Genomic DNA, 72,089 nt, shown 5'->3' with positions numbered 1-72,089 from the left:
AGAAACTTCAGCATTCTCATACCAGAATAGCCACCACAAATATCATGTAATTGTTGACATGAGAGCTTCCTTCTCCAGTAACTGCATTTCCCAGAGGTTCCTGTGATTTCTTGGCTGAAAATACTTTCTCATTCAGTGAAAACAGACTCATTCTCTAGCAATATGCCTTAGAACTGCAGTAAAGAATAACTTTTAAATCATTTACTTGCAGTCCTAGCAAACTTTCAGCATAAAAGATCGTAAGTTAACATCTGAAAAGTGTTTTTTCTCTCTAAAATATTCTGGCCTTCACTTCACATGCAAAATGACACCCAGTGCCGACAGCTAAGGAATTTTCATCTAGGCATTACAGAAACCATTAATTGTTTATCAATAGTACTAAATATTTCAATTTATAATTACTTGAAGAAACACCAGATTAGAATAAGACTTGTGAGAAAGTGATTGATGCAACAAATTCAAGTTCAATAAAAACATGGTGATTCCCTTTAGACTGATACACACTGTCCTTGTGATTAAAAATGAAAAATATTGGCAGCATCCTGTATCATCTGAGGCACTTGAGCCTTTTCTAAAGAAAAACCTGAAATGAATCTTGGGTGGATCAGAAGTGCTTGGATTTAGAACTTAGCATTACCATGTTCAATCCTTCCTATACCTGCTGTAGAAAAACAAACATTCAGCTTACTCAGTGTGCCAGTTATCACCACTATGATTATATACAATAGTGAACACATGCAAACAGAACACAAAAATTACCTGTTCTAGAATTCTAGCCCTGATCCTTACAAAAACTCCCTACCCAAGCCTTTTTTTCATTCAATGAAAGGAGAATCACCCTAACCAAATGTTATTAGCCTGGTAAATCCCATCATTTGTTCAGGTTTTTAAATAACAGGTAATATTCCAGCCTAGTATAAACTCAGAGAGAAGAGTTTATTAAATTATTATTTTTTTAAAGACTGAAGAAATAAAAGAAAAAGGTGGAGGCGTGGGGGGGGAGGTGTTGTTCACTATTAAACACATACATAATGAAAAATACATGCCTCTTTTATCTGTGGACGTATCACAGAATTTGGTCTGAGATGGAGTCCATTTATAAAATTAAAGCTGATTTTAGCCAGCTCTTCAGAGCACTCAAGTCCAAAGCACACCAACAGTCATAAGACATTTATTACTCAAATGCAGCTGAAAGGACATTACCCCAACAAACCATGCTTTGGAAGATGTACAGACACACCTTCCTTAGCCAGTCCTGGGTAACCAGGCATTGGTAGAGCCATGACATCAGGTTTCTCAAGCCTGCTGCCCAAGCAATGTTTTTCCATCTCAGCTATTATGCCACTGACAGAAATTAGAGTGACAGCAGCATCCTTGAACTCAAGAGTGCGTTTCTGAAAGCCACAATATCTGGAGCACCTTCCCTTCAGCCCTGGTGTGGCAGCACCTGAAGAGAGAACAGCCAGACACCGCACATCTGTCCTTGACACACCTGACCAGAGGTGGGAGCAGCGCCTGTGCAAGGATCTTACAAGCACTAAGCCAAGTTTGCAGTGCAGCAGTACTGGCTCAGGGGGAAATCCCAGAGCTTTAACCAGAATACTCTATTCCAAATACATAGCTGGATGCTCCACTGTGAATATGAACTTAGAGCTATTTAACACTTCATAAACATGCGATTTTATATCCTATTTGATTTCCTGTATTTTTATCAAGCTACCTTCTAAGCCCAAAAGCAAAGATAATGGAGAATCAGCATTATTTTCTCCAAGGAAGGGCAAAAGACAACAAAATATATTCTTACACATTTGGTGTGCATATTTTTGGGAGTTATACAACTTAAGTTCTGCAAGGCAATTTTCTCAACTTTCACTGACAAACAAATCTGATCTGAAAAATCTTACATCAGCAGGGTTGGTTTGCAGATGTTATTTGTGCCATTTATTTATCAAAAATAACTAGAAAATGTTTTTAAAACATCATTCCAGACGGTACAAATAGGAATGTGACATGGGCTGTCTGTTTTACTTATACTGTTTTACTGCTTCGTATTCTGAGCAAACAGAGAGGCTATTTTCCCCAGGGGTTCAGGAGGGCATACTATTTCATTTCTTCAGAAAATTGTTTCTCTGGATTTCAATCTTTTTAGCTAGATATGACAAAATATAATATCAAGAACACTTATGCTTTTTATCAGCTCTATTTTCAAAGCATAAATAATAGATCAGTATATATTTAAGTCAGGTGACCAAGTCTTATTTCTGAAATCAAATAAGCATTTTGCAATTTTTAAATGATGCTGTACATTTTCACTACAGCATCATTATGCCTTTAAAATGCTTTCAAAAGACTAATTTATAAGCATGAAGTGAATTTGAAGATATTTCACTAGTGTTAATAATACCTCACTCAGGTAGCATTCAATTTTCTGAATTCCTGGGTTAATGAAGCAAATAAATCAAAATTAAATTGGCCTAGGGAAAAAAAAAATCAAACAAAATTGCATCTATTACGTTATACATTCTGAGACTCCTTCAGCATGGTTCACAATGGCAAACAATATTCCAGCTCTCAGAATCATTACACTTACTCAGAATCAGAGATTAATCTCACAATCTGAGATTTAAAATCAAATAGATCAGACTTCATGACTAGACAAACATAATGCCTTATTATGATGTATCAGGAGTATTCACAAGATGTTGTGCACAGTCTTAGCCAAGCACTTTCCATTAAGTGTCCATAATTTCAGCTGCCTACCATTTCTTCAATAATTCAACCAATTCCTTCCAGGGGGATTTTACCATTGCAACCTGCTAGGTCTTTTCTTTTAAGATAAGCCTTAAAAAGAAAATACATTCTGCAACCAGGCTATCATTCACCATTTTTAAAAAGCTCCAAAATCACATACACACATCACTAGGCAAATAGCTGAAACAAACAAAAATCCTAGCATTTCTAAAAAATAAATACTCCTAGTCATACTGCTATAGTATGAAACATGGAAAAAATATTACCTTCACCCCTTTCTCTAAAATATGAAAGGAAATATTTTATAGATACTACCAAAAAGATCCTACTGTTGGGCAATACCAGTGTTGTCAGCTCTTTTTTAAAAAGTGGTTAATAATATACAATATAGCAAACTAAAGAAGCCAGAGTTGTTACCAGAAATAATAAACTCAGAATGAGCAAATAACAATCAACAAATAACAACATGCAAAGAGTAGTTGCCATTGTTATCCCCTTATTACTTGTAGTCAAGTAACAAATTCACTTCTCTACCCAGAGTCACCTACCTGCACAAGGGCAGCCTTTCAGCCTAAGGAACTTTCTACAAACATGGAGCCCCAGCTGCAAAACAAACTTCCCCACTGAGCTGTCATCACCTGCTAAGTCAGCAGCATAGACCCAAGATTCCATATATACACAGTATTTACATTTTTAATGGAAAACACTGCAGAAAAGTGGACTGGGTGGTTTTTTCCCAAAGTAAGTTACTACTGGCTGTTAACATTTAAAATTTAATGGCAGTAAAAAAACAACTCTACTTTTTTGCATATTTTAAAGGAATTAAGGGCCCAAGCGCCCTTGGCACAGGGCAAAGGCAACAAGAAACAAAGCAAAACCACGGTTGCACATTGCCCCCAGGTAGCACCTTCCTTGTGGCTTTGCAAAACAATTTGTATGGTCAAGAGCTTGCTTAGGAGCAAGTTATATGGTGATCTAATAAATTTGTTTTGATTTTACTCCCTGGGGACAAACAACACCACAATGGCTACTTGCTAGAAAATAGTGAGCAAAAAAAGACACCCTTCCTTCCATTGCACTAGAAAAGCTTTCAGTTTTACCAATCTATAACAAGTGCACACATGCAGCAAGTGAGCAGCCTCCACAGGCAGGAATTAAAAGACAAAGCCAGCCTAGCAAAAGCCCCCTCTGCTCATAGTAGGTTTGGAAAGGAGTGGCTCCTTTCAGTCCCTATTCCACATCAGCCTGCCTCCTGTGCCCCAGAATGACCAAATGGTTTTGGGGACTAGGGGTGTACATTTTTGACAGTTTAAAGAATGCCATTCCAAAAGGTGTTGATATCACCTCAATATAGAACAAAATAAGCACTTCCCCAGCTCCTGAATTAAAGTTCAGTGCCTAACTTCAGCATGCCAACACCCCTCAGTGCTTGGCTGCTGAGGAGACAGGTATTTTACAAGAACATGAAGTCCTACTTCAAATTATCCCTTTGAGTTTAGGTTGTGACAGACAAACTGACAGTCACCATCCAATGGTTATTCAATTGCTTGCCCAGAATGACACAGTAATTTTATTCTGATTCTTAGCTCACAGAACAGAAGCCACAACTGCTATCAGTCCTCTCAAGGCCTTATGCTCTTTGGCAAGGAGTACTGATTTGTGTTTTTATAGCACTACCAGGTAGTGCTTGTGCACTATCATTATCCAAATAATTTATAACAACAAGTGAGAAAGAACATCTGGAAATAAACCAAACGCATCCTGATCTGCTCAGAAAAAAAGATGAAACATTGCTGGGGCACCTAAAAACAGCCTCTTAAATCAGTATGTGATGCACGTCTGAGATGCTCTGATGTTCTGAAAGGCACCTAAAAGCATGTAAACTTGCATTATTACCATGCACATAACCAACTCGTGAGCATTATCATGGGAGCAACATGAACACAGTGACATGTCAACTGCCTGCAGGATCAGGCTTTGGCCATAAATTAGAATATAAAATTTAGATTACATTAGAACACAACAAAAATGTTTAAAGAAACTTTTTCAGAAAATAAAAGTATTTTAAAAGCCAATGGCACCAGGCTTCTTTCTACCACTAAAACAATGATAATTTAAAAGCCAAGATTCATTTGAAAACATTTACCTGTAAATCAGAAAGTCCCCAGAGATTAATTTCTGCACTTATGCTATTTGCAAAAAATATTTAACTTAAAGGCATTCCTTTTTTCCTGAAATAATTGCATGCAAGATGAGAACTAAAACACAATCTGAAGTGTAGTAAAGGTAATTGCTGCACTTACTGCTCGTGTCATGTTGATGTATTACTATGTATCAAAGGTCACAGTTCTGTACTCATACATTATCAAATTTGAAAGAGCAATATTCGAATCTGACCAACCTTTAAACTGCCTGGAATCTGTGTGAAAATGGATGCAGGTTAACTTGGATTTAAAAAAAAAAAAATGAACCCATGTTTTGGAAGGGGTCAATCAAGCCAGACTGACAGGGTTACGTGTCACTTCTGTGCCTCTAATACCCTCTTAGATTATCAATGAGGTGCAGTACACTGATCACAAGCTAAAGCAGCTGTGCTAATGAAAATGAAACAGTCTGAAAAAACTAGGTAATACAGGCCTGTGACACAGGGCAGTACTTTGTGGACAATAATGGAGGAATAAGGACATAAATCACCATTTAGATACAATAAAAGCTGCAATACCCACCCTGAAACGTCTATGGAATCGTGGGCCAAAGTCAGCACCTTCACAACTCCACAATTCTCTCTGAAGCTGCCACATATTTTCAATCCTGAGTCAAGGCAGGTTTTCCTGCCTCTACCTCAGCACACACAAAATTTTGCAGCCCTGTGCCAGGCTGACCTTTGAGGGTGGAGAGCTGGCTGCTCATGCCATGAGCCAGGAGTTCTCACAATTGGCTGTAGCACAGACAAATGGGTCCTATCAGAAACTACTCAACCTTGAACAACTTTCTTCTCCTACATATGCCAGTCCAACCGGGGGGCAGAGGCTGCATTAAAGAGGCAGGGGCTCCCTCCTCCTTGTTTGGTAACATATGGGGTCCTCAAAAATATCCAGGTAACTACAAAACTCAAGTTGATTAAGTACAGCCAGCACAGAAGGAACTATTAAACAGAATTATCACCTCAAATCATCAATTAAGCTCAGGCAAATAAATAGCTTTTTCATGATCAGTTTTTTCCTCAAGAAGTTAGATACACAGCAAAGACAGTATATGTTCAAATAACAAACTATGTAATTTCATTTGATATGCTTTAAAATTTGCTTCATTTGGTAAAACAGTAAGTTTCAAAAGGGGAGCACAAGTTCAAATATTTTCTCAATTACAAGCAGAAAAGCTAAGACAGACATTTCAGGAAGTCTCTTAGAGCCTAAGAATTCACACTAATTAATGTTTTTGCCATTGATTTTAATGGAATTTCAGCTGCAGGTGATGTATAGTCAAGGCTACATCTAGGATTAGAATGATTAAAGATAATATTTCTGATTAAAGATAATATTTATAGTACATAAACAAGCATACCCTTTACTAATGCAACAAGGCTATTACAACAATAGCATCTATAAATATACAGGTACTCCTGTTTAAATAAAAGCTCACTATACAAAAAATGCAAGTACAAACATTCCTAAAGAAATAACTTTCACATTTTCTTTAAAACACAATTCAAAACAGTTTTCTTAAAAAGGAATTTTCTTGGTGGTTTTGTAAAATGTTTTTGAGTGCTGAACAAGTCAAAAATTAAGTTTCATCAACTGAGCAGAACTCCTTGAAGTGATGCAAGGAATTAGAGAGCAGACCACTTGAGAAGAGCTGGAAGGTCTTTGTTGCTTGAGTTTTCTACAAATCCAGCTTCTCCATTTTCATTGCGGCAGCAAAATGGAGAGAGAAAGAGAGAAAGAATGATTATTTCAATATAAGTTTACAAATTTAGAGATGACTTTGAATTTACAAATTGAACACCCAAAATTGTCAGCTCTCCAGTATCTGCACCCCTTATTTTCTCCTATATCTGATTATCTTGGGATTTTCCTGCGTGTATTCTTCTCTGGCGGTTGCAATCTCCCTTTTGCAAATTATTTTTGTCACACAACAGAAGGAGAATACATGATTTCACAGTGGCAAAGGCTTATGAAGGCTTTCAGGTGCTCCTGAAAAACATTAGTAATTGTTCACTGAAAATCCTGGCAGTACAGTCCTAGGTACCTACAGTGGCAGTCCTGAAATGGATTTATTCCCACAGTGACTACTGTGAGAAATAACCAGTATTACAAGACTTGGTCACAACATTCCCTTCTACCCAAAAATTTAAGTCATGATCAAATTGATTTTATGCAACCTTGAAAGTCATATTATGATACAGTGCTTTAGATTTTTCACTGTTGCAAAGTTAAATAATCTACTGACAATCTTCCAAGTGTTTGCTTTAATCTCAAAACCCCATGGTTTGGGAACAAATTATTGTATAATCAATACATTTAATTTTAAAGCTCTTCTCACTATCCTGCCTATCATATACCTCTCTAGGTCTTATTCTTCATAGAATCACAGAATCGTTATTCTTGCAGAGAAAAGATTGAATGTGACCTGACGAGACCCCAGAGAGGCCCACGAATCAAAAGCAATGGTGAAGTCTAATTCCTTGAGACTCGCAATCTTAAGGGACAACTCCATTTCTTATTTTTTTAAATGCTGGGGGGTAGCAGTTGCCATTGTTAAATACCATTGGAACTTATCCTATTTAGATAATGTTTTGTAAACAAATCTCTAGTAAAAACCCAAGGCTAGAATTCCCATCTACTCAGGATGCCATTCTTCTATACAAAGGCCAAGAATCCAAAGCAGGAAGTGCACTGAATTTCAGACTACCAGACAAGCTCAACTAGGACACATTTCTGATGGAAGTTTACAGTCTGTCCTCTGACAGAAACATTGGTGCATGACTATACACCAGGATCTGGAGCCAGTCAACCCCACCAGCTGTAATTCCTTGCCTTCAACACCTTCCACAAACCTGAGACATATGAATTCCACCTAAAGACCACACCATGGAAGAGAGGAGCACTGCCAAAGACCAGTAATCATTTCACATACATTTTCCTGTCAGTGAATCAAAAGTTTCTGACAGCCACCAAAAATCTCTGTCACCCATATACTGCCATTATACACATTCTGAAGCAATTATAAGAAATCAAATGCCATCAATCAAACACAATCCACTAGTCATGGAGCCATCTTTTGCCCTCTCATTTTAAATCTAATCCCTCCTGCAAGGCTATTTGCCCAAATTATTAGGAACTTTCAAACTTCCAGTGTTTATTCCTGGAAAACTTACTCTCCTCCTAATGTCTATGCACTTGATGTATCTGCAGCCTTTTTTAAAATTAGCCAGTATTAAGGATATGATTTCTGTACAGTCTCCTTCAGAGGCTCACTACACCAGAATTCTGGACAGGGTTGCATTTTACCAATTCTAGAAGGGAACTGAAACATGAGATGCTGACATCTGAGGCATTAACTTTCAACCACATGACTGGACAGGAAAGAACCTCTTAAGAGAGATTAAGGGAAAAAAAAAACAAACTAAACCAAAAACAGTCTGTAAGACATGGAAGGAAATGAAGGCCTAAAGATTTTGCTTGAGAACGCTCAGGGAACTGGTCAAATTATTATTTGCCAAAGAAACAAAATGAATCTTCAAGGTTTTTGTTCTAGTGCAACATTCACAGACAGGACATTCCTTACCCCACCAACAGTTTTCCTCATTGTAGAATACCTAACAAAATCTCATTCCAGTAGCAGAGTAAATAAGGAGAAGTAACTTATTTACTAAGGAGAAGTAAGCTTATTTAAAACTTTCTTTACATCCAGTACTCCTGTACTGAACGTGTTTAGACTTAAAAAGCCTTTAATTTTTGTAAAGTTTTTAATAGCAGACTTAGCTACTGAATAATGAAAGTTTCCCCAAGTCTTTTCACTCCTCCAGCACCACAAAACCACAAGTGCACAAATATTCAGTTCAGAACCATATACCAACAAAGAAGTGTTTCTCCCTAGCCTTTGAAGGTTTAAAAAATTCCTAAGTCTCTCATAATAGCTAGACAGCTTTTTTCTACCAAGTTATTGTCATATGCTTATTCTGGAATTAACTCTAAAAAGCAAACAAAATTCTCTAATAAGATTCCTTGTCAATTCCATCCTTATTATTTCTGACATAAGAACACGATAGTAACCTGAGTTGTGTATTGCCATGTGGTAACAGCTAAATCCTACCACATTTTCTGAAAAAAATCTCTTTAAGCTCATCTTTCTTATCTCTTGATTAAGACTTGGTTCTAAAAGAAAAAAAAAACACTATCCCTTCTCTCCCCCAACTGTTTCACTCCATTATTAAGTCCTTCCATTGGCTTCTACTCATGCAACACATGGGGTTCAATCTTCTTAACCTCAAGGCAACCATACCCACCCTTAGTTACTTGCTTTTGATATTATCTATTCCATTCCTAAACCATCAACTTTTGCATTACTTTCATTTTCCATTCCTTAGGAGCGTCTCTTTCCTGCATGGAGGCTAAACAGATTTCTTGAGAAATCACCATACCAAGAATCCACCTAATATTTTAATTCAAATTGTCCAAGGAAAATCAATTGTGTTCTCCTTTAGAAAAAGTATTAGAATTCAAAATACTATTGCCTTTTTTAACTCACTTCTAAAGTAAAATGTAAATCTGACTGCCTCATTTCAATTTATTTTGAAGTAGAACACTCATTTGTCTTTTGTGACAGTTTTTACACAGCCAAGATAACTCCTCCCCAGTTTATAAACTATAAGTGAATAAAGGACATTTCTACAGTTATTCACAATATTCCAGTCAATAAAAACACTACAGCAACAAGCTTGCTAAGTATTACTTCACTAGCCCACTCACAATTTTGCTTTTCATCCTGGCCACAGAAGGAAAAGGAAAAAATTGAGGTATGAGTACATGCCAAGAAGTCAGAAGACAACAAAATATGGAACCACAGTATTTCTTTAATTTATTTCCCTATACTTTCTTACATTTCCTCATGCTTAAGAGTCAAACTGCAGCTGGATTAAACACAACAATTGCTGTACTTTTTTTGACTACACACTCCTACTTGCAAGGTTTTTTTGGTGTTACAGAGACATGACTAAGTGTGGTTACTGCTGTTCATTTACAGCTATTTTTTGATTCAATTCCTCTTGGACAGGTGCCTTTTACTATTGCCACAGTTACAGTACACAGAAGCCAAGAAGCAACTGCTGCAGAAACAGAATCCTCTTCCCATATTGGTATCAGGACTGGGCACCCACACTTGGCAGGAGTAACAAGTGAATGTTTACTGTAAAATGAGAACAGCTCAGTCCATAATGGTCATATGTATCATGAGCCTGAATTCACCCACTGATTAACCCTGTGCCCTCATTTACTAGAGGGCTTTAAATCCCTGAAAAATTAGAAAGTTAAAAATAGATTTTTTTTCTCTACCAAAATTCTAGGACATCCTTTACATAATCTTCAAGCCTTCTGAAGCAGTTAATGGAAATGACTGCTCATACACTTTTTTTAAAGTATGAAAGTATTTTAGGACAATTCTATCATGCACTTAAAACAGAGCTAAATCTTCCTGTGTTCAAAGGTTGTAGGTATTTTTAGGTCACAAAGCAGGTTTTCCACACTCTAAAAAGTACTTGTTTTCACAACAGGTTGACTGTCTCTATTTGATATATTTAATATATTCAGTCATATATTAAACAAAAAGTACCAATCACTTCTGTGGAAAGTTTCTCATGTCACATTTAAGAATCTTGAGAGAAATAATTCCCCACCCCAACCTCTCCAAATACTAGGGCTCCTTTTTCACAAAAAAGTTCATATTCCCAAAATTCTAAAAACATCAGTTTCTTTGGCAAAAGCAGGACATGTGAAAATATACGTGTTCCAGGCTAAAACATTTTTAATATGTAGGTCCAATATGAAGCTTTCTCAGTCAATTTTATAGATATTTACATGCATTATAGCTCAGCCACTGCTTGTCATGGAAAGGACCTGAAATTACTCTACAAAAGACCAGACACTTCAGATGCCCATTTTTAAAAGGAAGTAATATCTGTGCCTAGAGTAACCTTAAGTTCTGAACTGACAAGTAATTCATGCCTTCATCTCCCATATGATGGAACAGGATATCAAATTTTACTTCTTTTTAGCACTCATAATGTAAGTATACCAAACAATTTACTGTGCTGAATTACGCACATGGTCTGTGATTTGTTTTCTCTCCAAAGAAATAAGCCTTTAAGCAGATAAATCAGCGAGGCACAAAATGCAGTGTAGAGATTAACAACTTACAAAAAAATAAGTAAGCTTTGCCACCTTTCAGGCAAAATTGTTTCCATTTAAAATAAATTGTGTTATCTAAAATATATTCTCTCAAGGTATTAAAAAATTAATTCCCCCTATCACTTTGTGCCCTGTACTTTTCTCATACTGTAAGACATCTGCTGAAAAGGGACTGTTTTCTTTGTATTCCCAACTAAGACAGTCACACATAAAATGTCTATTTGCTAATTGTTCGTGTAAATAGAGACAAACACCTATGAGTACTCCTTTAATTACATGCCTACATTCTGTCTATTAAAACTGCTAAATAAAATATTAACTGTAATTAATATAGTGAAACAGAAAAAAATTCTTCCTTAATCTAAGCACAGACCACACTTGCTTCTGACTGATGAGAGGCTGAGCTTCTAAACTATCCCCAAAGAATCAGAACATAAAGCATGCAGTTGAGAAAGAAAATTAATTGCTGTTGTTCATGTAATAATTATGTCTTGTATAAAGACATGGATACTAAGGTCACATTGAGAAACATGCTTTTCTTGTAGAGGACTCTCAAACTACTAAGATTGAGGGGTTTTATTATCTTTACAGGGTAAAAACCATGTCTCTTTGGAACCAAGACATTGGATTAAAAATGGTTTTGAAATTTGCCTCTCCCTGTAGCGAGGTACACAACGCTGTACAAAATAAAACTTTTATCGAAAATATTGTTAAATCGACCAAGTCACATATGTTCAGCATTTATTTCTAAAAAAATCTGATTGACTTAGGTACCTCACAGACACCAGAAAACTTCCAATCCAGGATCCCAGCTGTTACATTTAACAGGAAATGTGTAACAAATGTTCTTATCTTAAAAAGCAATGCAATTTAAAAAATTACATTTTCAGTAATCCAGCAGCAAATATTCATTGCAACTGTAACATTAAATAGCATCAACTATCTCTAGGTACAGTTAGAAAAGCCTTTTGGCAAATGCACATGCACTTCCCCTTTTCATCAGGGTCTATTTCTATCCTGTCAAAGCCACCTCAGCTACAAATAGACATGCTCCTTTTAAGGTGGCACATTCCTTCTGAACTTGCACAAAGTAACTGTAGATTAGCTGCATACAGCAGAACATTAATTCTACTCAGTTTTAGGAATCACAAAGCAAGTATTGCTGCTAGATGTCTTTATTTTCCTTTAACAAAATACACAAAGGCACAAAATTCACTTATATCTTGTCATTATAGTACAGGTATAAATAGTGCTTTGTATTCAAGTACAATCAAGTGCAGAGACTTCTTATATTTCATGTAAACACAAAACAGTTTTGCATGTAGGTGCCTCTGGTTCATCTGCAACGCAAACACCAAAGGAGATGCCATTTATCCAAGTGCCATTTAACTGAATTCTGTCAAGAAGTTAGACAATGAATAATATTAACACCACTGCATTGACACTTCCATATGCTTAAGTCAAATGTTGGATGACACTGTAGCTTGTAAACATCTGTGTATTAAACGTGTACTCAATCCATTTGAACAGGGCAGCATTAAAAAGCATCTTAAGTTCACTAGACCAAACCTAGTAGGTCAATTGCCATCAGTAATTGCTCTTAATGTGTGACAGTTAAAGAGATGTCAAATTGTAAGTCACCCTTAGCAAGTTTGTACTTTGAAGTTTTTAAATATGCAAACTGAACAAGGGCTACAACTGTTAGACTTCAACCAACTACACATTCTATGTGTTAACTTAAAGAGACATGCTGAATTTACAATACCCACTCTACACGTAGCTTTGACACACTGTGGCAGTTGAGGCAGTTTAAGCCCAAGCAAGATTTTTAAGTTGTACCATTAAAAAAAGCTCACCTGAATAGTAACAACAGGCATGAACAAAGCTAAAAACTAGCTAGAGAAGGCACTTGAGTATTTTATTCTGCTTTTATTAAAGATTCTTCACTTTGTTCAGCTGAAGTATACTCTGAAATAGCCTCTTCAGTTGTTGAAATGTTTTCTGCTTCTTCTTTTTCGACTTCTTCAGCTAGCTTATCATTTAGATGCTCAGAACTTGGTGCTTTATCATCTGTGTCATTTGTCTCAACGAGCTGGGCCCCATCATCTTCAGATTCTGTGAAAAGAAAAATGACAAAATAGCCATTTGCAGAAATTAAGAGGCAGCTAATATTATTAAAAAGAAATTAAACATTCTGCAATTGCATACAGGTTTTGACTAGTAACTGCATGACATACTCAAGCCATAAAAGCTTTGGTTTTTCTAAGATGGCCACATGTAAAACAATTAAAATTTAAGGGAAAGAATACTATGGAAAAGAGCTTAGCTGTCACTAAGGTATTACTTGCATATGTTCATCCTCAATAGAAGCCTTCTAAACTTGTTTACTAAAGTGAGATGTTAAAAAAACTAAATTCAGTTTCTTTGTCTTTGCTAATGTATTTCACCAGCTGTTGAACTTTTTTTTTTATAATAGTTCAATCTGTACACAAACTAAAACATTCTTCTTGATTGAAATTACTTTAAACTTAAGGAGTCTGATAATCAGGGGGAAAAAAACCAAATATATCAAACCAGCAAATGAAAATTATTGCATATTCTGTCTTCCCTGGGCTAGCATAGGATGGTTGCACAGGAGTGAGTATACTTACTCTTCATCTAGGGTGGGAATTTCTTTGATAACCAGCATATTTTTTAAATCAAAAACATTTATTCTAAGTACTGCCTCTAAAGAAGTATATTCTAGCTTCCCAGCAAGACTTCAGTAGCATAAGAAAAGTAAGAGTCATATTTTGAAATAAGCATAAGCACTGAAAAACTGAATGTAGTGTTGCACTAAATGACACAAAGGCACTGTAGAATGGTATTGCTGATGGCAGTTGATTTATTGACCAGTATTACTCAGTACTGTGCAGTACTAATACATACTGTGAAGGGGAACAGTGTGCAAAATTGAAAGTTACAGCTCAAAAATGTTAGCATTATCAAATGTTTCTAATTCCATAGAGTGGTTTGGGTTAGAAGCAGCCTTAAAGATCAATCTGATTCCAACCTTCCCCTAGACCAAGTTGCTCAAAGCCCCATCCTTCCAGGGATGGGGCAGCCACAGCTTCTCTGGGCAGCCTGTTACAGGGTCTCATCCCTCTTCCAAGTGAAAAATTCCTTCCCAATACCTCATCTAAAGCTACTCTTTCAGTTCCTATCCCTTCTGCCTTGTCCTATCACTACATGCCCTTGGATCATGCCCCTCTCCAGCTTTCTTGAGGCCCCTCTAGATCCTGGAAGGCGCTCTAAGGTCTCCCCAAAGCCTTCTCTTCTCCAGGCTGCACAGCTCCAACCCTCTCAGCCTGTCATCACAGGACAGGTGCTCCAGCCCTCTGACCCTGTTTGTGGCCCTCCTCCAGACTTGCTCCAAAAGGAGAATGTCCTTCTTACGCCAGGGGCCTGTTGTGGTTTAACCCAGCCTGCAACTGGGTTGCAGACCGGACACTTGCTTACTCCCCACCCACCCTCCTGCCACCCTGGTGGGATGGGAAGGAGAATAACAGTAAAAGTTAAACCCCTAGGTTAAAATCAGAATAGCCTAATAATGAAGAGAAAGGGAAAAAAATTAAACATATGTGATGCCAAATACAATGGCAGGACACGGTTGGCTTTCTGGGCTGCAATCACACATTGCCAGGTCATGCTGAGATTCTTGCCAACCAACACCCTCGCATCCTTCTCCTCAGGGCTGCTCTCCATTCTCTGCTCAGCCTGTACTTGAGCTTGGGATTGCCTTGATCCAGATACAGGACCTTAGACATGGCCTTGTTGAACTTCACGAGGTTCACAATCCCATCTCCCCAGCCTCTCAAGGTCCTTTTGGATGGAATCCCTGCCTGCACCACACAGCTCAGCATCATCAGCAAATCTGCTGAAGTGTGCTAAGCCCACTGTCCATGTTCCTGACAAAGACATCAAGTAGCACTGGTCCCAATACCAACTTCTCAGGAAAACAAGTGTCAGTCATATGCCACATGTTCATGTTGATCAGAACATGTAGGGTAGAAGTCTGAAAGTAATCAGACTGTCTCAGGTTGATACAGAATTCAAGCAGAGCTGAAAGTTTTAGAACTATTGCTCTGGCTTCTTGGCCCATGACTGAGAAGAAGAGCTGTTGCACACCCCTCTCCAGCAGACCTTGTACAAAAGCCATCTGTCACCAAGAACTGAAGACCTCTCTTTCCACACAAACCTTGACCTAGCTAGTTCCAGGCTTCATTTCAGACTGCTCAGAGCAGCCCAGCTTCTCCATCGTTTTCTCAGACTGGATCTTTCATTTTAGCAAGTCTGTAGCTGACTCACCTCCTGATTCTTTCCCTGCTGTCTCAACCACAGGCTGCTAAACACCTGCCCTGGCTTCTTCTTACAAAATTTTTCAACCCTCCTATTTCTGCCCAAGCAAATTAATGTTCCCAGTTATTTTCCAAGCCATCCCACTCTCTTCTCCTGCTCCTTAATTTCCATCTTGATCCCATCTCTGTCTGTACTCAATCTTTATCTCCCAACTGTCAGTTTTCTTTCTGTCTCATCTCTGCATTTTTTCTTCTGCCTCGAATTCTATGAATAAGTTTGTGCATTTTCCTGCTCCAATCCCTCCACACTTGAGTTACATTCCTTTATTGCTGGTCTTCAGGCTTGAGTCAAAAAAAGTAAAGAGATTGTTTGCTCAGTCTGATCAGAAGGATGCTAAGCATTTATAACATCTTTGATGTCAAATTCAGGGACAATCACAGCTATCAGCAAAGCTTCTAATGGAAAGGAGAAAACCTGAAGAAATGCATATTCTAACTATAATCAAAAGAACACGACAGTGCTCTCATTTTTATATTCTACTAAAAGGTATGGAGACACTGCTTATTTAAACAAAAATTGTCAGGTATTGTATGAGTTTTCCTTTCAGTACGTTCTTGGGCAAACTAATTGAAACTCTTGAAACTCTACAGAATTTATAGTAATACAAATTTGCATGAAAAATTTTGGTCTTATAATGCAATCTGAGAAAGTTACAAGAAACTAAAGAGTAGGTCCCTTAAATGAGCAGCCAGGGCATTCAGAATAAGTGATGCTAACTCCAACCACAAACATGATCAGTCTCATTAAAAATATATAGTGATTCCATTTTAAATACACCAATTACTGGAAAGCTTGCCTAAAGTCAACCTGATTTAAATAGTGCATGAATAAAATCTTTGTAAGAGCAGCAGCCAACAAGTGAAAGTTCTGACAATAAACTTTAAAAGATGACAAAAGAAAATTTAAGTGTTCTTGATGAGGAATACTTAATCATTTAACCACAGAATGTAGCTTCACCCACATGATCTTAACAGCAAACACAGCCCTACACTTGCTGCATATTTAAGAGCTGCAACAATGCAACCTTAAAAACCTGCTTCTGGCTACAGCAGCTTTTCCTCCCAACACTCCTGCTTAGTGCTTAGTACTCAGAAAGCACATGCACATCACACTGTAAGAAGTCAGCCACCCTTGCTCTTGTTGCAGAGAGTATTTCAATGAGTAACCAGTGAAATCATAATACTGAATCACTATTAAATTAACTAGAAAATGCCTATTAAGTGGGAATTCATAAAAATAGTGTAAGAGCTCTAAAATAAAGCTGCTTGTGCTTTCAAGCAGCTTTGGGACAAGTATTCTTCACTACTACAGCTCCCCTTTAAGATAGATTTCTACATAGTGCTACATATCTGAGCACTTTTAAAGAACACATGTCTCACAGTAATCTGTTAGTGGCTGTGGTGTCACAGAAAGCTATTGTGAAGCCTTTGAAACAAGTCAGAGAATACATCCTACCAAAAAGGCAACTTATGTTGTTCAGCAAAACTGAACTATGGTTGACTGGAAACATAATACATTTTTAAATCAAAAGAATTTGTTTACAAGTTATTAAAGTCAAGGCGAGCTGATTTAAGTCTGCTTGAGAAATCGAGTTCTAGACATATTAGTCCTTTGTCTTCCATCAGTTTTATTGCTAGAAAAGGTTTCTGCAACACTTGCCCAAAGCCAAGCTCCATTTATGGTAGAACTCACGATGAGCACACACTTGAAATGTCATTATTTCTGGCACAGATCATTATTGTGACCCCTTCAGTTGAACAAGCAAAGTTTCTGCACCTGCCTTTATAACAGAAACCCTTTCAAACATACTAGCAGTTGCTGTATTCCAAGAATCCTTACAAGTGACAGTATTAAGTAATCATAAAAATATTTGAGCAAGATGACCAAGGAATTCCATACAAATCTAGAGACATCACATAAAGTAGTCCATGAAGTGTTTCACCACTGTGGGGAAGTCTGAAGTTCAAATCTTCATCTAATGAAGACCTCTAAATATCAGCACCAGACATTCAACACAAAAGACTCATGCAGTTAATTTTTTTTCAAAATACTGTGAAATGCTAAACCTGAACCAAAAACAGCATAACAGTACTAAATAAAGGCAAGACAAAATTAATCCAGAGGCTAAAAGCGTTTCCTGTTGGCTCTTTCAATATGATCCAAACATTGATACATTTAAGATAAGTACATGAGAGAACCAAGTAGCCTTTGATGGGAGGAGGAGGGGATCAAAATCAAGCCATTTATGGGAAAGGTAAGAAAAGAGCTGAAGTTTATTGCTTCACTCTGGTACTTAAATTTCCTAAATTAATCTGCTGAATAAGGTCGCATGATGCTTGTGCCAGTAATCTGCACCAGACTGACAGCTGATGACTCCATTTTCCAGAGGTTTAAAACAAAATTCCCAAGTTCAGTGCCAATGGCACTCTCCATAAGCTTCTTCTTCAGATCTCTTATCCACAGGAGTTGCATGTAACATGCCTGTCACTACAGGAGCACACAACTGGAAAAAAGATTCAGCTTCATGCTCTACCCTTTAGCTAAAGTAGCTGACTGGTAAAAAATATTTATAGCATTTCTTGATCACATTATTTTGTCATTTCCTTGAGCTACACAGCTATGGTATAAATGAATTACAGATAAGAGTTGTAGTCCCCTGTGTTGCCAGCATTGTGGTGAAGTTGGTTTCCTGATGTTAATGTTTGTCTACATCTGTAAGTGAAGATATATTCTCTATTCTTGCTATGACAGCAGCTATTTTACTGTGGTGAACAAAAACCTTCCCCAGAGCTGTACCTTAATGACAGTTTCATACCTTAAAACATACAGTCAAGGAATGTGTTCATTTATTAATAAACCCCAACTGCATGTAAGCAGTTATGTTCCACATTACAGTTCCAGTGGAAAAAGTGATTTAGTGAAAATATTTTCTCATTGAGAAGAGATTCCTTTGTGACAAGTCACAGGCAGGCACTGGCCTTCTCTAAATCAACACAACATTTCTCAGAGCTATGTAAAGTACTAAGATATACTCTATTTCTGGCTGCTTAGTAATTATCAAAACAGAATGGTTTGTGTCATCTTGGAGAATAAATATTCAGAAAATATCTGCTATTTAACATTGAAAACCAAAAGTCTGTATACCACTCACTTACTTCTTACACTTCTTGAGCAAAATCTTACCATCTACTTCCTATCAGAAAAAGACAATTGGACAATGAAGCTCACAGCAGTTTCTTTTCCTGCTGTTTTTAAATAAAGCAACACATTAATAGAAGACCACATCAGAAAAAAAAAAAAAAACAAGTAATTTTCATTGTTAAAGGTAAATTGGTAAAAATCATATTTACTGCAATAAATCCATCCTATTTTTCTGATGAAATGTTTGATAAAATTCTGCTTCCCTAAAAAGCAACTTATCTCACAGTTTTCATTCCTACATCTGAACTGGTTAATTGCTATTTCACAGTAATTCTTCAGATTTTACATTCTTTACAACAACTGTAGACAGACTCAGCAGCTCAGACCTTTATAGGCATAGGTTCATAATAATTTCTTTCAATGATAATACCAGATTAATTAGCAAGCACATCTCCTTATCTCTCTCTAAAAACCTGCAGTAATGGATAATATTTAAAAACCCGTGAGGCACATGCCTCCAAGAGCTGAATAGCCCTCTTGAAGGACCTCTCTACTTGAGTCAGACAGAAGAAAACAAGCACGTTTAAAGATCCCAGTAACAAAGTATGCCTTTTTCTGTAAGAATCTTCTAAGTTCAAAAGTAGAAGCTACCCTCCCCTTGCTAAAAAAATAGCACCAGAATTTAAGGGCAAATGAGATATTTTCATTGTCTCCGTTTCATCCATTTGATTTCAGGCTTACTTTCATGCCAGTAACAGCACTTTTACTGAGGTAAGAGTGCCCTATGGTACAGGAAAAGAAAGCAAGTTTTCACTACAATGCACCCTCATGAGGCCATACCCAGAGACTGCCACCACTAAATATGACTTCCCTACTGGTTTTGTGTAGCCTTCTCATGCCAGAAAGTAACACCCAATGTTATTTTGCACTCCCTGTTAAAAATTATCAAGCAGAAGCACTCTATTACACTCTGACAGTTTCCCACAGATGGGTGTTTCCAGTCTGAACCTCAGGGCTGCACACTATCTGTTAGTTTTCCTCCAGGACCCCTGCTTAAACTAACAAAGTCCCATCAAGCACTCAACAGTACATCTAACTGGAGATCCTCTGGTCTGAAATTATGATTTCTGGAGTCTTTTAAAACACTGCATCTTCCTGTTGGCTGTACACCAGATGCCTACTGTATCTGTAGACTATAAAACGTCTCAAAAGGAACTATGTTAAATTAAAATTGACAATTTGTCTTTGAACTACCTGAAATTAAACAAGGCAGTTTTACTAGATTTTCCTGCCCTGAGGAAAAGAGCAAAAGGAACAAAGGCAGAAATTCCAACACACCTCAATCAAATGATCTGCCAAACACAGTGAAAGTTAACTACTTTGGGACATGCTCCCTCCTTAACTATTTCTGTAATTTACAGCCTTTTCTATCCGTTTGTCAATAACACTAGAGTGAAAAAAATTGTTATGCCATCATTTGCACAAAATAATGACAAATATGAAGACACTTTAGGGTACAGGAAAGAAGACACTACTATCAACAACCTAAGCTAGGACCAGAGACAAGAACTGAAAAAAAAATACAAACTGCACTTGTTATGAAATCAGAATAAACTGTACTATTTCAATTAGAATGGACCAACAACAATCATCTAGATCAACTGCCTACCTAACTGAGGGTTGATCAAAAGCTAAAGCATGTTAAGGGCATTGACCAAATGCCTTTAACACTGACAGACTTTGGTCACTGATCACCTCACCAGGAACCCTGTTTGGAGCAGTGTTTGAGTACTTCAGCTGTTGTCATTCTTACCAGAAAACTTAGCTCAATAGAGAGCTAGATGACAGTGAATTTCATTAGACATTTGGAAAAGAGCAGACTTCATGAGATCAGTACTTACCTTTTGCCTGTTCAGTCTCCTGGGGCCTTCTTTCTCTGGGTTCTAGAGGCTCCGTTTCAGATCGCAATTCTGTAGTTGGCCTTTTTTCAAAACTGAAGTCTGGAAGTCGTGGAGCTCGAGGTCTAGTTTTTCTTGCAGGATTCAGGAAGAAGCAGTAGGCACATCTAAATGCTACACCACAAAGCACACCCAGTAAGCAGCCTCACTAATTAGCTTCACATTTCACCTTTATTCCTACACTATATTCTGATGGTTTAAAATACTAAAACCAGTTAACTGACTATGAGTACCAGACAGCACCTCCACCAAATTTACATAAGTTGTTCTACATAAGTCCTTTTTTAAATTCAGCAGACAGTTGGTTTTCAGAAACCTGCTTGCTTTCAGCTCTGCTGAACTGAGTACTGCCCAACACTGCGAAAGATTCAACCACAATGAACAAAATAATGCAATTTGGTAGTGCCAGATGTTGCCACATGGTGTTGTTCTATTCTTTCCTACAAAAAAATTAAGTTGGCAGATTATTTTTCCCCTACCCTTAAGACACCACTTTCCTCACACTCTGATGTTAGGAAGTGTTAGGAGATGTTAGGAATTCCATAGGGTATGTTTCACTCTGCTTTCTGAGGAGCATTCTGCTCCAGTGGTGCTTAATTAAGAAAAAGCAGTTTTGTTTTGCAGAAGTACTGGATATCATTTAATACTTTAAATAACTCTTTTTGTCCTCCCCCACTCTCATCAAGACAAGGGGGGAAGTGGCAGTTTCTGGTACAGTTGAATTGTGAACTCATAAGAACTAAGGTAACATATAGACTACTTATCTTTGGTTTCATAGGAAACATTTAGGTTATTGTTACAATGCAGTATATTTACGCATAAAAGTAAACAAAACAAAATGAAATAGAAGATTTATCTAGGAATCCTAGTTTCTTAAGTATCAGGCTTACACTTGTGGTAGAAAGCAGGCAATATACAACATCTGTGTTCAATAAAGAGCTGTGTCTGTCTTAAGTTATTGTCAGCCATAAATTCACATATAGGCCCCTAGGGCTTGTTCCCACTCTTTTCCAATACGTCCCCAAGATCTTCTTGCCAAAGGAAAATTTAGTTTAAAGTTCTGGTAAAAGAGGCACACTTTAATGTCAGATAGTTTCTCAACATAAAACCCTTCTGAGAACCATTCATAGCCAGTAGCAACGTTCAGGGATGTATTGGAGGAAGCTTATTTCTACTGAATAGTTTTCTACACATAAAATCCATGACCTGAAGGTTGCAATAAAGTACTTCTCCAAGCCTTGAAGTAAATTTTAAAAAACAGAGTAATAAGTTAACAAAAAATGTTCCCACATGAAGTGGTACTTCACAATGTCAGGTAAGTACTCAGTTGCAGCCAAAATGAAGTATGATGCATGTTTGTTATGAAACATTAGCCAAGTAATACAGTCTAAAAAAAGATTAGCTCTTACCTATGTATTCAAACTCCTCCTTCAAAGCCATACCATTGTGAGAAAAACACTGCTGACATATAAGGGCATACCTAGAAAACATGAACAATATATAGTAACATACCTTGAAGCAATAGCATGCTTAAGGGAGATTTTACCTCACATATTGGCTAATATCTTAGACCTTTTCTTCCAAAAAGTCATTTCCACAATGAAATTATTAACCTTGAAAGCAAACTAAATCTGTAGATTAAATAATACTTTGTGAAGTTGCTTTAATCACAGTGAAATAGTCTCAGCTACACTTTTAACTACAGTTCAACATATTTTTAGTATCATCAGTGTCAGAAAATAACATCCAAATTAAGCCTTTATTTCATTAGAATACAGTTAATATGAAAAGTAACCATAGTAAACATGTTAAGTTCAGATATGTTTGGAGAATTCTGAAGGCAACCTGAAAGACGTTTATAACAGATATAAAGCTAAAGTGCTGAGGCAAATGTTTTCTCTTTTTTTAGTTCAAAACATAAGCCATTCACCCACTTGAGCACAGCTCTTTCTTTGTATCACACAGCTAATATTACTCAGAACAGAGGTTAGGTTTGCCCAAATATTACCAGCTTCCCTGCAAAGATATTTCAAGTGAAGCATTAAGAAAGAGCCATTTCTCAATTATGAAAATTTTGGACAAGTTCACTCACAACTCTTTTAACCCTGACATGGCTCAAACAAAAAGGTTAAGAAGCTTCCTTTCCCCTAAGTGCTTAGGTATTTCTTAAAGAACATTTACCTGTTCTGAGGACCATCACCAACCAAATATTCAATAACTCTATCCACAACTCCCCTTTCTCGAGGAAGAACAGGTCTTGCCAAAGGGGGGCCTGGAGGATGAAGACCTAGAACATAAATTATATCAAAATTATTTTCCACTGTATAAATACGTATTATATTTTATTGTGTGTGCTAGTGTTACAAAATAATTACATCAATTTAATATACACGGATATATTTCTTACTCCACTCAGAAAGCGGTAAGATTCTTCTACCCACAATAGCTCAAAATTCTTCTGCTGCTCCTTTAGCTTATAATTTTATTAAATCACTCCATTTTTATACCTTGGACATGTAATTAAATTTATAATTTTTAACAAACTTCACGTATCAATAGTATTCAATTGTTAACAAAAAGAGGCTTTTTAAGAAAGAAAAAATTAACTAAGGTATCTTCATGTACACTCAACTCTGCAAATTTGCCCTTGTAGTTTACACCAATAAATCTGCCAAAATCAATGGAAACAGTAGAAGAACTAGAGATCATGCAACCTGGTGTGCTAGAAGGTGTCCTGTCCATGGCATGGTGGTTTCAAAGAGATTATCTTTAAGATCCCTTAAAATCCAAACCATTCTATGGTTTTATGAAGATGTCACCACAGAAATATCCCCTGGTTTCTGTGTAATTACTATACCACATGAGCATACTCTCAGTGTGCATTGAGCCTATACATTAAACCTGTCCAGCTGTTTGTCATGTTGGTAATCCCACATTTAATGACAAGCTGGATGCTTTCAGATTTATGCTTAATCAAAGAAGCCAGAAGGCCACCATAAAGATACTATTTCTCCCATGTATTTAACAAACTACTATCAAAATAAAACTCCTTAAAGAGCAGGTAAGAGCCATGGTTGATTCTTTTTCACCCCTACAAACAGCAGTTAAACCAGAACATTAGCACAAGTTTCTCTTTCCACAAAGTTTTAGAACATCTAGTCCATTGTACAAGACCACTGCAAACTACCAATTTCCATTTCTATAGCTTTGAGTTTTTATGTCTCCTTTCTCTTGCAGCCTTAAAACAGAATAAGTCAGGCCTAATGTGAGAAACTCCAGCCTGAGCCATTCCAATGCAATCATTCAAGTAACCAAGTATGGAGAGGAAACATTTCACATTTAAGCACAGGAAGTATTATGTTACAGTACTTCCAACAAACAGTCCTAAGTGTAAGATAATGCAGCACTTGGGGGAAGAGAAGGGAACACTAAAAACCTATTCCCATAAGACCTTTATGAATTACATTCAAAGTCCACAAAACCAACTAAACAATGTTTGAGTAGGACAATGAACCAGTCTTTCAGAACTCTCCAACTGGGACAATATGGTTCAGCTTCAAGCCACTCCAAGACAAAATTGTGACCCCTTACAAATAAGATTTGGTTTAAACCATTGACAAAATTACTTTTAAAAAGTAAATTTTAAAAAGTAAAAGTCCTATGCAAGCTCAAGATAGCTAAGAAGGTTAGACAAAAAAAAGAAATCAGTGAGTATTAGCAGGTTTCATCCTGAAATGAGAATATGGCAACCTGAAGACCCGTATGAACTAAGTTTATGAAATTCATGGAAATTAAATACTGAAGGTGCAAAAAGAAACCAGGGTTTTCTCTGAGAAGAGTTCTGGCTTATAACTCTTCTCATTCTATCCAGTAAAAACAAATAGAGAAACATCATGGCTTAAAAGACAGCCTTTTGTGACTACAGAAGTCAGCCAAGACTTCTCTTTTCGATTTGTTGTGTGTTTCCAGTGTTCTTCAGGTATGACCAATAAACAAAGAGGAAGCTAAAGGGTAACACAAACTAAAATCACTGTCTCAATATACAAACGTAAAACAGAAAAACACACTGCCTAAAAATGCAAAATAGGATTTTTTAAAAATCCAAAGGACAACTAGGAGAGTATAGTCTTTTAGTACGTTGAATTAATTCAGAAGGACATTTAATTGAAAGATAATGTGTTAAAAACAGTTGACTTCAAGCTTTTCAGGATTGTTTAGATTTCATTTTTTTATAGCAACTTAGCCAGGGACAGGATCAGGACATGCACAGTCCTAGCTTCCAGCACGTAGATAAGCATTAACATAGAACATGTACCTCCTAAGCAGAGAACTCACAGAATATGCCGAGTAGGAAGGGACCCATCTCGATCGTTGAGGCCAATTCCTGGCCCGGCACAGGACACCCCAAAAATCACATCATGTACCTGAGAGCACAGTCCTAACACTTCTTGAACTCTGTCAGGCTTGGTGCTGTGATAACTTACCTGGGAGCCCATGCCAGGGCTCTGGGTGAAAAACTTTTCCCTGATACCAACCTAAACATCCCCAGCTCAGCTTTGTGCCACTTGTTTGGGCCCTGTCACTGGCCACCAGAATGAAGAGATCCTAATCTTTAGGAGAACAAGAAAACTCATTCACATAATACTGCAATTTACAGCCCATCACTTAAGTACAAAAAAAATCCATACTCAACACAAATGTTTTTAAAATACGCTGTACTTTCACAAAGAAGAGAAAATAAATTCAGGAGATAAGAATCAGTGAATGCATTTACAAGTTATCCCTGTATTCTGTCCACAAGTGGGAACCTAGACCAAGAAAACTGTCCCAGCAGCAAGATGGAATAAATTCAGTGCAATATAAATTGCATTCTGCTAAAGCTGTCCAAAGTGGAGGTCAGGCAAAATTCATTTCCTAGAGCTTTACAAAAACCTGAAAGATCCAATACTTCCATCAAAAAAAGGGCTGATACTGCAATAAAATTAAAGCCCTAGAATAATTTTATGAATACCCAGTTTACACTCAAATATTAACTTAGGCCTTTATTCAGAAGGCCAACTTTTCATATAACTTGTAAATCACCAATATATGAAGTTTCTAAAAGTCAATAACCAAAGCAAAAATTAAATAAAGTAGAATGAAACATCACAACACATTCCATCAACAACTTCAATTACCTGCCTACTAATAACTCAAACCAACCATCTTGGTTCTCATGCTGTTATGGACACCAGTAATTAATACAAACATCAAAAGCAATCATTGTAGAAAGACTGGTCACTTTTGCAAAGCTTGGCAAACTCTCAACTACCTGCTGGTTATTAATTTTCAAACATATGGGAGCTCTGTGGTAATACAGGTTAAATTGATTCTCCCCTACAAAATATAGTATAACGAAAATTAATTATTAATCTTCTGTAAAATAGAGATAATTAAGGCCATTCATATTTTGTTGCAGGCCAAGCATAAACTCAGATGCCATATTATTCTTATAGATACTGAATTTATGAACTTTTCACTACAGCTACATGACTGAGATCTTATATGCCTCGAAGGTATGGAGAAATTCAAGAAAAGAGAGACCTTCCACATTAACTAACTATTGCAGGGGCTCCCACTGTTATCTATGGCAAAGTAAAATGTTAAGTCAAAATTCCAGATATTTAGTGGGGGAAAAAGTGCCTGTAAGGCATTATCACAAACACTACATTAAAAATTTTAAATCACAAATATTGGCAACTGTCCTTTCAAAGAAGTCAGTTACTTGATTTTCCTTCTTCCTCTAAAATATTTATGCAGTAAAGGCTGAATTTCATCCAGCTTATTCAATGTGCCTGAATCATCCCCTAAGAATAAAGCTATTAAACAACTAATACTTTATTCTACAGTCAGCTTCCTTAAAAAGGAGCATGCAATTTTAAACTCATTATGGAATTTTTGGTAATCAGATATCAGTAAATGTGATTTGCAACCAAATGACCAATTTCCTGGTGCAAGAAGCTTATTTCTGGTACTTCAAGATAATCAAGACTTACTAATAACTTGACTTTACAGTTCACTTCAGGGATAAAAACAAATTTATCAGCTTCATAACACAGGTAAAGAATTACTAACATCAAATAAGGCTGAATGGAATCTACAGAGAAGGGAGATCACAACTTTCCATGACAACTTTATTCCACAACACTAAACAACAGGAAAAGGCATTTTAACATTCAGCTTCCCAGGAGCTTAGAGAGCAGGTGTCAATATATTATCTACAGCTCTGCTTTTTGATTGTATCATGGAAGTTAGTAAGGAAGGACAACAGTAAGACTTAAGTAGTTTCAAGTAAAAATCAGGAACGTAGGGCAGAGAAATAAATTCTTGATCCCTGTACATAGAGCAAAGGACAACTCCACGTTAAACTGGTGCTCATGAGATTCTTGGCAAGTTGTGCCCTTTCTATTTTCAAGACAGCATTTTATCTCCTTTCTTGCCTTGTGATCCAACTTGTCAAACATCCCACACAGAATGAAAGGCCTGGCACAAACCCACACACAGCTTTACCACCCTCAAGGAAAATGAGAACGGTGCTGCCCACCCAGAACTCTCAAATTCTGCAATCCTTCCAATGCAATTTAGTTCATATTCTATTTATTAAAAGCCCATCCCAACTGAACACCAAATAGGAAATCAAGGGAAAAACATTTTCAGACTATGAAACCAAATTTTAAGGACTACTCATTCCTACCAGATTTCAACCTGTTGCTAAACCTTGGACTCTTGTACTAAAATAAGAATGCCTTTTAGTATTCAGCTACAACACAGACAACTTTTCTGTTGTATTTGGTATTCCACACTTTAATCTAGGAGTATAGGCTGCATGACTATACCTTCTAGAGTAAAAATTTAAATAAATGTCAAGATCCATGTTTAAAAAAATATGTGCAGGGTTTAGTGAGAAGCATGAATGTATTCTGAAAGTGTTCTCCTCTGCACCTGATTTATATAAGCATAGAGCTCTTCTAAACTAAGAACATAAAAAGGTATGCTATATTGTTGACTACAGAATACTGCAAAGTTTTATTGCCATTTAAACAAAGAAGCCATAACAGTTAAATGAGCTCAGGCAATAGGTTTCAGCATCACAAGGTGCCAGCTGTAAAGAGTTATGGCTAATTGAATATGGAACTCCTGCTTAATCAGATAACTGCTCTGCTATTTCCAAATGAAATGCCATTTCCATACTGTCTGAAAATGGCCTCTTTTATTGGTAACCAGAGAAAACAATATAAACTGTAAATAACATTAAGTGCTGTGTTTACCCATTCCAGGCACTGAAGTAGCAGGGGATCCAGGGCGCCGTGGTAAAACGTTGGATTGCAAGGATGGCACAGCAGCTCTTTCTGGGAGCCCGCTCACAGCTGGGCCCTCTCTCTGCAGGGTAGGAGATGCTGGAACAGGGGACTTGGGAGAGCCTTGTTTAGGAGTTGCAGGTGGGGGTGTAGAAGCATTTCTCTGAGCTGCAGTCCTCTGACGAATTTCTGACAAGAATACGTACATACTGAATTTAATATCTAGCATAAGCAAGATATTAGTAAAAGTGCATTAATATTGTTATACCAATTAGCAAATTACAGAATCAAACAAAATCAGGAGGGTCTAAAACTAAACATCATCAGCTGAGCATTAAGCTCATAGAAGTAAATACCACACAGAAGTAAATACCAGATAGAATACTGTATTTCAATTACCATAACTGTTAAATACTTCAGGCAAAATTCCTCTAGAAGGAAATTAGAAAACAGAATCACAAAGTATCTGCTAAGGCAGAACATTGGACATACAAACAGCTAGACTCAAACCACAATGTATAGAATTGAACACTTTTTACTCAATGGCTTAAAAATGCTTTCAAGTACTTAGCTTTCTATGGGACCAAAACTATTTATTCAGTATCTAATATGCTCAGGTTACATGCCCAGAGTTATGAAAAAAAAAAAAAAAAAAAAAACAGATTGGATAAAGGAAACCATTCTAAAACCAGAAGGAAATGCTTCATTTTGGTGATATAGTTTCACTGACCTGTTTCAGTAACCCCATTATCAAACCACCTGCATGGATTCTCACAAAGCAAGAATGGGCTCTGCCAGAACACGACCCTGCTTTTACCTCTTCTCACACCACTACTGTTAAATCACAATCATGAAAAACTTAATATTTTTCCTCAGTTGTTCTTACATGAAGCCAAATATCACCAGAGTAACATACCATGGTTTGAATTCTGTACTAGTCATGCAAGCCTGAGGTTCACACGCTATTGCAACAAATGAAACAAAAATGTAACCATTACTTAAAGTCTGCTGTTATTTACATGGTTAACAAGTAGCAGGTTAGTCTCTACAGGGAAACCCCAATAACACCCACACCTAAAGCTGTAATACCCCACAGTTAGTGTAAAGCACTGTGCCACTTCGAAACAGCTTACATGTCTTCTTCCACAACAAATGGAATTTAACACTACATTTGGACTTTAAAATCACTTCCACAAGTCTCAAGATTAGAGAGATTTTATCTGCTGACTTTGTGACATGTTGGAAGAGTTTAAATGCTTAGCAGCAAGTTTCCAGGTCCACTGGCTACCAGCCACTGAAGATGGGTGTGCTGAGTCTGAAGGAATGATCCCTGTTCCCAAAAGTAAAATTCCAGCATGCTAAGCTCCTGCTGTGGGTAGAGGAGGTGAGCATGCTATGTCAGCTGGCAGCAGATAAGAAAGAGCTGCTATCTCTGAAGCACTAGGCCAAATGTAACGGTTCTGTGGGAATACAGCCAATCCAGGGCCATGAAAGTTGCTACATGCATAGGTTATGGTCTTGACTACTTATCTGTACATATAAATAGGGTTAATACACAACCACAAAAATTCTTTGGAATTGCTACTTTAAAAACTACAAGTTTAAAAACTACAGTCTTACTAAAAATCCATCTAGATAAGTTTTCTACAAAGCAGAACAAATCACTACTTTTCCCCTGCTACATCATGTGCATGGCTGCATTACTTCACACAACTTCATCGGCAAAATTACACCAGTCAATGAGTCTGAAGGTTCTGCATTTTAACTTGATTTTAACAAGTGTGCTTGCCCCCTCACTATTTCAGCTGCTCAGAATCTGGCAACTGAGATTAAATGGTGAGGTAGTTGCAGAAATTCTATCAGCACTTCCTTAGTGACTGGCTTCTGGTTTGAAAACTGCTCCTGTATTGAGAGTTTTATATGAAGTAAGAATTCATTTATGATGAACCTCCCCATTCACATTCTTCAAGATCTTTTTGTGAGAGCCATAAGCAGTAACCTTTCGAGTCTTACTACACTAGGATAACTGCATTCTCTCTATGTCATCTGACCAACACGCATGGCCCATCTCCAAATACAAAATACTGATTAAAACCTATTATTTATAGTCAAGTGTGCGTTATAGTTTCCAGTCATGTGTTAGTTTCAAAAATTAAGCTAAAAGGCATGCAATTTCTCAAGTCTTCTCAGGTCCACATATGAACAAAAAATGAGTGATAAATATAAAGCCTAATTCCACTTGTTCCAAGATCATTTTAAACATCTGTAAGGACATCTTAGTCCATTCTTTTTTCATTATAAAACCCTCTTTATTATTGTTTCACATAGAAAAATGTTCAAGACCATTACTGTAAACTCTACATATGGATGTTACTTTCACATTTTGAAGGCTGTCTTTCTAGATCATGTGGTTTAAGCATATTGATTGTTTAAGAGTACTGAGTCTGTTTCAATAGGTCATGGCTATGTTCACATTTATTCTGAGCCCATAATACATTATTTCTAAGCAATTTCCATGCCGCCTGCAAGAGCTTTGCCCCTTTTGCCTGTTCCTTCTGAAGGGTCATTTTTGGCAAGACTTCTTTAAACTACTTTGAATTAAAAAGATACTGCTACTTTAATGACTCTTTCCCCATATTTTTGTTCCTATAAAGATGCTGAACCAGTACTTTACAGTAAGTATTAGAGAGATATGCTTCAGTAGTTTTAGTTTCATTACAGAGTTAAGAATGCAAGACTCATTGCTAGTTTCCACAAAATATTGGGTTATTTACAATGCCTTTTTCCCCCTCTTCACTTAGAAGTTCACTTGGCTTTCATTCTATTCTGTGATTCATACTTAAGAGAATTTGCCAACCCTCTGCTGCTCCCCAAGTAAGAGAAGTCACCAGAATCTGCATTATGAGAAAGTGAGAAATGCTCTTCTTGGCACAACCAACAGCCCGTCCATCCCAGTATTGCCCTTCATAGAGTGGCTGCAGATGTTATTCAGTGACAACACACAAACCTGAATTTCTGATGCTGACATTTCTGATACCATCCCCAGGATCCATAAATGGACAAGGAGACTACAGCCCTGTCTCATCATTTTAGTATCACATACAGACCCTTTACCCATGAACTCCCCTAATTCCTGCTCTGCACCTCCATTTCCACAATAACAGCCTTAATACTCTTCTGAAGTAACTGAATATTATCTATATACTTCTCAAATTGCCTTAGCATGCAATGTATTAAAAATGACCCTTGTGCAAAGTTCTTGATTTCCATAATTCCAAGTTGCACAACTTAGCTAAGAAACATGTCCACTGACCTCAACACTAACACAATTTACAGCTACTGCTGATGTAGTTTTAATGAAGTTTTGACATTTTCCAAGGATTTTCTTCAGTAATGATATTTGTCTATCCAAAAGTCAACAGCATGAAGACAGATGAATATCTTAAAAATAAAACTTTATTCTCCAAACACACTACAGTTCAAATTCTGCAGTTACCAGCATTGGACACTTCAGACATAAGCAGACACATTACTTAAGAGGTATCTACTCAACTCATGATTCAGTATGAGCTCTTAAAGACTATTACACTACTGCAGTGGTGAGGCAGTGACATGTTTCATGTTTACACGCCTAACTATTTTATTTTTTCCTCCCTTCAAAACACCTTGATTTTTGTAGAGAATAATATATTATTTTCATAGAGCTACACTACACTGCAGGTCAATATACAGTTTACATAACTTGTTGGCTTTAGTATTGAAGACCAACCAAGCATTTTCTTCCTTCCTCCTCATGCCTATATCCATCCCACAGCCTGCAACCATCTTTTATTGCATTATTTTTAATTCAGGTCACAGAGTGATCTCATTTACAATACACCCCTGCAAACAGTCATATTAAAATGAAAAGAGCAGGTACCAACAACAGGATACTGCTGATGAATATTTCACTGAAAATATATATTTACCCTATTTTTCTCTATGGCCAAAGTACTAAAGTATATATATACATTGACTGTACTCCTCAAAAAACATTACTGAACAGATACAATTGCATTTAAATTTTCAAATTCCTTTCCTTCTGGATTTTGTGATGTTTTTATACCAAACACAAGATCAACCTAAATAATCTGTTAAAATACCATTACCTATTTCAGCAGTGCATGTCAAAATCACAAAAACTGCAAGAAGTGCTAAACACACAGGAAAATTGGGCTGCTACCAGTTGTTTTTCTAAGAATCAACTATTATGCAATACTGATTAAACCTTTGGACCAATTAGTATGATGTGCAAGCTTACTCATTTCAACCAGTAAGTAAAAGCCATACAAACAAACTAACCTTTCATCAGCTGCCTCATACACAACATTGTCCAACTTGATTATGTATCAGTTACCATTTATCATCTTTTCAAAAAGACTCCATTACAGAGCAAGAAAATGAGCTCTGTTGCTTGGCTAGCTTGTACCCAAAGCAAGCAAAGAGAAGATCAGGGAAGCTTTAATGTTAACTTATTAACAGGTATTTTATTATTCCAAACCACTCTAACTCTACCACATACTACATACACCAAATTATACTACAACCACATAAAGGTGTCATCTAGTTACAGTAAGTTATATACTGCACAGAACAGAAGCTAATATTCATTTTTGGCAGATATTTAGTGTGAACAGCCATAAGCTAGTAGGTTTTTTGATAGCTAAAAATTGAAATAATTACTGCATATAGGAAGAATTATTTGGTAAGTAAATTTTATTTGGAAATTAAGTCCCCATAGTTTCACAAGCCAAAGGCAAGCACAGCTTGTCCCTCTTGAACTATAACGCACCTCCAAACCACAATAGTCTGACTAACTACTTAAATGGGGACAAAAAGTTGCACCAATTCCAAATTTAATGTGTTAGAGAACAGATCAAACAAATTAAAATAAATTTGTGCTGCATATGAGCAAATTTGCATTGACTCATAGAATCACTTAGGTTGGAAAAGACCTTTAAGATCATAAAATCCTACCATAAGCCATGACAATTTACAAAATTTATTTTCCAAAACCCTTTGAAAGTTAAACTACACTTTTATTCAGGATCAAGCAAGAATGTCCATGCACCCCAAAAAGTTGAATCTGTTTGAAAGAGAATTGTACATTTTCTCAGTTGTGTCCCCACTTAGAGGTTACTGGTTCACACCATGACAGTCTCAGAGAGCACTCTCTGCAAATGTAACTGTACTGAAAGATTCCTTCCACCAAGGTCATGAGACCAATTTACAGCTAGCTCTAAATAAAAAGTTCTAAGCACAGATAGTGTGGGCAAACTCCTCAGCCACAACTGTTTTTCACATATCTGTTCATACCACACCTATTAACACAGACCACAGCCTACAGTGACTGGCTCTCAGAAACAACTCTAATTCTCCCAGAATCTCTCCCTCCCAGCCCTTCTATTAACAGTCAAGACACCACCAACACAACACAGCACAGGCTGGATCCAGCTGATCTGCTGTTGTCTGACTGGATCAAAAGCAGGGGCACTACACTTTGGAAACCCAACATGCACAAGACTAATTCACAGACACTGACCAACTCACTTCTCACCACTGCTCCTTACACAGCCTAGGTAGAGGGGAAGAGATCAGTCATGTACTTCCTATGGAGTTTCAAAACTGGTGCTGCTCTCTCTTCATAAAGCCAGAGTGACTAAAGACTTGTCACTGTTTAATTTATTTCTATATAGAAACACATTTCCAGGCAGTTTCATCCCCTGGTCAATGTTACTTGCATTCTGCTAAGAGATCTGTCACCCTTCTACTGGACTACTGGAGTGACTTCTAACATAGCTCAAGAAAGGATGAATTCTACAAAGAGTTTAAAAAGAGCTAAAACCAGACTACCTACACATTACAGGTATAGCAGAGAATTCTTGGCAACCACCCACGAGCTGTATCAAGGCAGAGAAAAAAACAGGGTGTCAGAATGGCCCTTCAGCCTGAACAAAACCATGAATGCTGCAGAAATGGAGTATGGGAAAGACAGGTAAGGAGCAAACTTGAAAAAAAGCTGTTGTGTCTAAGACAACAGAAGAGATTAAAGCTTCACTATTGAGGTACTGCGCTGCAACTCTTCACGGTCAATGTCAACAAGTAAGGATAGTTTTAAAGTATTTTCATGGCAATTTGAAGCTAAGCAAGAAGAACAAAACAGAGGATTTGATGATGCAGCTTATAAACACCTTTGTTAGTAAATCCAGGTGCTCTGCACTGAGCAAAACAAGTACTTTGAGTGAAAAATGGGAAAAATAGAATTTTGGTTACCCACAAGAGTTAAACACAAAGTTGACAATTCTAATACTAAACCAATCTGTATTTCATGAAAAACTATGCATATCACATTCTGCAGTTTATTTTGAGCATCAGCCCTTTCAGGTTATAACAGCAAATTAGTGACAAAGATTGGCCTTAAAGTGAGAGTACAATCCTCAGTATTAGAGTACCAGGCAGCCTTTATACTGTGTTCATACGAGCATTTTCAGTTTAACTACAGCATATTTCACACTCAACCTTAACAAAAATTAACAGCTGTCTGTCTGCATAAGTATTTGCAAAAATACCACATTTTTAATGTAAGTATTCTACTGTGTGTGAGATCTGTTGAATTTTGAAAGTTGTGTGAGCAATCTAGAAACAAGGCTTCCTTGAAACACATTCAAGCTTTTCTATTTTATTTTATTCAATGGCACCTTTAAATGGAACAATGTAAACCAGCAAAGAACTGTCCACTCTTTGCAACTACAAAGTAGTTGAACTATGCACCAGCTTCTTATTCCTCTCTGGGCACCAAATAGATGTAGCTTAAGCACTGCATTAGGAAAGGTCTAACTAGCCATAAATAGAAACACAATTGAAAAACTAAGTCAATGAACCTTACACAGGAGTTGAACACACCTTAGGATTCTAGAAAAGTCGCAAGTTTGCCACAAGAAGTTCATTTTCTCTCAGTTTTAACATCAAGCAGCATTAAATATCCTGCTGTCTAGAACATCAGGCTTTAGTAATAGATCCCTTGCCTGAAAAATACAGAATGGTAATGGGCATAGCCTAATGAACAGTCTATTAACCCTAAATAGAGGTCAATTGATCTACAAATTTTATCATAGACAGACTTCTAGACTAGAAATTGCTGTGAAAGATGAGTATCTATGCTAAAGAGCACCCGTTTTACAGGGCTATTACCTTGTCCAGGTCTTGGGGTTGCAGATGTTCCAGCAGATGGTAGTTCAGTGTCCTGCCAATTAATGATAAATAACATTATCTGAATGCTCAGCTCCATAGTACCTTTCATATTACATCAGTATCAATAACAAGACTCACCTTTGCACTTGATTCTGGATCAAACCTTTCAAGGATTAATTTAGCATTCTTGTAGGTTTCCTTTTCCATTACTTCCTCAAGCTGGAAACAGAAAGGTTCCACACATCAATAGATAATTTTTCAAAGTATTTCCCCCCACCATAGCCTCCTATTTAGAAGCATCTAATCAACGTTACCAAAAGGCAAAGCCCATTCATGAACCAGTAGCATTTCCAGATACCTGAGGATTTGTTGTATTCAATGGAAAATAAATTTTGCTTTCAAAAATAGTTTCCAAACTCTAATGGACTACTTGTACTTAACAGCTTTATTGCAAGGAAACACCAAATATTGCTAATTGTTTACATATAATGAGGAGAATAATTACAAGCACCAACTTCAATAATGGAATGTGCAAAAATCTATCAGCCATCATTATTGGAAGTTATTAGACATGACAAGCAAATGACAGGCAATTCCTTAGATTTATTTCCTCATAGCACTTAATGCTATTAATTTAAGGAAGGTCGTTAGCCAAGTGCTTTACAGAATAAAGTCCCTGTGCCAATTAACTGCTGTCAGCATCGATTTTAGATTATTTATTAGCAGAAGCAATTAGCTTGCTGCAAATGCTGTGAAAACTCACTAACTAGAGAACAGCCATGGAATTTGCTCAAATTACTTTAAAGGCTGGATCTACATCTTTACAGCAATTCAAACTGCTTTTCAGAAAAAAGGAGCACGTTAAGAATTTAAATAAAAAATTTACTGAGAACTATGCATACTTTAGGGAGTGCAATTAAAGCACTTCATTATTACAGCGTTTTATTTACAATGCACTCAAGTGGCTTTATAGCTAATACATGGGCTTAATTAAAAAAAGTAATCACTAGTAAAGTATCATTTTAGTGGTTAACAGCCAACATCAGAAGCAGCTTAACTATGAAACTGAAATAGCTGAAGTTATGACAAATACCTAACATGGATAGAAATTATAATACATTTTACAGTATCTTAAGCAGACCTTTCTTCCTAGATATGCTGACTAATGGCCATGTTCAGCTAAAACTGGAGACTTTGTTTGTTCTGAAGTTTGCTGTTGGCATAAACTGCAACACTGAAAAGGTCAGTGGTCAAAAAATTAAATTCTCTCAAACTCATTTATCACTGCTAAAATAACAAATGGTGCAGGTTAACATGAATTTTATGCCATTATTTAGCTAGTGAGAAACTAAAGGTTCAGCCATTGTGCATCCACAGACTGTGCAGGAGTTTTGCATTTAGACAGACCTCAGGATTACAAATAGACCTCAGAAGCAAAATAAAAATTCACTCCATTTAATGGCTACTGTGTATTCATTTAACACTCACTCCTCCACACATTTCTTGAAGTTTGAGGCAAGGAATACTATCCAGGCTGTTAATTAAGGACTGTTGAAACAAAAGGGAGTGAAGAAGGAAGTAAAAATCAATTTCCTAGACTTGTATTTCAGCACCACTTTGGAGTTAACCCACTAACTTCGTAAAACAAATACCACACAGTGCAATAAGAGCAGAATTAATGATCTAATAGGAAAAATAAAGTATTTATTGCTTACAGAAGTAAAAACTGTAAGACAGACTTTTATACAAAGGGGTAAGGCTAGTGAGGTGAAGCAGCAAAGTGGGGAAGCTTTAACAGTCAGTGCTAGTATTTGTCTGCCAAATCAAAATTTCAAAAACCCAATTCACTTCACATCAATGAACATAAAATGTAAACTATTGTCTGTATAGTCAAAGAGAAAAATGAGTAATAACTTTCTGCAGGACAAAGTGACCTTTAGGGGAGAGAAAAACCAGAATGCTCCACCATCACTTGACACTTTCTTTATCTAAAGCACTTCTTGCCACAGAAGTATTAGATAGTATAGTAGCTATTTGTGGATACATAAGTTTTGCAAAAACAGTAACATTATTTTGAAACATAATTCAATTCTCACCACAAGATTCAGATGTTGAAGTTAGCCTCCACATCACATAGTTTTTGGATAATTCAACAAGTTACTCTTCATATTTTGAAATTCATATATAGCTTTAAAATTCTAGTAAAGCTAAATTTGAACAAGAATTCAGTATCACAACTGACTCTTTACAAATTTATTGAAAATATATAGAAATTGTCAGGATTTCTACAGGCATATCCACATTTCTCATGCTTTCGCTAATAGAGTATACTTTTCTAAAATAAATTGAAATTTGGCTGACAATACCAAATAAAGAATCAAAAAGGACCAAGTTTACTTACTGTGAGCAAATCATTGTAAGTACCAGAGGAAAGTAAGAGCTTGTGTAAAATTTAAATATTACTTCTGTGCTTGCATAGCAGAGAAAACTGGCTTTTTTGCCAACACAGGAAGCTCATTTATGAACACAAACCAAGACACTGACTTCTGGAACATTCACCATCCGGAAGCATAACCTTGGAAAGGTTAACTTGATGCTGAGCACTAACACAGCAAATTGCTCAACATGTTACTCTTTTTCCATAATGAAGTCTTCTCTGAGATCCAAAACTTCTCCTACAAAATAATTTTCTACTTTCTGCCAAGGGCTATCTCATAGTCTATCCTTATCAATGAAATTATAATGCTGAGCAACTCAAGTCACGAGTGAACTCTCTAAGACAGGTAATACCAGATTAAGCATGATTTTTTTCATTGAATTAATCATATATTAATAAAGAAGCATGGCACCCTATTCTCTTCCTATGAACAATTGTATGGATGAACTACTTCCCAACAGGCAACCAAACAGAATTCCTGTGGGAATGACATCAGCTGCCTAAACTGAATAGTATGAGTAATGTATTTTAAGCTTCTTGTAATGGCAATTTAGCAACCAAAGACTTAAGTACTGGCATGGTGCAAACCACTCATTATTCACCATACATGAGTTCATAAATTGGGAATTATGAATTATAGTTGGAATTACCTCCAACTACAAGGAGATCTTTGTTAATATTCACATAAAGCCATGAAACTCATTTCAGTTTACCATTTAAAATATACCAGTACATGTAGCAAAAGTTTCATTAAAATCGGAAATGCATCATTTAAGTCACAGTAATTAAGTATTCTCTGAGCAGATCCATGCCAACATTAAAACCAACAAGGCAACTGACCCTTTGTCAGTAAATATGATTTTAAACTGTATTTTGAGTTTCCAGTTGCATATTTTCAGTACTCTAACCAGTTAGACAAAACTGGGCTTATACAAGAACCAACTCCTAGCAGAGCTTTTATCACATACTAAAGTTATGAAAATATCAATGGTTGTCTACACCTAGAAGGCTGAAGACAAAGTTGATTAAAGAGTAATTAATTTGAGTAACAGAACTCATATTCTGCATTTTTTCCCCATTACTAATGTACCTCCAAGGCAGTCTTGAAATCAGAATAGCTGGGTATTTTTTCCTATATTAACACATGCAGTTTCTAAACTCTTACCTGAAATGGCCTGGAAGTCTGTCAAAGTCTAATATTACACTTAGCCTAGTATTCAGAGTAGCTGAGTAAGCTTCAGCAAAGTTTAATTCTAAAATTAGCTCGGTAATTACTATACTAGCTTCACAACTTTGTCCTCAGGCTAAGAATTATCCCATCTTTAAGATGGGATCCAGGTAAACTCTCCACTAATTCCCAGTTGTATCAGCTTAATACATGTCCTGTGCCCTTGCTTTAATATGCTTAACCCTCTGAACTTGCTCATCTACCCATGCTCAGGCTTAAGGGCTGACATCCTCATTAACTGAGAAACTCTGAGGCCAAAATCACAGCTAAACAGTCACAAACACAACCACAGCATCCCTCCTTATGATCAAGGAGGGAACAAAGTTGTATCTTGAAGTAGAGCCTTAATTACAGCTGATGAACTTCATCCCTACCCCCAGTTAATAACTGAACAAGCTTTAAAGTATTCACTAGGAGAAAACCAGCATAGTCAGTTCTGTGAGAAGTATTCACTAGGAGAAAACCAGCATAGTCAGTTCTGTGAGAAGTATTATACAAACTTTGAGTCAAAGTACAGGATAGACAAAACTAATGGTAATTTCCAGATGAAGCATCTGTATTTGTCAAGTATTTTACCCACATGAGTATACATATGACTATGTCACCAAAGCCAGAAGATAAGTTAGACAGAAATTAATTTCCACTGAGCAGTCACTGCAAATGCACCAGGGCATTGTAGCAGATGAGGAGCTCACACCATTTACAGGTAAGCCCTGTAACCACCTTATCTCCCTTCAGCACACAAGCAATGTCTGCAGGGAGAAGGTGGGCCACATAACTGCAAAACACAAGCCTACTGTAACATTTTTCAAAGGGACAATTGTCTTCAATGTAACATTTATCCAGCAATTAGGTAGCTGAGCTGCAAAGTGAAAAAGCACAGGTGCTGCAGCAGGCTCAGTGCCTAGACAACAATTTGCATTAGAAATAAACAGGAAACACATAATTTACTTATCCTAAATACTTTGAGAACCACAATGTAAATTTCTTAGTAACTAATCCTATTTGCAAACTCACCAGCAAATCAGAATTCAACAAGAAAAAACATCCTCTCTCTCCCAATTATTTCACTTGATTTTTGCTTTACTAAAAATTAGCCAAGCACTCTTAAGGAAGTTAATCAAACAAAACAAAATCAAATCTGAGTATTACCAAAATGAAATTTTATAGAATACAATTGATTCAGTGTTTTTATTTACAACACTAATTATATTCTCTCTTGTTACCTGCATTCCCTTCCAGCTCATTTCAACACATTCTGTTTCATGTATAATTATCTGATTTTAATGCTTAATTGAATATCTTAAATTATGATGAACCTCCCGGGTCCACCTTCTGAGTAAAAAATACTAACACTGCACTGATTCAAGAGGTTGCAGAAGTCCTCTGGTTCTGGTTCCTTGCTAGGAGCAAGGCACCCACAAGATCATGTGATAATCACAGACTCTAAAAAATAGCTGACTTACACATTATTGGAGTTCCCAGAACTCAGTTTCACTAATCCCATTTATAAGTTTGTCTTTAATGATTAAAGTTTGACTAGCATATATACTCATGGCAATTTATACTTCCAGGCTTAAATTCTCCATAGTTACACTATAATTTCATTCTTGTCTATGAAGTATTTATGCAGTTTTTTCATTTTTGTATTGTGCAGTGTTTCATCTTGGTTCTTCTACAGTATGTTGTTTTGATGTTTTCCATATGCAAAATACACATTTAGGTTTTTCCTGACTAATCTTTTATTCTATGGCTTTTGTCCTAATTGCTTCTCACACACAAAAATTCAGTGTTACTAGTTGTTCTATTAAAAAAAAATCTTCATGATTACAAAAAACTAAACTTAAACTGAAATGAAGACTTTACATTTAAGATTCCAAAAACTCTTTCGTTCTCCACTGTGCTTTTCTGCTTCAAGAACTTTTGCTTTAAGGCTACCAAATGACTATGTTAATTGGAAATATTAACTGATTTCAGTTAAGCAGTTTTCATAAAATAAACTTAACACTGTTGTCATGCCCATGTCTTTCCTCCCTAGAAAATGTAAGTCTCTCAAACACCTTTGTAGCACCACTACGAGCAAAGGACACATCCATTTAAATACCAGCAAAATCCTCTTTACCAAAGGACAATTACATACTTGGGTTACAGGTTATCTTTCTTTCATCTACATTTTAAAAGTGATAAATCATGCCACAATACCAGACTCTTACCCAACTCATTTTTGGTACCTTTGTTCTGGGTTTTTTATTAATTCAGCTACAATGGCAAAATCCAGAAGGTATGAGGTGAACACTTTGGGAAATTCATTAATAACAAAGCCTCACAATAAAATTTTGGCATTTCTGGAGGGAGGAGGAGCTGCTTTGGCAAGGTAGAATTGGTGGGCAGAGAGTGTTTGGGTTGTGGCTGCTTTGAAATTTTGCCTTACAAGGCAGGTGAAGCCAACCATGTAAGAAAACAGCTTCCTCTCCCAACAAGCTTCCTTATGGAGTAATAAACAGAGAGGAAACAGCTTCCAGTGCCACAAACGCCACAAAGAGGGCAAGTCATCCAAGACTTGGAATTTTGTCCATCCTAAATTTTTCTTACTGAGATTAACTGTTGATCAAGGTTGGTGCAAATATCTGGCATACACCAGTGGTAGTGAACCATAGCAACCATATTTTCTTGAAGTTTTACTTACTATTTTTTTCTTTTGGGATTTTAAATCTTCCAGCGCATCATCTAAAAGAAGGACATTATACATTAGTTTTCAAATATAAATTCATTTCAGCACACTCCAAACATTGATTTCACCTTGAGATATCAGGAAAAATTATGCATTGACCACTACCAACTCTAAACATCAGTAAACTTGGTATAAAATAACTAGAGTTTTTATGTGAAAATAAATCACTTAAAATGCTGAAACTGCTTATAAATTATAGCCCACTGTTATCACTTTACAGTTAGAACTATTAAAAAATTTTATGTACCATTTCCTCATTAAGCAAACCAATTCTAGCCAGTGCCCTGCTTTGACCTACATTAAAACTGGTACAACAATGGACCAAATACATTTAATCTCATGACTCAAAATACAGAGAAAAGCTTGAGGTCTAAGTATTAGCATATCTGAGTACCAGATTTACTGGCTTCAGTATTTCACATAAACCTCTTAACACATACTAGTTTCAAATGCCAGGTCAATTCCAAGCTTCAAAGCTCAATCTATTTCCTCCTTTCCATATTCTCAGACCACAGCAAAGCCCCCAGTTTTGTAAGAACAGCTACCAGAAGGTCATTTTTCTATTAAATGTTAAGAGACTGTTGCAACAGTCTAGCACAACAGCTAACCTCTGTAAGAGGAAGAGAAAGAAGAAAGGCCAAATGCATATGGGATTTTCCTGAAAGTCAATGTTTGGAGCTTGACACTCACAGAAAACTCACTGTAATAAACCATCACCTAATGCAGAAGATGCTCTCTCAACATATTAGCTTTCTACTACCTCTGTTCACAGCAAGAGATTTTAACAATACACTGTACAACTTTTTACCCTTTCTCAGCTCTAGTGAACATTGGCAGCTTACTTCCTGTAAAAATATACCTATTCTTACCCATTTTTAAAGACAGAAAAAGCTTCACAGAACTACAAGACACAAACTCAACCAAACTAAACACTTTTTTTTTGGATTTTTACTATTTATAAATGGTATTCCATACCATTCAAAGTTACTTCAGGAAAACTGCTACTTAAAATAAAGGGAAAAAAATAATTACTTGACGTTTTCCAGAATGTAGAAATCCATTTCCATCAAATACACCTCTTCATTAAATGTGCAAAATACTAAAACTGGCATGCACATATTTGAAATTATATTATTTATACAATAAAAGGGTAACTACAACCATCCCCATTTGTAAATAGGACAAGGAAAAAGACAACATTTAATCCTGGGATGGACCACAGAAGATGGATAATTCCAGAAAGTGTGCATCTGCAAATTACTAAGGTACCTCTTCTCACCAAATGTTACATTTATATTAAAACACAACCTCACATGTTGCCCCACAGATTAATAGCTTAAAATGTATTGCAATGCAGTGTGGTACCATGAAACCAAATAAGCAGCAGAATACAGCCAGCTATCAATGGTTGCTCAAGAAACTGCAAGTGCTTTTGGTACAGAAATGCCTAGAACATCTTCAAGCACAGCCTTCTAAAAGCAATGCCATCAGTTTCAAGTGTGGGCGTTTCCTTCTGATCACTTCACCTCCTGTATCCAAGAAGAACCTCAAGAAACACCTGCCCCTTAAGCATGGCCAAATGGCAATTACTGCAAAGTACTCTCAAGAAACCAACATATCTCATCTGCATTAAACCTACAGAAAAAAAATAATTCATACTAGAGAAGTGAACACCTGCAATATACCTCATTTATTTTCTCCAGCTTTGGGACAGATCAGCCTAAATCTTTAACAGTTGTTTGCCTGACCAATCCTAAAAACTGAAACTCCATCATCTCTCTGCATCACCTTCCCTGGAGTCTAGCCACAAATTTTCTTCATTCACAGCATCCTTCCCAAATCTGGTGTATACTGATTATCCAGCACAGAGCTTTACTGCATTAAATAACCACCTCCAGTGTCTCAGTATGTTACACTAACTTATCCCAGAATAAAAATTTGGTTTTGAGCCACTTGTTTGATAGTTTGCTCTCTCAGCTATGCTTTCTCCTGCTTTACTGCTTCAATCCTACATTCGATTTTTCTTTTTCAAATATAGGACTTTTATCTCTGAGGTAAAACACTTCATTTTCATCCAGTCTCTGGAAGCACACAGGAATAATCCCTTTTGGCATGTTCTATCATCTACTAAACCCTTTAAACACAGGTTCAACAAAAGCACCAGACTTGCCAGTATGCTCAAAACAGCAATAAAGACATTTTAGCAAAGTAGAAAAATATACTTTTTTTCTTATTCAGCCATGAAATGCAAATCATTCATTTCACCTTAGAAATGAATCACAGCACCACAGAATATATGGACAATTTTATTTCTACATAAAAATGTATGTTCTGTGCTTGCATATCAAATGCAAACATTCAGTTTAAGAAAAATTCTAAAAGTGATGTTTAACTTGTAAGCTGTCACAAATTAAATACATCATGCTGCTCTGCAAGTCATAAAACACAGTGCAACACTGAGGTTTGCCTGTATTATTGCTCACATCACCATGAGATATTGTTACAGGCTAGACTGCTTTCAAGGAAAGTCTCAAATGAATTCTAACTACTGCAGACAAGTGCCACAGATGCTGTTTTTAAATAGCATGCAGATTCATTCTAATGCAAAATTTAACAACTTTTTATATATATTTGAAATCCTCCATTACTTCTCGGTTTTGTTACATGACTTCCAATTTTCCTTAGCTCTCAAAAAAGCAGAAAAACCCACTTATACCTTTCCCACTCAGGAAAACATAAGTATGCTTTGGAGAACTTGGGAGAGAAAAGATATCCTGACAAATAAATTAGACATATCTGCTATAAATCTCTTCCCTTTTGTATAAGGATAACAGATGACTGCTGGAATACTTGTGAGATGCAAGTATCAAGGGAACTACTACTACTGTTTATACTTCCTTTCCCCTTGATCCTACTTTTACATCATATTTTATTCCATTCCACATTTGACACATGCAAAGACAGGAGAAAGTTAGCACCATTTTATAAGTGAAGTGAAAGATTAAGCAGTTTCCTTCCTGCTCTTTCATGAACTATGTGGTAGAAAAAATTTAGCTAATACTACTAATTTCAGTATCAACTAAAAGGCTACCCTTGTCCTCCTGGAAGCCAAATTATCCAAAGCATTTCTATTATCACAGCAAGCATTATCCTCAACTAGCTACATATTTAAAAAATAAATAAAACACAAGAAAAAAGTACTTACTATTTCTTTCTGTCCGTTTGGAAAAGAAAAAAATTAGCAGAGTTCTTATACACCAGATTCTTTAGAAAAAAAAAAGAAGAATTACATTAATTAAAATATATTACAGTAACCATTTCTGAAGTCATTTAGCAAACAACATTTAGCAGATGAGATTTATTTCACAAATACAGACAAAAACCTTCAAACACTATTCATATAAAAAAGTAAAAAATAAATTAGCACCTTGTCAACAAGCTATCAATATTGCTCTAAATAAAGCATCTTTTCAATTGAAATTAACTGTTACTTAAGGCAGAAATACTAAAGCAGCAGCAATATCATCACTTGCTAAAAAATGTTCAGCTGAAATTTACTTAGTCATCACTTCTTATTTGACAGATTAATAAGGCATTTTATCCAAAAAAAGAAACTTACCAGTTCAGACCCAAAATTAAGGCCCAAGAGATTTATGGGAAGAATTCTAATACCAATGAAAACCATGTGATAGAGCTATTGTACAAATGCTCTCCCAAGCAGAATTAACTGACCCAAGTCCTGGTGATTTTAGAGAAGCCTCAGTCTGCTCAGTGTCTGTAGGGTTTCAGCTGACTTAGCTGGAGCAGTTTACACCAAGATGAAGTTAAACTGATCTATGACCCTTTTACATTTGAAAGGTCTCTTTGCAATCATCAGGACTTCATTTGTTTAAAAGCTTAGAAGTGCTTCTAATATTAAGCTGACACTTCTCCTGGTAAGTTATTCAGTCTAAGCCAAGTGGCAAACCTCATCCACCAAGCCATTCCAAGCATCCAAAACCCTCCTAACGTTAATTAAATAATAGAGCCTAAACTAGCAATGCTTCATTTAAGAAAAAAAAACAATCTTAAAGGCTAGAAAAGTTATCTGATTAAAAGCATGCATAAGAAAGCAGGCAAAAGGCTCTAAGAGCTTTCATAATGACTTAATTCATAAGAACATCTTCTGTATTTATACAATGGCTGCCCAGTCAGAAATGCCTTCAAGTATTAACAACACAGCCCAAGTCAGGCAAGTTGGATGAGGTATCTGGAATCTGAGAGCAGCCTATCCAAGGTAAGAGAAACAAAGAAGTTTAAGTATCCCATGTTCAAAGGTGTGCTATAATAACTGATCTAACAATACAGGTGGATTTATCCACTAACACAACACAAAATGTGTATTTCTAAAGTACCAGAAGAAATAAATGTTTAGAGGGTTTAAATTGCCTTAAATACCTTGTTACAAAGGCAAAAGTATTATTTCTTTTTAAATGTATGCTTAATAGTCTTCTACCTAAAGCTGTATTCTAAATATGAAGTAAGTCAGACATCATTAAATAAAAAAGCATTTCCTCTGTAAGAAATCTGAAACAGAAGTTTAATAGGGGATCATTTCAACCAATTTTACAAAAAAGAAAATATATTTCTTTGAAAATCAGAACATGCAAATTAAAACTATTTCAAATAAAAATCAGCTCAAGAAGAGCACCCTTCTAAAATGCTAACATATTTCTTCAACTTTTCAAATATTTCAGTATACATTTAAAATTAATGACGTTCTATTCCTAAAACTTAACTTGCACTTCCAACATCCATAACTTGCTGAGACCCTGAGGGACTGACCTAAGGCAGAAATAAGTTGGTGACTGACTGCAAGCTGGAAAAGGCAGACATACTCCAGTTTGATTAGGTCTGAAAAATCTCCAGAGCTATTACTGGGTGGCACCAGGCATTCAGCATGGAGTCACCTCTTGACCGAGAATAAAGACAAGCTGGCAGCTGCTTGCCATTCATATCTGCCAAAAAAAGCTGAAGGGGAATAACTTAAGGGAAAAAAAAAATCTGATAAACAGTTGCAAGTCATAAGAGAACAACAGACTGATTCTAAGTGCTAGTAAGCTGACATCTAAATCTGAATTTTACAGAGAGCCATCTTGAGAAAAATAAGCAGAATTGGACAAACTAGAGAATAAAAGTCCAACATGTAAATTCAAACCACAGCACAAGAAGCCATCACCTTCAATAATAAAAGCTTTCATTTCTATACTAATTCTAACACATCTATGTGAAAGGAGGCTGGTAATACTTCCCCTTTTACAAGCCTTTCCTATCGGCACGAACAAGCCTCACACACTAACAACAAAGACTTTAAAATGCTTGTCCTTAAGAACAAAATTAATTCATATTGCTGCCAAAGATTAATTTGAGCTCTAATTTCTATATTAATCCTTTCCAGTCAAGATCCTGCTGCCCATGTATTTTCTCCACAGGAGTACACAACAGCAATATATCAGTATATTACAAATAATGACATACAAACACCATCTTCACCTTGGGGGTTTTCCATGTGTTACATTATGCTCATCAAACTTGCAAAGTCTCAAATATTTACTCTGACTTTGCCTTCACATCTAAAGCTAGGGCATCTACAAACCATGCCTTCATACAGAGGCGCTGTAAAAATGGAAGTACTTATGATCATTTCAGCAAATCAGTAAATGCACCATGCTCCCCATTGTTAGGGAAGATGCTCAGTAGGCTGCTCTCACCCTCCCTGATGGTCTGGAGGAAGGGAAGGCAGCAAAGCAGCTGTTCAGTGAGATGGGAGCCCTTTTTGTTACCTTTAGAAAAGTGGATTTCTTAGACAACAAAAGCCACTCATCAGGACAAGCAGCCAATCAGCTCAGTGGAACAAACATGTAGCAATACTTTCTCCAGTTCACATACAATGAAGTTTGTATATTTTCTTGTTGAAGAATACAGTCAGTGATTTTCCAGAAAAACAGCTAATTATGTAAAAGTAGTTTCCAACACACTTAGGGTGACAACTTTTCAAGTCCATTCTGTGTTAAAAGTCACCTAACACATAAAGTAAGTTCCTCCATTCATTCTTGTATTTTTTCCAGGTTTATACACTATATTTTACATGTAGATAACATACCTTTGGTTACTTCTGTATAGTAATGTTACTTCTCAAATGGCAATTAAAACAAAACCCAAGAAACAGAGTAAAAACAAAACCCTTGTGCATATACTACATTACCTTACAGCTGTTCAGACACAGCTCTCTAGCCCCAGCATAATTTTGATAAGCCAAGTAACTTTGGATGCTATTATCTTTTGATGATAAGACCTAGCTTTATACTAAACCCAGACCCACAAGACACATTCCCCTCAAAGAAAGTGTCTGCCTACCTACTTGAATCTATTTTAGAAGAAAAAATTCAGCAAGTTATGACATCTCAAGGATTGTCAAAGCAAACTCAAACCCCTGCTGAGATGTATTTTCCATCTCCTTTTATCAAAGAGACAGCAGTTAGAAAATAAAAAAGGCATATTTACTTACATCAATGGAAATGCAAAAAACGGAAGTGTCATTGTCAGCCTTGCTGTCCATTCATCAGGAAGACACCACAAATATACAATTAAGCAAGTAATAAGGTAAAGAACTGAGGAGTAGAGAAGAAGCCTTCCAACCCATAGTTTCTGTAGCCTCTGATTTTTTTCTCTAAATTCTTCTAATGTCTGTATTTCCTGCAAATAAACAGGGTTCAGCCTTATTAGTGCAATTAGTAAGAGGTTTTACTAAGCCGCCTTTAAATGTCTGCTAAAATCAGCCCTATCAGTCTGATACTTGATTAGAAAAGTCAAGCAGTTCTTTGATAAATGACAATATTGGCCCAAAGATAACTTTCACAGCATAAATACTCCATACTAATAAGGCTATGATATGGGCCACTTGCACCTTACTAGCAATTGCTAAGAAAAGTTAAAAATCAGCACTTTTTCACATTTGTAATGCATTAGTATATTTGGGAGAAGTGAAAAATACCAGAATCTTATGCATGGCAGTCTTTACTATCACAGAAGTCACTACTAAGCATACTCAGCATTCTAAAGCTTTCATCAGGTACCTGTGGAATGTTAAATATCTCTGACACTTTTCTACTAACATGGCAAATTGCTGGAACCTCTCCACCATTTTACTTGTTTTCCTTTCAGTACTTTTCTCACATTAAGAGTGAAATCATGAACACCTCTATGATGGTATATTAATAAATGATGGAGCAATGCTCAGCTATGTTAACCATTCTGACTGTATTTCAAGTGACAACAGAAGTACTCACAGCTTCATTAAAAGGAAAACAAAAATATCAACAGTATATTTCAAAAGTTAATTTCCCCACAGAGTACGGACATCTGTCACAAATGCTGGTGAAAAATCACAATTGATTACTGAACAATTGATTACTATCCAGTTATTCTGCCCCTGACCTAACTTACTACCACTACAGTTAAAACTTGTACACATAAAACCATACACTGAAGCTTTTCCAATCAACCTGATGAATGGAACTTGCATTAGTGACATTTTCCTTTAGAGGGGACTTTAACAATTAGTTATAACTGAATTGTGTAATCAAGGCGGCTTCATATCCATTCCCATTTCAGGCTCTCTAAATAAATACTTGCCCTGCAGCTTCTCACTATCTATTATACAGTATTGGTATTTTTTAAATGACTAAACAGTAAGGGGAAAAATTATAACAATTTCTCTGATGTGCAGAATCTCTACTACTGGAATAATTACCAAAATAATTTAAAATTTCATGAGAGTATTTTACCTAATGAGAAAGAAATATATGACAGCAAAAAGGATTTTCTAAACAAAAAATCAAAGAAAACACCAAAAAAGCAAACACATACCTTATCTATTTTCTCTAATACTTCTACAGTGGAAGGCTTTGCCTGCTTACAAGGGAAAGAACAAAGATATTAATCTCACTTTTAAAAACTCAGTATTTTGTAGATTACTGTACATTAACAGTTTCCCAACAAAAAGACATACTCATAATAAATTAATAAATTATCTATTTTACATAAAGGTAAGAAGTTTTCCTACTTTAGCGTGACAAATAAAAAGGATTGTAATGAATCACTATTTTACAGCTGGCATTACTCTAACCTGAAAGCTCCTCTCCTACATCACAAAAAATGAAAATCTATAATGCTTCTACAGCAATAATGAATGTGTAGGTGGAAAGCAAAACAAGAACAGAATTGATGAGTGGCAGAAATAGGCAAAACACAGAGAATATAGAGGAAGCCCTAATCTGAGTACTCCAGCTTTTTACTACTATTCATCCCATATAAGGACACATGGTGTAAATAAATCATAAGCAGCTGCAAATAAGAGCTGCCATCACCAGTAAAATTCCCTATAGGAGCACCTGGAAATCCACCTTCTAGAAATCTTTCCTAATTTCTGAGAATTATCACACCACAATCTTTCTCCACCCTTCACACTACAAATTCAAAAGCCACAGCTCACACTGCATCACCCTGAAAGTGAGTTTCTATTACACAAAACTGACACTCCACCTGAAGTTGCACCTTTAATGGAGTTTTGTAGGGAAGACTGCAGTCAACTGCTAATAAGCAAAGGCAAACCTAGACTCAAGCAACTCACACCTGCCAGGAGAGTAGTCAGAAACCTCATGCCTCTTCTTCCTCATAAACTCAGTACACCACTCAACAACCAATAAAGCAGAGTGGAAGACAGACTTGTACAGGATTAAGTAGCTACCAAACCATTTGTTAAAACAGCCAGAAATGCTTCTGCACATACCCATTTTTATCTAAGTCACCAAGCTGTCAAGTCACAGATGCTGCAGTTTCTATCCCAATGATGCACAACAAAAGTATTTAGATATACAGAAAGAGTTAAAACTGTATTTTTTTTTTTTTAGTTAATCAAGCCAGTGCCAGACTGGTACTGCAAAGGAAATGAAAGACAACAGCAGAGTTTCACAGCTTAGTGATTTAGCAAAGAATACTTTTGGTCATGATATCTCTCACTACTGGACTTTTAATGACATACTCACAGGAAAAGTTCAGCACTAGCATTCAGCCAGCATTAATAGTCAACATGTCCTAGATACTCCCATCTTCTGGACTAAAGGTTATTACATTGTTACACAATGTTACTTACCCTCCATCTTGAAATTAATCCACCCATCTTCTATTGTGGACAAATGTTGGCAGAGCTATCAATCTTCTACAAGAATTCACAGCTAGAAATAAAGCATTAAGCACTTAGGAGTAATCTAACAACATGACCAAAGATTCTCAAATTCATTCCAACATCTTAAGAAATCAAAGTATTGTATAATGCCATTGTCTAGCTATCTACTAGCAGAGAATTCTCAAAAACACAGGCACAAATGAAGTGCAAAAAGAGCAACCAAAACACTCCAGCAGAAAAACAATTTTGAAAACTTAGTATTGGGCACAATTATTTAAGATACTGATTTCCAGTTATTTCCTCAGCTGCCCCTGAGCATAACTCAGTATTCCCTTTTAGTTGCAACTCTAGGCATTCAGCATTAACACCCTATTAACATCTCATCCTGTTCATGAGAAAATTTCTCAAATCTATTTCTTTTTCATGCTCTCACCAACAAGAATATGCTGTGTGCTCAGTTTTAAGTTCAAAGAACCAGTTTCAAAGATTTCACTTGCTGTACAAAAGCACTACATTGGCAGATCTTCCCTGCACAACTCACAAGGCAGTCATCAGCACATCAAATGACTCTTAAAACAATTCCAAAGGGGCAAGAGCAGCTCACCTCACCCCACACAAGCCTGGAACCCATGAACAACACTAATTTGATGATCTGGGTCTAAGCTCCTGAAAGAAAATTGTAACAACTTCCCATTTGAAGATAGTTGAATCAATTGAACCTTAGGATGCAGACTTTCTCTCCATCCAATTAATATACAAGTTTTTTTACCTATTTAACAAAAAAGTAACCAGTTCAAAACAACCCTGACAGTAAACTAATGCTCAAACCCAGCCAGGACTCAAACCTTTTCCATTCTGGAATGAAACGCTAACACTTATTAAAACAAAGCAGTGATCTAGCTAGACAGAAATATAAGCGATCATTATCTTGCTTATTAAGTTTCCTTTGGCCAAAAATGGAAAGATACATTTCAATCCAAATTTGTTTTGGATGGAAAAAATTGTCTAAGGCTGTTAGAGCAACTTCATATGTATAGGATACGCACTGCTCACTACCACAAACACTGCTGCAGTCTGGCAAACTCCCCGCCTTTTAAGAAAGCCAAGGACTTCAGAACTATAGGCCCCACTGGCTTCAGAAACCATCCCTCAAAGATAAGGAAATCCATATCAGAAATGCCACGAGAACAAAGCTAGAACAGATGGGCAAATCAGCTCTACTGCTGCCAAATGAGTAGCACCAAGGGCTGAGATACAGAAAAAGCAATTACCCCTTGGACTCGAACAAATTCTCAAAATAATCACTACTGCAGCAACTCACCTCAGTAAAACTGCAGTCTTTTCTTTTAAACACACAATCTAACACCAAGAATTTTACACAACTGTGACTCTACAGACACAGGTGAGCTTTTGCATGATGGGTATTGCAGTAGATCTGAGCCTACACTTTCTTCCCAGCTATTTCTACAGACACACAGCCTTTACATTGTTTTGCAATGAAGATACTGTGTCAAATAGCCAATTGAGAAGTCTGTAAAGCCAGCACAAGGCTCCCAAATCTGGCTTGTTTCCCTAGCATTGCCACTGCCCTTAGGAGAAACGGTGGCTCTCAGCTGTGCACACAGAGAGACACAGAGATGCTCACATGGCCTTTGTGTGTGCCACTTTCCTTCAAACCATAATGTGAGAACCTCTCCGCTGGAAGTGTTAGAGGATCTTTTGGGAACAAATTATCCATGAGCTACTGGTGACTCTGACTTATAGCAATAACACGTTCACAGTGCTATTGCTACACAAGGTTTTTTTAAATATCTGGTAAACACTTGGAAGAGAAACGGGTTTGACAAGTGTCACTATGCACCTGATTTTACAGGAGCTGTGATGATGACAGGCTTCACAGATGCTGCTCTGCAAGTCTGCAATACTACCAAAACCCTTCCCCAAAGAGGTATTAAGGGATTAGGGCCACTAGATTCACACTTACAGTTTAGCCACTGAATCCTCAGTGAGGAGGTGGAAAATTTTCTATGATTACTATGGAGTGCCTCAGATGTTCTCCTTCTTGACATGACAACACAAATTGTCTTCAATTTGTCTTCAATTGCTTCAAGCTCTCCTCCTCCCTCCTCACCTGCCACTCCACATACCTACCACTAATATCTATTCTACTCCTCATGGCAAGAGATCATCCACAAGCTACTTCCTTCCCATGCCCTAAACAACAAATTATTGCACAGGACTTTTCCCTCCTGAGGACTGCACTCTAGCACTGAGCTGTGCATTTCACTGACTAAGCAGTAGAGCAGTTGGACTTATTTCCACACACATTATCACTGATGCAATACACAAGTAAGATAACTGCAACATGTCCTAGGCTTAAAACTGACAAAATAAGCACTAAAAACACCGAACAGACAAGCTTAAGAAAACACTACTACCAATTTTATTACCTGACTCTCTCAAAAAAATATTCATAGCAGCTTCTCTACTCCCAAAACATTTAAGTTATTTATTAAAAAGCAGAAGTGCCAGACTAAGAGACCAGAGCAGGAAAAGCATCTTCTTTGAATGAGGCAAAAAGCCACTAAGACATCCACGCCCATCCACCCAGGTGGAGAAAATAGCTTCATGATTTCATTACACTTTTATCAAGTCAGTCTCAAATTTCTTCAGGCTTGTTAATGTTTTACAGGTTAAAAGTTCCCCAAAAACTCAGTCTCCCAAGTAAATTTTAATAACTGGCATGCTGAAATTCAAGACTGAATAACATCAAGAGAAGACATACTACAAGAAAAAAGAAGGAAGTTAGAAACTTGTAATCAAGGCCTTGCATACAGTCATACAGACCTCTCCCCTTAAGGAATGGGCAATGCTTTTCAAATAGGCCTTTTTCACAAACTTAGTCATTCCACTTTCTGTAAGTATTTTTAGATATTTACCACTACAAAGAACAAAACTTCTACCATTCAAATTGAATCTCTAGTTCTGCTCACAGTTTGCTCAAAACTTACTGACCTCAGAAACTTCCACTGTGACCATAAAAAGTTTCTCCAGCTGAGCGGACAAGGAAACAAGCAAAACCGAACCAGGAGCATCACCCACCACCTACTGCCAGCCTGTCCTAGGACGCCTCAGTTACAACAAAACACTAAACTTTCTTCCATTCAAACTTCACTTTCGGCTGTTTCCGTCTGCAAACATCCCCCAAAAGTCCTATGCTTTGCAGAGCTTTAATTAAAAACGCAAATTAGCTCCCACACGGACTGCACAGCGCCGGAGCGAGAAGTGGGTGGGTCGGGCGCTCTTTTTTGAAACCCAACCCCAGCGGGCTGCGCGAGGGGCGGCCGGTGCGGGCCCGGCGGGCCGGGAGGGCGCAGCCGGAGGTCAGCGGAGCCCCCGGCTCCCCGAGGGCGCAGCCGGAGGTCAGCGGAGCCCCCGGCTCCCGAGGGCGCAGCCGGAGGTCAGCGGAGCCCCCGGCTCCCGAGGGCGCAGCCGGAGGTCAGCGGAGCCCCCGGCTCCCGAGGGCGCAGCCGGAGGTCAGCGGAGCCCCAGCTCCCCGGCCGCCACACCCGCAGCGCCCCCCGCTTCCGCCCCGGCGCCCGCCGCCCTTCCCGCAGCCGGGGGCTTCCCCCTCCGAGGCTGCACCGCGGCCCGCCCCGCCCCGCTGCCCGCAGGGAGAGGGAGAGAGGGAGGAGGCACCTGCCGCTCTGCTCCGCTTCGCGCCCCGGGCCGGTACCCGAGTGCTCCTATGGGGAGCGCCGGGCGCCCCTCACCCGCCCCCCGCGCCCCTGTCCCACCGCGGAGCCGCTCGGGGCCGGGCCGCGCATCCCCCGCCATCGCGTACCTGCCGCGGGCCGGGCCGCGCATCCCGCCCGCCGCCAACGCCGCCGCAGGAGGAGCGCGGCGCCCGGGCGCTGCTCCCACCAGGCCCCGCGCGGCCGCCGCAGCCAATCAGCGCCTCGCTGCCGCGGGGCGCGCTGGAGCGGGGCGGGGCGGGGCCGGGCCGCGCTCCGGGCGGGCGGCGGCTGTGGCGGGGCTGGGCGGTGCTGCTGCGCTACGCTGCCCGCTCCGCTCCGTGCAGTGCCGTATTGTACCCGGCCGTGCAGTGCCGTATTGTACCCGGCCGTGCCGCTCCGGACCGTACCGGATGGTACCCGACCGGGCCGTGGCATGCCGATGCGCCGCTCCCGCCGCGCTTCGCGGCCCGGCCCGGGCGGTGTCCCGGGCGGCTCTGCCCAGCCAAGTTCAGGCGGGCGATATCGGAAGGCGCTCACCATCTTCCTGCGGCTCTCGCTGATCTCTGTTACAGAAAATAAAGATGTTTTAAGGCAAAACCGCAGGAACGTGAGGGCCAAACTCATGTGGAGGTTTGCAGGCCTCCCGGCGCCGGCGCTCAGCCAAGGAGGCCGTGCTGACAAAGAGCCGCCGTGCTGCGGGTGTGCTCTGCGGGCAGAGCCCCTGACGGTCACAGCGCACGGCTGCTCTCACCGACCCCTTCCTTCCAGCCGGCATGTGTTCAATATCTTTGGAGAGAAGCTGAACGCTGAATGTCTTTAAATCCCATTACTGTAATCACAATGCCCTCTCCCTTCCATCAGCTTTCTGACGTCGCTGGCTCCCATCCCTTGCCTCATGCCGAGAGGACACAGGAACAGAGAATAAATACTTGCTCTGTTTGCACTGTTTCTGAAATGCCATGTTCAGAAGTTTTAGCACTATAGTAACACAAGTGCATGCACATAAATGTGGAAGAAAGTCCTTCCAAGTGCCTTGTAGCAAAAACTCCTATGCAGAAGCTGTATATCTTCAGCTTACCTTGCATTGTTGAAATTCTTGTATGTAGCAGTGCATCATAATACAGCCTATAAATGTTGGGGTTTTCCCAGCTGTGGTAGGTTTGACCCTGGTCAGGAGGTCAACTTCCTGCTCCTTCCACTTCTGGAAGATGACTAGGAAAAGTCAGAGAGTTCATGGGTTGGGTTAAAGGATAGTTTAGTAAGTGAATGAAAGAAAAATAAAATATGGTGCAAGGGAAATAACTAACCACCTCCCACAAGCAGACTGATGCCCAGCAATTGATGATTCTGGAAGACAAACAGCCCTCCCACCTTCTTATTCTGCAATCCCAGTTTTATTGCTGAGAATGATATTATGTAGTATGGAATATCCTCTTGGCAAGTTTGGGTGTGCTGTCCTGGCTGTTTGCCCTCCCAAAATTGTTGCCTACCCCCAGCCCACTCCCTAAGGGAGCAGAGAATGAGAAAAGATAAAGCCTCAATGATGTGCAAGTCCTGTTCAAACATTGCTGTGCTGTTCTAGTCAAAGAATACAAAACACATCAGAATATGGGCTGCTGTGAAGAAAATTGCTTCATCCCAACCAGACCCTGTACATGAACTCAAAAAGAATAGGAAAAGTTTTTAGGCCAGGAAAGGACAGAAAAGATATTCCATCAGCTGTCCAGGCAACACAATCAGCTTCAAGGTTTAAGTGGCAGAGCTGGTGAGTCTGATCATCTGCAAGCATTCATTCCTAGCCTGGAATAAATTGGCAAGGTGATCCCTTTAGTTCCCACCGGCGCTCAGTGTGAATCTGGCTGCTCACATGGTTACAGTATCACATAAGTAACAACTTTGGCTGTGAGTCATGGTTTAGAACTGGCTTCAGTACACTTCATTCAGCTCAAAATCATGGGGATCAGTGGAGAGCCACTGACTCTACTGGAAATACTCTGCTATCAATTACAGAGCTCACCTACATATACAACTTCATGTTTCTCATTGAGGCCTGGACTGTTCCTTCCTTTCCAGTGGAAAAAAGACTCAGTGACTGAGCCTCTCCTACTCTTGAAGTTGCACTCTAGAGCCACTTTTACTTAAATCCTTGTAACAATGACTATCACTTTGCTGAGAGGATAACTTTCTTTTGTGTTTCAGATCAATAGTCCACTTCTGACTTCAATACTTCAAAGTGGTGTGTCGCTTGAGAGTTGCTGATTTAAATCTTCATTTTAAGCTAACACATTGAAGTGTGTCTGACATCTTTTTCCATGGTCTAGCATCATATCCACTTAAAATAAATGCAAATAACGAAGATACCGTGTTTGGAAATGCTGCAGGGAATACTAGTGTCTCCAAGAATCTGCTGCATTTTTTTTTTCTTTTTTCTTTTTTCCAGAAATGTCATAAATACTTTCAAGTCACAACAAAATTGATTCCTAGTTCAGGGCTGAACCAGAATTGTGAAGGAGATCGCAAACTCTACTTCTGTCCTTGGGGCCTTTTGCAGAGCTGGCTTTTATGCAGGCCTCTGCCATGAAGTTCTAATCATTGCTATTCAGTTATGGATCTCTGTAAGTGGTAGTTTATAAAAAACATTGTTAGCTACCATTACTGAACCTTACATGCAGATAAGGCTCTCAGCTGGGTGATATTATACAATAGCATGCAGCTCCCTGTTTGCTTCAGCACCAAGATCTACCTAAAAAAAGAAATTATGCCCATATAGCTGCTGAGGATAATAAAACTGAGTATAAAAACATAATTTTGAATCAGCCAGCTTAAAATTTTCATTAATCTGGTTCAAAACTGCCCCCTACAGAGTATTTAAAACTCTTAAATAGACTCCCTTCAAAATCCTTCATTATCAGTGGGATTAGTGTTTAACCTGACTTTGTAGAACCACTTTAGCAGCAGAGTACATCTTCAGAATTTTCCCCAGCATCATAGGCAGCATTTAGCACTTTCAGTCCCTCTATATGCAGAACAGTGAGCAATCAACTTATTTTAAAAATCAAACAATGAGCTTAGTTTAAAATATTTTGGTCTCTCACCCTAAAATTGCAATAGAGAAGAGTTTTTCCATGGTAACATTTGTAGCATTCCTGTATTTTATCAATATATGTAGCCTAGTAGTCCAATTTATTTTTCTAAATAAGTATATGGGTCTGTACATCATGTGGAAAATGCTGTCTGGTTAAGAGGAATTTAGTGTTGCCAAATTGTGTTTACTTGAGGTTTTTTATTTAAAACAGATCCTTTTGGTCTTCTCTGGCTGGTGAGGCCACATGGATGCTGGGGAGTTTTAGATGGGGAAACAGAACCTTTGTTTACGCTGCAAGTGGATTGCAGCAGATGAAGTTATGTATACAGCCTAAAGATCACAAACTTCACTACCCACACTGTGGCTGTACTCTGTGCCATCTCACCACCTCTTTCACATCCCAATTATTGGGAATTAGGTGCTGCTGTACATTGCATTGCTCAGGCTGAAACTGGGGTACCCAGTTACCTGGAGCGCCTGGGCCATTCTGGGCTCGCTGCTGTGCGCCACAGGGACTCCTCAAGGGCACAGCTTCACTCCAGGCCGGAGGTGCAACCTGCCCTGTGGGCACCTCAGTAAGCCCAAGCTGTTAGGGACAAAATCCCAGGCTGTTAGGGACACAGTCCAAGCTCTCCTCAGCTCTGCTCTCCACCTGCAAAGCCACTCTGCCACCACTGGTGGGATGAAGGTGGTGCCGGGTTTGGTGGCTGCAGCATCCTGGCATGCCATTCCCAGTGGGAGGTACCACAGCCGCTGGTGTTAGTGGGCACCAAAATTTAATCTGGTCAACAAGGGACCACGTGTCTTGAGGCCTGGAATCTGTTTTCTCTGCATCTTGAGCAGAAGGGATGCTTGCTGGTATTTCATAAATGACACACACATAGTAACTGACACACATTTTTGAATGTCCTATTTTGAATGTACTTCAGCTTTGGGAAAAATGTAATTATGTTTATGTATATTTTACTTATAATATATTTGGAAAAGAAATATAAGAAGAAATTCTTTTTTAGAAATACAAAGAAATATGTATGCAATTCATTAATTTCGTGTGGGCATATCTGTAGTAAAAAAAGCCTCTACTTAGCTCTTAACTGATGTGACTGATTATGATGATTACAAACTATTTTCTTGTCTTGTTTTGTTGCACATTCCAGTTAGGAATGGGACTGGGAAAAGGGCAAGAGAAAATTGCTTATATTACAAAGGACAGATAGAGCCCTAGTAGAAGGAATTGCTGAGCTGGAAGGAGTTGAGGCCTGAAGGCCAAGATAAATTGGTAGCTGCAAGAAAGCTTAAAATTGGATTAACCAAATACATTGTGCTTCATTTTTGACATTCAAATAATTACAGAGCATACAAAAAAGGTGGCACTCCTAAGGTAGAGTGACTTCAGTGACATATTTTGACAAGATGTGCTTTAAAAAGATTTCTACAACAACAGCACTGGGAAAGATATCCTAGTTTTGATTTAATTTCTCATATGTAATATTATATGCTTCTTTTGATGTTCTGATCCAACTGTAGCAATTGGAGTACTCAGAGGTATTCTTACAGTTGCCTCCAGTTCCCTGAGCCTTTTGGTATTTCATCACATAAGGCATTTGGATGCTCCATCACTTTCATTAAGTCCTTTGCTTGTGACTCTTGCCAGAAAATTATTACCTCGAAAAGGAGTATATAATCCATCAGGTCAAAAGGTGTAATATCAAGTGAAAGGCTCATATAAAAATCTCTTAGCAGTTTCATACAGTCATCAGAAAAAGCCAAGATCAACTTTTCCACTCCATAAAGTATTCCTGTTGTGATTAAGGTCTCGGCTTTTGGTTAATAAAATTGCTATTACTACTACTACTTACTTTTGTTATTGTCATGGCAACTGTTACTGTTGCTGTTACTGTTGGTATTGTTACATAACATTTAATAACTATGTATTTAGTTATTATTACAATTGTTACTGTTATTTTTTTCTGTGGTTATTTTACTGAATATTTCTCTGTCACAAATGTAAACATTTAAAAGCTTTTAATTAATTAAATATATTTTGTGTCTTAAACCTCTTGGTTGATACCCTGTTATATACTTGGAAGGCAACCAAGCATAAAGCAGAAATGAGAGGCTCTTCTTAATTTGAGGACTACACATCTCTGACAATGTGTTTAGGAATATGGTTAAACTTTGGATTATTTTTGTGGCACAATGAATTCGGCAAGTGATTTCTCATAAAATACTGAAGTGAATATGTTCTACCATTAAGATCTCACGAACAAAAATAAGAAGCCTAGTGTGAAATTTTCACATGAGAAGCAGAAAGATGGTTTTGCCTCTGTTTGAGACAAGTCATGCTTCAGATCATGTATGACATTTTAGAAGCAGTTGTTATATATACATATATATATAACTATCCCCTTCTGTGATAGGCATGGCTTCAAGCTTCTGACCCTTAATGGCTATAGTGAGTAATTTATATTTCTAGTTATAAGAATGACTATATAAACAATAACTCAATGTTCTGTAAAAAAAAAAAAACTAAATCAATTTTACCTAGTCTCCAAATAAAAGTATGATCATTCTCACTAAAAGTATTTGAGCTGTATAATACCTGAGTGAGTTACATTTTTGCTTCCTGGAGAAGTTTGCTCTTTCAACAGATTAGAGTTCTGATCCAACAAGATTCTTCCTATTTAATAAACATGTAAGTACATCCTTAAATTTTATTGACAGCTATTTCCTTGAAGCTAAATGGAATAAAGAATGCTTTCCAAAAGCCTTTTTAATATGGTTGTGCCTACTGGGCAAAGTTGAGACTACCCCAACAAAATGAGGGCCAAATTATGAAGTAATTTGAGTGAAACTTCTGTTGACCTTAACAGGATTTTTACTTGATTAAGAGTAATGGAATTTGGAACCAAGTAAATGTGATCCAAGGGGTGAATGAGAATGTGCTGTAGTTACTGCAGCAAGCCTTCCTTCCAGGGCACTGCCTGTGTGTGCAGAGCACAGGCAAGTGCAGAGAGGGTGTCCCATTTCTGCTCAACCTGACTGCATTTTAATGCTTTCTTATTAGTCAAGCTGGAGGAGACAGGCAATGAGAAGGAAAGATCTAATTAGTACATATATTTTGCTTTTGATAACTGCTCAAATGGTAGATAGAACATTACCTACATTGAATGCATTTCATACATACTCCTGAGTGTTGCAAGAGCTTACTTTAATGAAGTATTAAATTTACATATGAAATTGTTTTCAGTAAAGTATGAAGAACTGGATCTGCTAATAAGCCTTGTTCTGGTTGGAAACCAAACGGAACCAAGAGTCCCAGAATGCCAGAAATAGGACAATAAATATTTCTGGCACAATTTCAAAGGTGCATAATGCCAGACACAGACATGTAAAAGTAATGGCAAGCTCTACAGAGATTATAAAAGAAATAAAATCACAGTTCGTAATTCATAGAATCATGTTAAATAGCAGGCTTATAAACCAATTCTTATAATAAAATCCACATGTAAAAGTATCTGTGATTTCATTCAGTTAAAGATGACAAATATTAGGGCTCCCCTTGAAAGCAAATATATATCTTGCAGGACAATGAACAGTTACTTTGTGTTCATGTTTAATGGTATAAACTCTGCTAGTCTTTTCATATGTGATTTTCAAATAACTTTTCAAAGAATGTGAAAATTTGCAAGTGTTCAGAATTTTTGAACATATTGCAGCTACTGAGTGCCCTTTGCTACAATTTTTACTGCTTCAAGTTTAGATAATTTAAGATCTGAAATTACAGTGCTGTCATGTGCAAAACTCCCAGGCAAAATTATTTTCTCATGGTATGTCATACTAATAAATGTCTGAAACAGAGCCTGAATTAATTATATTAGAAGGATGTCCAAAATATTCCCTTTCTCAAAATGAATTTATTCCATTAAATGCATTTAGAAGTAGGACAAAAAGCAGAATTTCTACTGTAATCACTCCAATGACTTCAAATGAGAGTATTCAAAATCATTTCAAGCCTCTTTGGCTACAGAGAGGTGCTTAGATAAAATTAACATGTCTTGAGTTTTAAAAACACACTTGGGAACTGGCATTTTGGAGCAATGTGTGTTGGGGTTTCATTGCACATTTTTGGGGTACTCTCCACGTTCTAGTTGCAAACTGACCCATAATGAACCAATGAAAAGCAAGGCCAACGACAAAGGTGAAATGAGAAAAGGTAAAATGCAAATGAGGCGTGAGGAAAGAGAAGAATTTGGAATAAAACTTTAGGGGTTTAGGCAAAGTAAACCAGAATAAAATGCAACAGAAAAGGCTGATTTTCCACCAGAAGCAGCACATTATTTGAGTCCTGTTGAGAATAAAGGGAGTTACTAGAAAATACAAATAGCATGTAGTGAAGTCTAGGACTTTTGTTTTAGGGCAAAATATATTTTTGTTAGATCTGTGTTACTTTATTAAGTGATATTCATTTATCAATATTAGATCGGTTCTTTCATGCCAGAAAAACAGAAAAAATAGTGTAATATATTTTATGATTGTCAGTGACTTAAATTCTTTATGAAGAATAGTAGTTTTAAACATTCTTTTAATCATCTTCATTTTAAGAGAGATAGGTGCTAATCTTAAACCTATTAACCTAAAGTACAATGAAAACTTAGTTGCTCTCATTGTTAGCTGCCTGTTTTAGCAACTTGTTCTTCAAATCATCACAAGCTCCTTTCATTTTCACAGGAGTTCTAACATCACAGTACACTGAGAAGAGCAGTGAAAAATAGCAATATTTGGCACATTGATAATTAAGTGGTATTGTCTTACTGATGTCTTCTTTATGGATGCTTTTTGTTTCTTTCCCTGCATATAAGTTCTATGCAGCTTGGTGCTGTCTCTGTTTTATGCTTAAATGACCCATGGCTAGCAAATTAGATCCTAGGATTCCCGGGAACTTCCATAGCACAATTATCCCTCTCCTATTTTATAATGTACTAAATTATACCTCTCTCATATATGCATTGGTAAATAAAAGGCTTTCCTGTTTGAATTGTTTGCTTGTTCTTTGATTTACCAAAAATACTTTCAGAAAGGCTTCAGGTGGGACACTGCAAGGGATCTGATTTTCAGCAAGTGCTAATTGTCTAACCTTTGAAAATCAAGGAGGTTTAAATGTCAAGGGCAGAAGAATTCATCCATATTTGCTAAGTATTTTTTAAATCTTGACGTCTGCACCTTCTTATTTTTTCCTAATTTTAGGAAAATAACTTCTGAGGTATGTAAATTATTTTCCTTTTTTTGTTATAATATAGCTTAAAATTAACAGTCAAAATAAATCATTACATTATTGCTGAGAAAAATGCAGGCACCACACATATTTCTAACCATCTATAAATGCATTCCTACAAAGTTGTTTATTGGATAAGTCTGGCCATAAATTGGCCAGGACACAGAACTTTATATGAAAAAAGCAGAACATTGAACAAAAACATTATATGTCCATATTAGATTTAAAGTAAAGTAACCACAAACTCCTAAACATGAATCCCAAAACTCACAATCTTTATAATGAAAGGAAAAGACCACATCATATAACTGTCTTAGCCAGGCAATTCGGCATTTAACTTGTTTATTCTTCAGTTAAACAAAATCAAAATATCTCCAGGGAAGACAATGCTAATAGCAAACATAACCACATAAGCTTTGTATATGAAGTTCAATTTTAGCTTTAGTAGGGCCAATCAAATTGGAAATTGTAGTAAAAAGCTAGTAAAACTTAATCAAATTCTGTCACACGGGTAGATTGGGCATTTCGGTTTTACCCAGTTTGCTCCAGAATTTCAGGTCTGATCCTGAATCCTGAAATACTTGCATATTCCTTTGATAACAATCTTACCTTTGTAGGTAATTTACCATGTTCTTTGTAAGGAAATTCTATCTTAATAGAATAAATCCTGCTTAATGAGCCCATTAGAGAAAATGAAGTATATTTGCCTATTGTTTTTCTGGTTATGTTAAGAATTTTCTTGAATATGTGATTCCCTACTGGTACAGCTTTTGTTGTTTTCCCTAAGAAAACGAGCAGCCTGCTCATGGAATAGCCACCTGCAGCTTACTGATTTTAAAACTCTCCTGAAGACACTTCATTAGCAGAAAAAGTATATGCATTAATTAATTAATTAATTGGTGTATCTCTATAATATTGACACTACATAGAAATTTCTATATATATATAATAATTCTTTGCTTTTTCACACTGTACTTAAGTGCTTTTATTACACTAGCATCATCTTTTGTTCTTTAACATGTTCTTTCCTCAATTTAGAAATTATGCTTTCTCTATTCTCCGAGTGTTGCATGAAATTATACCCTAATCTCTCATCAGTTGTAGAGGGACATTTAATCTGCACGCTGCCCCAGAACTTGTTATGGTTTTACACAGTGGCAGGGGTCCACCCCTAATACGGGACCAAAACCTGCTAATTCCATGGCACACATCTTAATTATTTGAGACTTTTAATCTGTTCTTTCAACTCTTGCCCCTCACAGTGTTTGAAGACGAGCACATTTGAAGAATGGCCTATGATTTTATCTTTGCTGCTGCATTATCTGAACTGTGCATTATTAGGAGATTATCCCATCCATCTAATTTTGTAACACCTATGCCTTCCAAAGCAGCAGCTTATGTTGGGTGTCATAGTGAAGAAATTCCAGACATTCTGACTTTTAGGAGTAGACTACTTGAAGCCTTATATGGAGGCTTAGAACTTAGAACTGAAAACGTTAAACATGTAAAAAATGGAAGATTCCTCTGTTCCAAAGTAATCTTTGGAAGTTCAGAACTTTCCTCACTATCTTATTGTTTTGTTGAAGTGGTTTTTTACTTATTAACTTACATTCCATTGCATACATTTTCACATTTTGAACTAAATTTTGTCTTCAGATGAGCTCTTTGTCTTCACCAGAATTTTGTGTGAGGACATCTACAACCTCTATGGTAGAGCACAAGGCTTCTCTCTTGACAGGAATCCCAGAATAAGCCTTTCTATGTTTCAGAGAGACCCTAGAGTAAGAGCTGCCACCCTCACTCTTCACCCCAGATCTCAAACAGGAGAAAGGGCACTTCACTGGTGCTGATAACTGTGACAGCACTCATGGCACATATATAAAATATTTTCCTTTCCAGAAAGGCCTGTGTCTCATCTCCTTACACGTCCACCAACCAACAGTCCCTTCAGCTCACATTACATCTCCCAGAAAGTCATTCTGGTTAACTAGGAGAACACATGGAAGAACAGGAATAACAGAGGTTGGAATCCCTTCATCCACAGCCTCAAAACCAGACTGATGCCAAAACCAGACTCGTGGCAGGCACTGGTCACCCACTTTGGGCCTGAGGTAGTCTTGCCCTGCTGTGGTCAAACACTACAAGGCAGGATTTAATTCCCAGCACATGGGGAAAAACACTTATCTACATGTCAGAAATGGGTATGTTATGAGGAGTTGATACCTAATTAATTGTACTTTTTAAATCTTTGTCTTTGACATGAGAATTCAGTGATCCACCCAGCTGCATACAATTAAGAGCAGCAGTTTGGCATAATAGGGTGAGGAACTTTTAATGGGTGTTTATAGGTTAAAAGCATCAACCTCTCTTTTAAATTAAAAAAGAAGTAGAAGAAATAGTAATAGCTAAATGATAATTCAAATTCAGAATGCCCTTAGAAGAGGGAGATCTTATCCTGGAACCTTCAAATTCCCGGTCTGCAGAAGACCTCTGTGCTCCAGTATCACCAATAAGGAGAGTGGGAAACTGCTCTTTAAAATTTTAATCTGAGGAGAAAAAAAACCAAGTTGCATTAGCATTTTTTAGCTGCTTGAGAGGTTAAAAACATTACAACAAAAGGGCCTAGATTGAGGTATGTGAGGCAAAAACAAATATTTCTCCATAAAATGGCTGCACTAGTGTAAAGAAAAAGAAAAATACATAGTAGATTCAAGGTGGGAATTTAGGGAATAGTATTTTTGCTTTTTAAACAGGAATGACTGTTTAGGCATTTTATATAGGGGGTTCTGCATTTGAGAAGGGATAATTTGCTCTAAAATATGTGGGCAACCAGCCTAAATTCTCTAATTGAGTAGTTTGCTTATAACCCCAGGCCATTAGGTGAATGTAAACTATTACAGGCTTAGTAAGAAAATAGTCCCATTAGGATTTTTGTATTTGTATGTGGTTGTGAGTTAGTGTGACTGTTTCCAAAAGGATGGATTAATGAAAAGGTCTTTTTTTTCTGAGTTTGCAAATACTCGCACTCTTTGAAATACCCACACTCAAATTAAGCTGAAAAGTTCTTTATTTCTTCTTCTATCAAAAAACACTGGATCAAGGCTTAGCTGTTAGTTTCAGTGTGAGTTGTCTGGGATAAATCACAGGTATGTTTGTAATCTTTACAAAACAAATATTCCTAGTGAAATAACTAATTCAGATTTATCCATATTTCTTAAACTGTCCTTAATTTTAAGTGCCGGCCATTTGTGCAACAGAAATTTTCCTCTGGGAAAACCATGGTCTTTCTGGAAGTGTTTTTAGCCTTCATGCTTTGTACATGTGTGTCATCTGGTACTGTTAAGGTGTCACACAGGCTGCTTGTAGACTCATATTTCTATAAGGATGGAGACAACTTTATCTGCAGCTTCTTTTAAACTACTAGTATTAAATCTTGTACTTTTCACTGCATAATACTTCTCTGTGTTGCATAGTCTATTGCTTTTCCTGTTCCCAGGCAAATTTTAGTCTATTACTTTTTTTTTTTCCCATGGCCATTCTATGTACATAATATAGTAAGATGTTAAGAAGAAGAAACATCTCTTCAATTAAAAGTAATAGTAACAAAAGACCTACATATAAATACATATTAGAAGTCAGTCCTAAATTCATTGTCAACTTTCAGCATCCTGCCTCTTTTTCACAAAACCTGAGAACCAAGAGTTATGAGAAACTACAGTCTATGAAATGAGGAAAGTCCTGTGATAGATTTGATGCAAGAAAATGTAAAGAAAAAGTATTTGTGTCAATCGTGCCTAAACTCCAAGGGAAAAATGTGATGACAGAGAGAGATATATCCACAAATTAAATCAAGGAGGGGTGTAAGTATCTCAGCCTCCTTTGGACTCTAGAAGATATTCACCTAGCAAAAGAAATGCCTGATCTGTTGCAGTGTTAATAGGAGCTGACCAGTTTATCAATACAGTAGGGACTGTAATGATTAAAAGAAAGAAGCTAAAATCAGAATATTTTTGAATCCAGGCCAAATAAAACTGAAGTAATAGACTGGAAAAAGAAGCTACATACTGGAAAAAAAGGGTGGTATTGCAACATACAATCTGGGGAGTTAGAGGGATTAACCCCAAGTGCAGCTTCCTATAGAATTAATAAACTATGTTAAAAAAATTAAATGGTCACATGGCTTGTGCTGCTCTCTTATCAAAATATTTTAAGTTGATGTTTCTCCATTATACCAGCAATATGTTTATTCATCAAGTAAAATAGTGATAAATAGGTAATCCCTGTTATGAGGGCTTTAAAAAGTTAAAAGCACTGCAAGCCCAATGAAATAAAGCATAAATAAAACAGAAAAAGCATTGCAACTCAGTCAGGAGGGAGCACCATGTGCCACAGTGAGGTGCTCTTACCTTATCTGGAAGATCTGATCTAGATGGCAAAGAAAACAGTAAAGGGCAATGGTTTTCTGCAAGAAGGCTACTGCTCTGAGGAGTCTGAGATCCTACTTAGGAGCTGTCACACTCTTCCCAGAAGAGAAAGAGGACTATGAGCACTCATCAGTTTGCCTCTGATTGCACTTCTGAACTTCCCAGCCTCTGGTTCTTCCCATCCATCTGCCCAACTGAGAAAAACAACTCTACAGTGATGCAGAAATGTCTCAGTTTGATGCAGATGTCTCAGCTGAGATGCAAAGGTCGCTCTCATTCAGTTTTGCTGCCACCACCTTTCCTATTCCCCACCTTGCCACACACAGTCTGGCTGTCTCTAAGGTCAGAAGGGAGACAGTACAGCCTTGAAAATATGGAACAGGAGTTTTCAAATGTTCTCATATTGGGACAAATTCTCCTTGGCAGCATTTGAATCCTTTCTTATGGTTGCTCTCTTGTCTGTCCTACTATAAATATTTTCAAAACAGGGAATTTGGTCCAAATACTTCAAAATACCTGCAGTCATAGTATGTGTGAGGATCAGGTTCCATATGCAGATACCTCAAAATTTTCTGTCATTAATTGCTCAAGAAGTCTGAATCAAATAGTAATAATCACATAACCTTAGAAAGTAAATATGACAAAGCAAAATATAATGGAGGCAATGGAGACTAAATTTTGTCGAGAAAATAATAGATATTTATTTCCTTCAGAGTTTTTATGAAGGGAACTCCAGATGCTGAATACCTTTGAAAATTAAACTACATCTCACTGTGAAAAAATATACTTAGTTGCCTTTTCTCAAAAGTGTTCTTATTTACCCCTTACAATTTCTCAGCAAAGATTGCTCAGGACAAGCTAAAACAAAAATAAGTGTCAGCTTTTGATAATTTTTTAGTTTAAAACATATAAGGCAAAGCAGTGACAGGGAAGGGATGGAGATTTACAAACAATTTTCAATACATCCTCCACTCTATTTCCACAGAATTCCACATTATTTTACCCCGGTTCAGCTTTTCCCCAACGACCCTGGGGATGAGTCTCAGCTGTGGTGTGAGTGGAGGGAGCCCTGGAGCAAAGCTGGTTTGGTGGCTCTGAGCAGATATGGCTGGGCAGGGACATTCTCCATGGGACATGCTGTCCTGTAGAGCTGCTGCGTGCTGTGCCGTCCATCTGTGATCCTGTTCCACTCCTAATCTCTTTTTAGACCTTTTGACTCGAAATCTTAATGTCATTGTAGCTTTAAACTGTTCTTTGGGATTATGTTTAGAGAACAATGAATTCACAAGAGAGTTGATTTTAAAAGTACAGGCTGGGCATAAACCTGACCTACTACGTAGTCATATCGTGGATACAGGAACTGTATCTAGCTTAAACCCAGGGAAGAAAGCCCCAGGATCAAAGCCAGACTTTGTAGACATATTTAATTATGTATTACTGGTAAAGCAATAAAATCTTACAATATGGGCTCTATTCACAAAAAGGACATTGTTTTGTCGTGTTCTTCTTGTAAATTCCTTATGCATGACTCAAAGTGTCATTTTACATGAGATTCATAAAGACAAATGTCAGTTCTACATGGGTGTACCAATGTGTTACAGAGTTTAATCAAAAGCAAATGTGTATGCTGAAATCATATGTGTCATTAAGAGCATTTTTGCCCATAAATCGGAACTCCTATTATGGACAACAGACTGAACTCCTATGCAATAAAGCTGCACTAGGCCTTCTGCATTTCCTGGGAAAGTTTACCAAATCATTTCAAAATGCAGTTATGAAACACAGTATTCTATAAGGGAACTATTTTCTCAGGGAAGTATTTCAGGAAGAGTCTACACATTTAGAATTTGTATTTCCATTTCAGGTACTGTCAGAGAAAAAGATCTTTAACAATGTATGGCACTGGAGACCATGGTAAGAGCTCAGGTTTAGTCTTTATAAAAAAAGTTGAAGTAGTTGGTGGGTCAGAAACTTTGGCTAAAAGAATTAGGAGGTATGTTATTGGGGAAAGAGTTAAGGGCCAATAAAATAAGGATAGGTCGATGTTGAAGTGTCATGAAATGGAACACTGACAAAATGCTGAACAGTAACCTTCATAGCTATCACAGGGAGGCATCACAGCTGTGTTGGAGAAAATACTAGAAAGCTTGCTTTTAAATGCTGCCTTATGGCAGTAGTAAATGCAAATAAACCAGAATCTTTTAAAGTATTAATTACGGAAACAATAATGGTCAAAGATGAACTTACAGGAAATAGAAGTGCTATAATAAGTCTTCATGTAGCACATATAATCTCTCAATTTATTATGCTTTATAACCATACATCACCTAATTTATGTTAGCAAATAAATCAAAATTTACTGTTAAAGAAATACAAGATAGTAAATAATAATGAGATGAAGATTACCAGGAAAAAATCAGCACCTGAAAGACAAAAGGACACATGGCTTGTCTAGATTTTCAATGCATAGTTAGAAAGTCTGAAAATATCAGACATTCAGGAAGCAAACTGATAACACACATTTAAAAAGGAAAAGCACTCACATGGCACTGTGTTTTGTGAAATACCTTTTCTATCCTGCATTTCTCATGTATTACTGACATGTGTTGACTCTGCAAATCAAACTGCCTATTGTGAAAGGGATACCCAGGGAAAATCAACAGATTTCAAGAGGTTGTTAATACTAATGAACAGTATTTGAATCTTGGAAAGAAAAAAGCACTCAGGTTCTTACTTCTGGCCTACATCTTGGCTGATTCCACTATATGGTTCTTGATTCCACTTGCTGTTTCTCTTCATCTGTCTTTTGATTGTTTAGTGGAATCTAAAATTTAATTTAATACTCTTGCTCACCAGCTTTGCCACACACAGACATGTTCTTACAGGGGGAAATATTTGCCCCACAGTTGAACACCACAGGGTTTGTACTCCCTGATCATACCACAGCCATCCTTTCCCTGCCATGACATCTCCCTCTTCCCCACCATGTGTATTTCCCCTTGAAATACAGGGAAATACAGATTGAGAACTGTTAGGACAGAAAAATGTTTTAGATAGTGATAGTGATCATCTTCCATCTATACAAAGAAAGATTCGAGTCCAGAAAGCTTTTCTTCATTTATGGGGCTGAGGTTATGACTTTGGTGAATAAAATAATTCCCTACTGCCAGTGAAGAGGTGATCCCTGCATTTACCCCTGAGAACTGTTTCTTGCAGCTTTATTATACAGTTGTTAGCAGCAGTGAGTTTCTCTCACTTGGATAACCCAAGTTTGGGGCTCCTGCTGACCAGAGCCAGACAGAAACCAGGATGTGGAGCTGCCAAGGTGCAAGGCAGAAACCAGGGAGAGATTGTGGGGGGCAGCTGAGTGACACCCTCACATGGATGAGAGCATTGTGCAGGTCTGCAAAATACATCTGCCCTCACTCAAAGCCCTTTACATTTGTAGGAGAGTTTTGTGTGACTGGGAGTTGTTCCCACTCCAAGTGTCATCAAAGTGTCCATTCTGAGGGGAAGTTATCACTTGTTTCAGGTGTCACTGGCACCAGATCTAATTTGTTGCTACATAGTGTAGGGATGGGTATCCTTGTATCTCCACAGGAAAGTGTTTTCCTTTTTGCTTGGAAAAAAAGTGCAGGCAAATCATATTAGGGATTTTTGCAGTCTTTTTCATTTCTTTCTTTCCTCTAACCCAAGTTAGAATTCAGTTCAGGTATATGTAAATTATCCCACAGAAAACTAAATATAGCAACAACTGAGAGAGATTAGATGAGTCTGTGTGATGTTTTTGTGAGCTGCAATTGCAATTAGACAGCCAGCAGCTTCCCTTGTAAATACCAGACTTTAAAGGATAAAAGGCCAGTGAATGTTTCCTTCAATAAAGTGCCTTGGAAAAAAAAAACTCTTTGCTTGCCAAGTGGGCTCGAAAATAATTTCAGATGGCTCATTCCAAATTCATTGTATTTTTACCCATGTGTGAATGCAAATTTTTAGGAATCACTAACAGGTTTAGTTTTTCCCCTGGGTTAGAAAGAGTTATAGTATAGGAGGATTCTCCTTGGAGTGAAATTTCCCCCTTTAGCAATTGACTCACCTAGGACTGTGCCTTGCTCACACTTGTTAAAGCTTTCTTTAGGTGCTTTGAGTTTGCCTGACCCTTGGGTGAGTGTTCTGCAAAGGAGGATGTGTGACTGGGATCCTGCTGCTCTCACCAGGCTGCAGCTCAGCCCATCAGCAAGAGGTGTCACCTCTCCCATGGCTCAGTGCTGCTCATAAACACCACGGGGCTCTCTGGAGGGGCTGGGGCTTCAGCCACTTGCTACAGAGAAAATTTACACGGAAAGGGCTCACAAACGAGACATAGATACATTTGTAAAAATAATATTCAGTTCTACGGGGAGAAACAAAATTAACAAATATTAATGTTCAATTGTAGTTTTGCCTTTGCTACATTTTCTTGTGTTCTGGGTAGTTGATAAAAACAGACCGTGCCATGAACAAAAGAAACCTCCAACAAGATTTCACAGATCTTGAACTTTACAAAACATTACAACATTGCAAAAATGTTGAACATTTTCATAGCAGTACATACAACTTGTCTTCTATTTTTTTTCCCTGCTATGATTATTTGGCAGAAAAAGGTTTAAGATGTTTAGTAGAAGAAAGTACAGCCCCCTAGAGATTCAAAAGTTGTTTCTGGTTTTGCTGTGAAATCTCTGTTGTTGGC

At 37.5% G+C, this 72,089-nt stretch overlaps 1 protein-coding gene across 2 annotated transcripts; it reads right to left on the bottom strand.

Moving 5' to 3' along the window:
- Positions 1 to 11,880: 11,880 nt before the first annotated feature.
- LNPK (lunapark, ER junction formation factor) lies at positions 11,881 to 54,767 on the bottom strand. 2 transcript variants are annotated; one of them, XM_059476203.1, is made up of 13 exons: positions 54,687 to 54,767; positions 50,810 to 50,891; positions 49,525 to 49,569; positions 48,164 to 48,351; positions 44,822 to 44,880; positions 41,572 to 41,612; positions 35,359 to 35,439; positions 35,221 to 35,272; positions 27,961 to 28,179; positions 22,835 to 22,940; positions 22,063 to 22,133; positions 20,597 to 20,767; positions 11,881 to 13,271 (listed from the first exon to the last, which is right to left on the bottom strand). In XM_059476203.1, exons 2-13 carry the CDS (start codon positions 50,834 to 50,836, stop codon positions 13,075 to 13,077), a joined length of 1,257 nt encoding a protein of 418 aa, XP_059332186.1. In that variant the 5' UTR covers positions 50,837 to 50,891; positions 54,687 to 54,767; the 3' UTR covers positions 11,881 to 13,074. The 2 variants fall into 2 exon arrangements, with proteins under 2 accessions (XP_059332186.1, XP_059332187.1); XM_059476204.1 differs by having other exon boundaries at positions 49,525 to 49,566; positions 54,687 to 54,761.
- Positions 54,768 to 72,089: the final 17,322 nt, after the last annotated feature.

Source organism: Ammospiza nelsoni, chromosome 7 (genome assembly GCF_027579445.1).
Source record: "Ammospiza nelsoni isolate bAmmNel1 chromosome 7, bAmmNel1.pri, whole genome shotgun sequence".
NCBI lineage: Eukaryota > Metazoa > Chordata > Aves > Passeriformes > Passerellidae > Ammospiza > Ammospiza nelsoni.
This window is presented reverse-complemented; position numbering and strand designations above follow the sequence as displayed.

Bases quoted from the DNA above. Each gene is read 5' to 3' on its own strand.
- LNPK (XM_059476203.1), bottom strand. From the start codon at position 50,836: ATGGGTGGATTAATTTCAAGATGGAGG. The intron at 48,352-49,524 runs GTATGTGTTTGC...GTTTATTTGCAG, and splicing joins TATTAGAGAAAATAGATAAG to GAAATACAGACATTAGAAGA. The intron at 22,941-27,960 runs GTAAACACAGCA...TTTATGTTCTAG, and splicing joins TACTTCAGTGCCTGGAATGG to GTCTTCATCCTCCAGGCCCC.